Raw genomic sequence first — 58,583 nt, 5'->3', positions numbered from 1 at the left:
CCAACCCTGGTGCAGTTTAATTTAAGAGGCTAACTATCAATCACAAGGTCCAGTAATACACAATCCGGAAGTAAATTTTAGTAATGCTAAAACGAGACATCCGTGTATATGTTGTAGGGGGAATCCTACCCCCTACTCTCCTACCCCCTTACTCTCCTACCCTCCTACCCCCTTACTCTCCTACCCTCCTACCCCCTTACTCTCCTACCCCCCTACTCTCCTACCCCCTTACTCTCCTACCCCCTTACTCTCCTACCCCCTTACTCTCCTACCCCCTTACTCTCCTACCCCCCTACTCTCCTACCCCCTTACTCTCCTACCCCCTTACTCTCCTACCCCCTTACTCTCCTACCCCCCTACTCTCCTACCCCCTTACTCTCCTACCCCCTTACTCTCCTACCCCCTTACTCTCCTACCCCCTTACTCTTCTACTTCTTTACTCTCCTACCCCCTACTCTCCTACTCTCCTACCCCCTACTTTCCTACCCCCTACTCTCCTACTCTCCTACCCCCTACTCTCCACTCCCACACTCTCCTACTGTAGTGTACCAGCATACAGAATGCAAGAAAAACAGTCAGATTTTTGTCAGAGAATTGCAAAAATCAATATAGCCTAGAATATATATTATGAAACACAGTAGAAAATCTAATGATACTTTTCTCCCAGTTGCTGGTTCATGTGGCTACTGCTTGAGTTAAAGTTTTATTTGCTCAGTAAATAGTAGTGGGACTTTGCACCCTGTATTGATTGGAAGTTAATACGGCATCATAAAACCTGTACTCTGGTGGTTAAAAAGTGATGAGTCTTATGACACACACACACACACACACACACACACACACACACACACACACCCCTCTACACACACTTCCCACATTTTCTCCCCAGCACTCACAGGTGGGGGAACAATGAATGTGTGTGTGTGTGTGTGTGTGTGTGTGTGTGTGTGTGTGCGTGCGATTCTGATGGATAGACACTCTCCAGAGTGGAGCTGGAAGGATATTGGCAGTGGAAGAAAGTTGACTGTGGTAGTAACAGGGTGGAGCCTGAGAGGTGCCAGTGGAGATTCCTCTCTAAACTAGTTCATACTGGTGTCTAATCACCCTTTAGTAACACACTTAACACAGAGAGCTGAGTCATCAGAGTGTCCTTGAGTGTGTGTGTGTGTGTGTGTGCGTGTGCGTGCGTGCGCGCATGGAGAGAAGAAATTAAATGGACAAATGATGTTTATTTAAATAGCGTGTGGGGGCTTACATGAATACTGGTGCTGGATTATGAACAAATATGTCTGTTTTAAAACATGCGTGAACCGGGGTTAAGGAGTGGATTAGAGGCCAGTGTTTGTGTGTGTATAAAGAGAGATTTACCAGCTGTGTGTGTATGTATCTAAGGAGAGATCTACCAGCTATATCTGTGACTGGCATATTAGTTGCTGCCCATGTCCTGTGTGTGAGCGGGTTGTGCAGTAGCAGGGTGCTTGTTGTGGTCCACTATGGTAACGATAATTAACATTAAATATCTGGCATTAAAGAATACTTGAGGTCAAGATGAGATAAGTAAAGAAATGAAAAGACAATGAATAATAAGAGGAGGCAGAATAAACAGTTAAATATATAAAGGTGTTTACAAACACGGCAACACCATGTTTGTTTCACATTCAGTGAGACAGTGCAGCTCCAGTGTCTTTGTTACGCTTTGTTACGTGTGTGTGTGTGGGGGGGGGGGGGGGGGGGGGGTTGGGTGGGTTAGGGTTAGTTAATATTGTGTGTGGGGGGGGTTGGGTGGGTTAGGGTTAATTAATATTGTGTGTGGGGGGGGGGGTTGGGTGGTACTGTAATGCAGATAACCCTGCATTACTCTTTGTGCGTGCGTGTGTGTGTGTGTGTGTGCGTGCGTGCGTGTGTGTGTGTGCGTGCGTGCGTGTGCGCGTGTGTGTGCGTGCGCGCGTGTGCGTGTGTTCCAGTGGGTGATGTAGTTTTGTTTCTGAAGTATTATAATTTGGCTTGGCTCTGATTGATTGTATTTCAGACCGGTCCTGTTGTGTAACAGTGTTAGTGTATGCTAATTTCTGTATTTAATAATCATTTTTGAATTGAGTCATCGTGGGAATTGGCTTAATCCAGCTCTCTGGGTGTTATTTGGTTGTTATTTGTCATTTTCCTGTGCACTTGCAGGATATTTTTCAACACTTAAGAATTTCAGATGGTGTTTGTTCCATTGTTCACACAGCAGAATCAGTTCTGTAATAGACGACTGAAATAATTTGATCCAAATTTGAACTGGTATTTGAAAGTGAATTTGACATTTAATGTGTGCTTTCTCTCTCAGATTATTGCCTGCTGGATTGAAGTTTCTGGTTGAACTAGTCTTCAGTTCTAAGTAATTATAATGTGTACAGCTCTCTAGTGTTTGTGTCCCTAATGTGAAGCATGGTGTCAGGGTCCAGGTCTGTCAGTACTGCTCCAACCGGTCCAGGTTCTGTTGTATCTCCTGCTCTATGGGTGACAGTAGAACCAGGTCATCTGTGTAGAGCAGAAATGTGGCTTCTTAGTCGTGTAGAGTGAGACCAGGTACTGCAGAGCGTTCTAAGATGGTGGCTAATTCATTGATGTAATTGTTGAATAATGTTGGCTTTAAGTAGCCGCCTTGTCTCACTCCACACTACTGAGAAAAGAACACAGCTCCTGAGAAAAGTCTGAAGTCTGTGAAAGTCTCTCTCTCTTTTTCACAGATGTTCTCATATTCACACTCTATCTCTCTCTTCCCCTCTCCCCCCCCCCTCTCTCTCTTTCTCTCTACTCTCTTCTCCTGGTCATCCTCTTTTACTGCCTCTACAGTAAACACTTATCCGTCTAGTGTTTTGGTTCAGTTGGGAAGCTTTTAGCCTTTTATTGGGTTGCTGTGTAGTTCAGGCAGTGTAGTATGATGCAGCACTGTTACGGGCGGACGTTCATGGTGATCTCACAGTGGAGGTGGTCAGATCTGTTACGAGTGGAGGTGGTCAGATCTGTTACGAGTGGAGGTGGTCAGATCTGTTATGGGTGGAGGTTCTTATTCCCTGAAACATAGCAATCCTGCCGGTATTTGGGCATCAAGACACATTAACGTGTCTCTAAGGCTGGATGAGTTGGTATTTGGTCATTGAGACGTGTGTCTCTAAGGCTGGGTGAGTTGATATTTGGTCATTGAGACGTGTGTCTCTAAGGCTGGGTGAGTTGGTATTTGGTCATTGAGACGTGTGTCTCTAAGGCTGGGTGAGTTGGTATTTGGTCATTGAGACGTGTGTCTCTAAGGCTGGGTGAGTTGGTATTTGGTCATTGAGACGCGTGTCTCTAAGGCTGGGTGAGTTGGTATTTGGTCATTGAGACGTGTGTCTCTAAGGCTGGGTGAGTTGGTATTTGGTCATTGAGACGTGTGTCTCTAAGGCTGGGTGAATTGGTATTTGGCTGAATGGAAACGTCCGCAGAGTTCTGTACGAGATAGCCGGGAGTCAGGAATACTGCTCATCTGTGTGAGTCATAATGAGTCACAAGTCTCACCCTCTCACCCTGTCCCTCTCACTCTTGAGTGAGTATTGAGTGAGTGTTCAGTAGGAGAGTGAGTGGGAGAGTAAGTGTTCAGTGTTAAGTGGGTGTTGAGTGTACTGTGTAATGCTGTCATTGCACCTTAGTTGGCCTTTGTCATTAATGTGAAGACCTGCCAGACACTGAGATGACACCAAATACCATGCTGTATTTGCACATTAACGACTGTGCAAACACCAGATTGGTCATAGTTACCATGGTAATGGGAAGTGAAGGCTTCGGTCACCCAGGTGTAAACCACCAAAGTCCTTGACCTGTTCTGAACAGATTAGATTCTCTTCCTTTTCCCTTAACCCCCCATGCAGATTTGATCCTCAGCTGTGCTGGGCGACGCTGCTGGGCAGAGCTTGATAGGCGGAGCTTGCTGGCCTTCCCTCATACTCTGACTCTGTTCTCTCTCTGATAGGCTGAGAAGACAGCAGACCCCCGGCCTATTTGGGAAGATGAGGGGCTCCACGGCATCACGCTTTGGTTCCGACGACCCTGACGCCCCACCCAGTGACCCTGACGAGGAGGAAGAGGACCTGCAGCTTCAGCTTGCCTGAGCTCCATGCCCGTGATGTTCGCACCGCCACCACCAGCCCCATCCTGTAGTTCAGACTCCTTTTGAGAACTGGACCATCAACCTCACCCCCATCCACACCAGAGCACCTGCACGCCGACCTGTGTCATGCCAGAAGGTCTCCTCTTTGTAGATTCTCAAAGAGAGTAAACAATGGGGCAGCAGGGAGATAGGACATTCTATTGCCCCATTATCTCCAAAATTATTGCTACATCTGCTCTCCTGCACTGGGCGTGTGAAGACTCCAGACGTGTGTGTTCACTCTCTCGCTGGGCGTGTGAACACTCCAGACGTGTGTGTTCACTCTCTCACTCAAGGTTGTTCCCTTTCACTCCTCATCTGATCCTCCCTGTTGGATGTCGTCTCCACGCTCCTGAGTCGTGGGGTCGTGGTGGGTCAGTAGGACTCAGACCAGCCTCCTCCAGTCTCAGTCTCAGTTATTCAAAGCTGAAGTTGTGTGTTGAGCGTTTTAATGGCTGTCGTCAGTTATGAGTAAATGCGTTTAAGCAATAAGACCGCCTGGTAGCTACAGCAGTGGGACCAATACAGACTTCCTGTCAACAGGGACATTTTTATTGCTCGTGGTGAAAAATATTTAAGTTTTTTGTTTTTGCTTTTTTTACATAATTTGGTCTGTAGTACAGTGTTTTTATTTGGTTTCTTTTTGTATTTAGCACTATAAATGTTAAGTGTGTGTATACATTACTTGTGTCTTCATTATTAATCAGCAAAAGTGTGTGGCAGCCGGCCTTGGTGGGTGGGTGTGTGTGTGTGTGTGTGTGTAGGGGTACGTGTGCCTACTGGTGTGTGTGTGTGTGTGTGTGTGTGTGTGTGTGTGTGTGTGTGTGTAGAGTGGTGGGGGGGGAGCGTGTGGGTGCTGGTGGGTGGGTGGTTTTGTGAGTGGGTTAGTGGGTGGGTGTGTGGGTGGGTGGGTGTGTGTGTGTGGCTGTGTGCATGTGTGAGTGCATGCATGTGGGTTGGTGGGTGGGTGGGTCAGCGTGCGTGTGGCTTTGTGCATGCGTGGGTGTGGGTGGGTGTGTGTGTGTGGTGGGCTGCTGATGGACGTCTCTCTCTCTGCTTGCTGTACCTCACATAGAGGTAGCACTGCGTCTGTGGTGCGGTACAGTGGGAGTGAACGTGTTGGAACTGGGATCTGTCCTCACTTGACCTCAAGTGCCACCCACAGCTCTGAGACCAGCCTCACCCAGCCTTATCTAGCCCACGCCACGTCTACGGCTCCTGAGAGATAATGGCAGCTAAAATAAAGGAGCGTTCACCATCAGTACCTGGGTCAGAGGCCTAGTCAGCGTTATCTGGTGCTGTCGGAGGAACCACTGGGGAGGGCAGGGAGGCGTGAGGGAGGCGTGAGCCATCAGTGTAGAGCACATCGGCTTGAGAACCAGTTCTGCTTCAGATGGGGGTGTTCAACTCTGGCCTGCACTATAGTTAGAGGGAGGAAACACGGTCCACTCATCCCACGCTGACCTCCCATCAATACAGGCCTCAACCGCTCTGCCGGTAATGACCAGTCTGCCTCATGTCCTCTTCATGTTCCTGCACTTTTCTTAATGGGATATAATGGTGTGGTTTGGCTGGTCCCAGCGTGCCATAGAGCGGCGAAAACACGCCACTCTGCTGTAGCCGTGGGGAGGTCAGGCCAAGCTGAACACTACTGCCCGTTTAAACCCAGGAGATACTGGCGAGGGAATCCGCTGTAGTGTAAAGACAGAACATACCCAAAAAGAACTGCCCGCTCTACATGCACGACGTTAAGGGTTGTGGGGGTGTGTGTGAGTATATGGGAGGGTGTGGATAAGTGTGTGTTTGTGGGTGTGTGGATATGGGGCGGGGGGGCAGTGCCATGATGAACTCCAATTCCAGTAACCATGACGATAATGATATGAAAGAGCAAAAAGCTCAGATGAGTCAGATTACAGTGTAGTAGTCAGTATATCCTCCCTCCTCTGACTAAAGCAGTCAGCCATGTCATGGTCTTTATCTTCGGTTGTGTTTTAACACCCTCAATATTCCCCCCATTCTTCACATTAGCTTGGAACACTTGTAGCTCCTCGTGTGTTATCTGGCTAGCTCTGATTGATGCTGTAATGGGTGCACTGCAGTGTGATACAGGTGTGTGATACAGGGAGGCCCACTGTTTGAACCATTCATGCATCAGTGTGTTCACACAACGCCAGCAACCTCAGATGAACCACAGAGTCCATGACAGTCACATGACAGGGGGTATTGTTTTGCATGATGTTTGTTTGTTTTTGTTTACCGCTCTGGACCCATCTCTCTGAGCCTCAGAGACACTCCTATGAAACATCAAACATTTGGATGACATGCTGATTTTATTTAGTCTAACTACTAATTATGGGGTACCAGTATTTATGCAGCCACAACAGCAAAGATAAAACTATTATTCCTTTATAATTTTGTTAATATTATTATTTTAATTAATTAATTTTTTCCTCTAGGGGGCTGCTAGGCCAAAGAAGGCATATGGGTTGTTGCTCAGCAACCTTAGCCTGGTCTTGCACTCACTTACACACACACACACACACGCACGCATGCGCGCGTTTACCAGTGTGTGACCATTGCTGACGGTGTGTTTCTTCGTAGCTGGGTGAGCAGGTCTGCGGTCCTGGCTGAGACACTCTTGTCTAATGTACTGTGTCCTCGGCTTCACCTGTCCTCCTGGCTAATTTTGCACATCTTCATCTGAAACAGGCCACAGTTAAGGCAACCGTCTCCTTCATCAGAGCCTCCTTAATGTGCTCCAGTCACCCACATAGCAGCTCCTCTCCTCTCCTCCCCTCTCCTCCTCTCCTCCCCTAAACACCCTTCCTCTCAAATGGAGGTTGTCACTGGCAAAATAGGAACCATTAAAGACTTTTAGTTTGTTTCTGAGGGAAAGAGTTTAAAGGTGCGATGACCAGGTACCACATGCCTTCCAGTCTAACGAGAGGTTTGGGAGCCTTGTTGGAGCAGATATAGTCATCACGGCAGCCGGTGCAGACTCTCCCACAGTAGACGCAGTAGAAATGCTGGTTGTGTCTGAGTGGCTTTTATCTGAGGCCCAGTGAGACCCCGGTGCAGTGGTTCAGCCTCCGGTAGCTGTCTGACCCCCTCATCCACAACATGCCTGTGTTTGTGGCATTACCGCAGGTCCTGAAGCGCGTTTGGAGGTTCTGGAGTCAGGGATAAGACCTGGTCCAAGCTACAGGTACTCTGATCCTGTCGCAGGTTCACAGCCTTACATCAAAGTGGACAGATGTGGGTATTAGGAAGTTCCAGAAGATTCTTCGAGGACAAAGCCAGAGCTTTCCTGCACGCACTGCAGGAAAGCCAAACTCTCAATGTACTGCTGTCATTAAAATGTTTTGCCTGTATGTTGATATAAAGCAACATTTTGGGGTTTTTTTTGTGGTGTTTTCTTCACACTTGAGTTTGTCTTCTTGCCCTGCAGAGGTTTAGTGTGTCTCTGCTGCTCAGTAGCTGCTGTGTTTGTGGCTGGGAGGAGTTCATTATATTATTTTAGTGGCTCTTGTAATCTTCCCTTCACATTACTGCCTTCAATCTCTCACAGGCAGAAAGAGCAGATTAGACTGATCTGAGCATACTTATGATAGATGGTCAGCCAAATATTCACCTAGAGATTAAGTTTCTCTCTGGAGTGTGTGTGTGTGTGTGTGTGTGTGTGTGTGTGAGAGATGCTGGTGTATATGCTTTCATTATTTTGATTTGTAGTTGTGTCTTTGAGACTGTTTGTGTGACATACTGTCTTATGCTGATGTCATCACAGCTGGAGGCACATGACGTGGAAATCCAGATGTTGTGCTTGAGGGTATAGACACTCCGTCTTGTTTGAAATGGGTGTGTTTACAAACTAAAGACCAGACATCAGATCAGATGACCTAGTAAACCCGTCTCTGCTTTTAAGACGGTCTACTAGTCCACAGTTGGCCGAAACAGAATAACTTGTATTTGGGTCAGATTGAGGTTTCTGATTGTGATCATGTAAACGCCCTTCAGCTATCAGCCAAACCAGGACATCCAGACCTGCTGGCAGACATGGCCAAACACCTCCTGGTGAAAAAGGAGAAAATATGTTTCTTTTTTTATAGGCCGTGTGTGAGTCCAGAATTAGAGCTTTTGACGCTTGCATCAGACTGATATCTCTCCCCAAAATAGCGATGTGGCCGAGCAGACGGTCCTGCTGTCAGCGTCAGACGCTTCCCTCTGACAGGTCTTCAGAGGAGCAGCGACACACCAAAACACTTTGTCTTCTCTTTACGAAAAGATGCCGCATGTCCTGTAATATGTGAGTTGCAGGCTGCACTGGAAGTCCCAGATGCACTTAAATCACTGTTGTCCTTTTACCAGCCTCTGAAGTATTTCAGCTGAGCAGCATCATTTGAGAAGTGAGCTACAGAGAATGTCTTTTCACAGGTGGCTGTGTGACGCCTCACTGGGGTAGTTTTACAATTCAACAAAAGATACAAATAGGAGAACAAATAAGAGTTGTACCAACACAGTCCCCCTATTCCGACACTGTGTTTAGCAGATAAAGAACTAACAGATGCTGAGCACGTCACTCAAATCATCAAAATAACGTTTGACCCTGTGTGTTAGTGACTAAAGGGAAATCTCTCAAATCATGAAATATTACCAAACATGCAGGACTCTGTGGAGTAGGAGGTGAGTGGTGTTTTCAGCCATCTTAATTCATTCCCATCTCCCTCTCCTTCTGTCTCCTACACTCTGATTGCCATAGTGAGTGATAATTACAGACTTTGTCACTTGACACCTGGTCATTAAGGTCAGGCGAAGCTTGGGACGGACGTGCAGTTCCCCCTCCAGAGATGCTTCCAGAGTGTGAGTCCCCTGTTAATGACAGAATTTATTATTAGTTCATTAGGAAATCTTTACCAACCTGTGCACTGTAAATGGTTCTGCAATGCAATCACTGCACTGTGAATGATGAATGGAAGTTATCAGCCAGTTCATAACATTCAGAAAAGGAGATTAGATATAAGCTTTGGCATGTATTCCATGAGATAAAAGAACTCTTCTGTGTTTGAAACTAATGCCAAACCCCACACTCATTTAATGTGTTCTTCTCTATTAGCTCCCATGTTCTGTTATAGTGAGAGAGAAGGGGGCAGAGCCACAGTATTTGAGTGTGATTGGAGTGCTGGTAAGACTCGTATGAGAGGAGGAATATCTGGGAAGAGCTGCTGTAGCACTTTAGGCACTGTTGGATGTTTACAGTATCAAAACAGGGCCAAAACTGTCAAAACAAGGCCAAATCAGGGATAAAACAGGGTCAAAACTGTTGATGCAAGACCAAAACTGGGCCCAGTGACTCAGACCTTAATGCCAGTGAGCCCAAAAGAGTTACCTGTCAATACGTGTTCAGTTTGCCTCAGGAATCCCTCTCATAACTGGTGAGATGAAACAGACATGCTCATGCTGCAGATAAATTCATGGGTCTGAGGAGGCTTCATATAACTCAGACTGCAGATTCATCAGTCCAGTGTGTGTAGTGATAGTTCTGAACTACAGTAGATGCAGGTGATGCATCAATAGGAAATTTTAGTGATCCATATGGCAATTTATATCTGAACAGTCTTTGAAACCAAATGATGAGGTTCCACATGGGAACCTTGACCACCTTGTAGACTAAGTTGCCAGGTTACTAGTTACACCTGTCTAGTAGTGTTAGACTGGCTGTTGGCTTTAAGACCAGCACGAGGTCACCTGGACGTGGACTCAGCATGCTGCTGGACAGTTTGTTATTGAACGCAGTAATTGCTGCAGATTAGATCACTGTAGAGTTTTTTGGCAAACCGTAGAACTGTGATTCTGTAGCAGTGAAGATATGAACATCATCACTAATGATGCTCAGATGTTCTGTGCCATCCACATGTTCTTCAGTGGCAGTCAGGGGCCCTCATATGTGCCAAGGATAACATTCGCTACACCATTAAACTGCCACCATCAGCCTGATTCATGTAGCACGCAGGGGCAATTTAATGGCCCAAATCACTGGAGGCCCAGGATTGGCTGTTTTTTTGTTTGTTTGTTTGTTTGTTTGTTTTTTTGTTAATGTGACAAATTTGCTAATGTGATTTTTCTTTTATAATTTTTAAATTATTCATATTTATTCATATATGACTGTTTGGCCAGATAAACTGGAATGCTCAGTTCTGATTGGTGGTGTGCCAAGGGCAGAGGAGTGCTTGGTGGAACCAAACAAGGGCAGTGGTTGAGTGAGGCACAAGGCACCCTTCGTGCTTAGTGGACCAAACCAGGCCAGAATCTTGTCAGAATGGAGCTGCTGATGTTTGTGCCTGTGAGAGTGAATATAAGCATCAGAAGATTTTGTTCAGTCACAAATGAAGCAACGGTGTAAGTTCAGAGAGGCTGTTACTCCAACTCTCCATGGAGGGATTTTTGTTTTGTGTGCAAAATATTTGGGGAAACAGCTGAATGTTCAAACCCATTATGTCAAGGTTACAGTGGCTGGAAGCATGAAAATGTTTACAAATCTGAGTCTGAGAGCTGAACCACTCAGACTGCAGATTGCGGAACTATCTAATACCCAACTCAAAAAAGAGGGCTGCGTGGAATTATACTGATATGAAGATGACACCCGTGGGGCCCACGCCCGGCCACAGCACTGGCCTGCAGGCGTGTTACTGTGCCTCTGACACCATGACTTTGCCTTCTCAGTTTGCTTGTGGCAAATTTTGATGCTCGATGCAGAAGGAACTTAAATCTGACCAGGGACATTCCATTCATTCCATTCCTCAGCTTAGTGGCTTTGACTCTCCTAAACATTCAACTACCATGCTGACATTCAACTACCATGCCAACACACAACTACCATGCCACATTCATAGTCACTAAGGTTTGCCCACTGCAGGGCTCAGCTGAGCTCTGTCTGATGCTAGAAATCTTGGTCTTTGTGATTTATAGGCCAAACCACAGTATGATTTGGTGGACTGGTGCACTTAATAAACTGGTAATTAGGTGAATATTGTAGATGTGTGATTACAGACCAGATAGGTAAGATTTATTTGTTAGTTTGGATCACTAAAACAATAAAACAGTTACTGTAAATAACAAGGTTCATTTATATAGTACCTTTCCAAAGTCCAAGGTAAGGTTTATAAGACAGAGAGGTCAGAGCTGTGCTCTGGCAGCTCAACTAGGTGAGATTCTGTGGACGGTCTGATGGTGCGTGGTCCATAGCTGAGAGACATGGAGATCTAAATCAAGATTTTAGATCTGACCACTAGACATCTGTTTGGTTTTTTATTTATTTAAAACACCTGCACTATAGATAAATAATTAGATTAGATAAAGATTAGATGAAAGATAAAACTATTTTGAGATCTGCATGCAGGCAGTCAAACCCTCAGACCCATTTTAAATGACGACTCCCTCGCCATCTGTTAAATGAAATACGCATTCTAATTGAAAGAGCTTCTCGTTATAGGCTGGGGTCTGTGTACGAGAGGATTTGTGTCTGCGTTTACTCCTCATTTGCACATTAAATGGGCGGGAGAATGGGACGATATGCTAATGGAGCAAAAAGCTTCCCTCAGAGTGCTGACAGATACTACATGTATGGTGAGCTGGGGGTTTGTGCTAATATAGCTGTTAATTCAGTTTATACCTAAATATTATCATTCTCCATTTCATAGTGTTGCAGGTACTGAAATGAATTGCTGATAAAAGTGAAATGTAATATCTTGGGAGTTTTGTCAAAGTCTTACTCTGAAACGTTCCTTCATTGTCACTTGCTGTAATTCTAAGATTGGTAGCAGACACAGTTAAAGGCCTCAGACGTTATAAAACAGGCCTGATTCATGTTTCTGTCACCTCCTGCTGATAAGGCTCTCCAAGGAAATCATCTGGGCACATTCTAAATTAGGTATCTTGAGCAGAGTCAATTGGGGGAATATTATATTTCATGTCATGGTAACCTGCAGTACTTCACCAACGTGACCTTTGGCAGCAGATGCTGCTAGTCAGGAGATCCCCTCACTTTGGATGGTCTGATGTGCCTCATCATTTGAGAAATGAGCACGATGTCGTTGGAGAAGAAGAATGGTGCAGGAGTCTCATTAAATCCTCCATCTCCGAGGGAAATTACAGGATTACAGTGTAATCCAACCGCGGTTAGAGCATGTCAGGGTAACGGGGAGCTGGCAGACTGGGAGGTGAAGGTGTCATCTGATGGCCCGTGGCATTAAAACAAAATGACCCGTCTGAGTACCAGTACAATTATTCCCTTGCCCGAGGGCTCAGAACCATAGTGGGCGTTGAAAGACTCGGAGAGGTTCCCACAAATATGTTCTAAATTTCTCTGACTCTGCCATGAGTGGTGCTGAACAGAGAAGGTGTGAGTGCAGAGATGATGTGGGTCACTGTTCTATTAACCCCTTACACTCCAAAGTCCTGCCAGCTGCTAGAGATTCTCCTTCTTCATTCTTGTAACTAGGCACTTGTCATACCAGTTTGTGAATAGTTTGCACGTTGCTGTCTGACGCGTCAGAGAGGTTCTGATACACACAACGTGGCTGCACACACAATACCTTCTTCATCTCCACTCTGATACAAACACTTGTTTTGTTGTTTTGTTCCCACTCATCCTTTTGCAGATGTTTCTCTTTTTGTTCTACTGTGCTCTCCCACCCTTGTATCCTTGTTCCCAGCTTCCGACAGAGATGCCCCAGACGGCACCCTGCACCCAGAGCCCCACAGCTGCCCTATGGAATATCAACACATGCAAACATACAGGCTTAATCTGACCTCATCTGTATCTTACACCATGCAATACTTTCCACAGATGGTTTATTAACATGTGAGGACCCATAACAGAATCATACCAATATGGCAATTCAGGGTGTAACAGAGCTGAGGTTTACACAGCTGCAGTTTACACAGAGCTAAAGTTTACACAGAGCTGAAGTTTACACAGAGCTGGGGTTTACAGAGCTGTAGTGCACTTCCTGAAATCTAAGCAGAATGGACCAAGACTAGCCAACATTTGTGTTTCCATGGACTTCAGTGCTGAACCCAAAAGTGCGATGGAGCTCTGAATTATTACCTTCTATTGTGAAAACATTTTAGACATGACCATATATTCTGGCATGCCAAAATAAACATTAAAAATAATCTATAGTTATATTTAACTATAGATTATTTTTATTGATTATTTTTAACGATCGTCACACAGTCTGTCTAGCGAAAAATAGCGAAATCAACCAGCATCTTTGGTGGATCAGCAGGACTTGTCCTCAGACTGCAGACGTGAACTTCTCGGAATGGTCGTCTTGTTTTCAGTAGGAACTGGGAAGAGCAGCTCAGGTGGTGAATCACAGCTGTCGGCGTTCCTGTGGCCCCTCCGTGCCAACACTACTCATGCAGAAAAAAAATCGATGCACGATTTAATATGCGCCTCACGCCTTCTGAGAGGCCAAAAGGTTCTCTATACAAACTGAGGGGATTAGGAAAAAAAGTTGTCCAGTTTTGAAAAGAAGCCATGTAGATGCTACCAGGCCTTGAGTGGAAGGATAAAGAAATAAAACCAAAAATAATTCAGATTAAAATCACACAAACCATGTAAACCAATTTACTTCATGACGTGCACAGCTAAGAGCTTTTAACACCAATATTAATTTAACGATGGATAGATGGATGTAACCAGATCATGACACTGAGTCTCAGTAAAGCATATGTACAGAAATGAAAGAAGAGTTGAGGGAAAGTTTTGTGCTTGAGGAGGTTTTGGAGAGCCTGACAGACCAGCAGTGAGTATATCAGGCTTCATTTCTGAGAGCTGGCGCCAGGCAACAGCTGATCTGTTCGGCTGCATTTTGGCCAGAGGGACAGATGGTGAGCGACGCACTGTCCGGAGCGCTGTTTGTTACGGAAATATAAACAGAAGTGCGGCTCTGCATCTCCCATGAGAACACACTTCCGTTTGCACAGAGAAAGAGCACCTCGATGAGGAGGAACTCAAACACTCCTTCTGTAGAGAGACTTATAAAGACTTATACAGGCGTCCAATGTCCTCACCTGCCAGTTGCATTCCTGGGATTGTGCTTCTCATCTCTGGTTTCATCTGAACGGACCCTGTTGACGCGGCTGAAAAGGAGGCACAGAGATCCCTCCAGGCTCAGAATGCGTGAGCCCACCGACACTGCTGTTGGTTCTGTACACCACCTCTCAGCCCAACAGCCTCGCTCAGGGGAGGTGCTCCACTCACAGGAGGTGCTGCTGTGTGAAGACTGTGCACTACCTCCCTCTCGACCCAGTTTGACACAAGACAGAAAAGACACTGGTTTATTCTGTTGGTTATGAATATAAACGGAGCTGATTGTATTGAGTATTGAGGAGGGGAGGGAGGGATGAATGAATGATGATGATGATGATGATTATTATTATTACTGTTGTTGTTGTTATTCTTATTGTTAATATTATTTAAATTAATATACCACCTTTTGCAAATCCAAAGATGCTTTACAGACAGAAATGAGGGTTTGGGGATGAGAGGGATGAATGAATGAGAGTTCTTAGAGGGAAGGAGGTGGAGGGGAGTTCTTATCTAATAATGTTCATCCTCATGGCACTCACTGTAGACTTATTTGGGTGATGACTGGCTCTGTGTGTGTGTGTGTGTGTGTGTGTGTGTATACGTGCGTGCGTGCATGTGTGTGTGTGTGTGTGTGTGTGTGTGTGTGTGTGTGTGTGTGTGCACCAGAGGTGCTGGAATCCTGTTGTATTTGGTAGATTTGTTATTATTATAATTAAGGTATTTTAACAATATTTTTAACTACACTGGAGTACGTTTTGTCTGCCATAGATGACCTTAGTAGAGGTTTTGTCCATTAAATTCAATTTCAAACTAGAAATCAATGTTTTCATGTTACTTTAATTCAATATGGAAGGTCACCATATACTGATTTGAAGTTGCACCTCATTCCTGACCAGGTAAAGTACATGTTGACAGTAACGTGTCCTGAAATGTGTTTATCGTTTAGCTGATACCTATGAAGTCGAGATGATATCTTTTCCAACATTGTGTTTGATAGTATGAATAATCCAACTCTATTATTTTGTTCCAAGCTCACGTTTTCACATGCTTTCCACTCTAAGTATGATTCCATGAATCATGATTCCATGATTCCACCATACTGGTGGAGATAGGTCGTTCCTCATAAACACCATCTTTTCCTTGTTATCCCTCATCCCTATCGCTCTGCTGTGGCCTGTTAGTAAAGCCTAAGCTGCCGTTTGGAAGGGTGCTGAGTGTTGGTTCATATTAATCACGTCCAGCACCTGGGTGTCGTTATTCCATCATGACAGTGATGCCCAGTGCTGTACACTCAGCCTGACACCAGCCCACAAGGACTCTGCCAATCAGAGAGGGAGGGAGAGAGAGGGAGAAAGAGAGGGAGAGAGGGAAGGATAGAGGGAGGGGAGGAGACTGGTGGACTTGCTTGGTTCTGGTTGCTCTGATAGGGGATGGGGGATCTGAATAATAATAAGAATAATAATAGATCTTTGCATCTCTGCTGAGTGATGAATCTAAACTGGTAGCACATTACAGATGACGGCCTCACCTGCCAGTGAAGGCGTGATATGACAATCAGTCTTTTTTCCCACCATCTGGGTTAATCACAAAATAAACGCTGCTAGAAGTCACACTTTTACATCAGATGTAGTTCTTCCATAATCTGCTATAAGGATTTGGGTCAGGATCTGGTTGCCAGCGTCATAAGTGCTGATCTTTCATTTATCTTGTCATATCAGGGGGGTCTATTACAGAGACCAGGAGAACAAGTCGTTTCCAGTTTTATACTTCCTCCTCTAACAGGGAGTACAAGGTGAGCTGTGTGCAGAGGAGGGGACAGGGAGACAGAGGGGAGACAGAGGAGGGGACAAGGAGACAGAGGAGAGACAGAGGAGGGGACAGGGAGACAGGAGAGAGAGAGGAGGGGACAAGGAGACAGAGGAGAGACAGAGGAGGGGACAGGGAGACAGAGGAGAGACAGAGGAGGGGACAGGGAGACAGAGGAGAGACAGAGGATGGGACAGGGAGACAGAGGAGAGAGAGGAGGGGACAGGGAGACAGAGGGGAGACAGAGGAGGGGACTGGGAGACAGAGGAGAGACAGAGGAGGGGACAGGGAGACAGGAGGGGACAAGGAGACAGGGGAGAGAGAGGAGAGGACAGAGAGACAGAGGAGAGACAGAGGAGGGGACAGGGAGACAGAGGAGGGGACAGGGAGACAGAGGGGAGATAGAGGAGGGGACAGGGAGACAGAGGAGAGACAGAGGAGGGGACAGGGAGACAGAGGAGGGGACTGGGAGACAGAGGAGAGACAGAGGAGGGGACAGGGAGACAGAGGAGGGGACTGGGAGACAGAGGGGAGCTAGAGGAGGGGACTGGGAGACAGCTCGGACTGCTGATTACTGGCAGCCCTGCGGGTTTGGTGCCAAGCCGTAAAGAACAGAGTCGTCCGGACGGCTTGTAATAAGGATCCTCTAGAGGATAATGATCTGTGTTTATATGGGGTACCAGGGCGAGACAGGAGCAACAGAGCTACAGAAACAGGACACATGTAGCCAGAGAATGAGGCAGAAATGCTTTTGGCAAAGGAACTTTTCCCTGGACCAATTAACAGAATGCTGTGTAAATGAAAGATACTGGACCTTTGACCTGTTCTGAGGATACAGGCGGTAAAACAGGTAACATTCATACAAATGATCGCTACCTGATTAACTGGGCTTGGAATGATGCTATTTAAAAGGCTACTGAGTGTGATGTGGGTTCAGGGCTCGGTAAGCATCAGTTATGAGACTACAGTGAGAGACTCTATCATAACAGTCCATTACGAGGGGCGCCGGCTATTTCACGCTACACTAAGACAGAAGAGTGGGAGAGAATTCATTGCACTCTGGATTCATCTTTATCTGACCTCTCTGAGGTCAAACCAACCTGTTCATAGAAACCAAAAAGACTGAAGGACAAACCTTTCATTCAGTTCTTTAAAACTACAGTGTATGCAAATGAATGGGTGTTTTTTGGAGGGGGTTATGGATGATCTTAGTCTTTCCTGAAGAGCAGCACTTTGCTTCTGTGTGGTCCATTAGTGAGAGTGCGGGAGAGAGATTCATGGCCAGGGTCTGGGTGGCTGTCAGAAAGCCCTACCCATAAACCCACAGGCTGGGTTCTCTTTCTCTCTGCCTCCATCCATCTTCCCCAAACATAATAGACGCTCTGATTATCTCTGAGACGTGTTACTGTGATGATACGCTACAAGATTAGGTTGACAAAAAACGACTTAGGCTGGCAAAATACCACAAATGTGCAATGAATACGTCAGCCTGAGCTGCGTGTGTGCAAGACATTTAATGCGTTTTGCTTGTGGCTACAAGGTGGGTATCAACTCATCATTTCCGAACAGCGCGACGGCTTCAATAGCAGCATCAACCATCTGGCGATAAATGCGCACAGCATTCCCACCTAATTTAGCAGACAGCAGGACGGGTTCCTCCTTCTCCCGCACATTCCATTCTTTCCTCATTTGCATGAGAGCTGTTTGCACATTTTTCTTAGTAATTTTTAGCAAACTGCTCCAAAACTTCAAAAGCGTTTCTACATGGCCACACTTTGTCTCCATATGTGAATATATGCGTTTATGCAAACTAGACTGCTGCTCCACGTTTGTGTGCAGTTTAGAGCTGGTTGATTATTCTATGGAGAGAAAAGCTAATAGATAAAGGCTAATAGATAATGGTTCTGGGAAGTTGGGGTGTGTGTGTGTGTGTGTGTGTCTAGAAAGTGTGCATGTCCTGTTTTCTTGCATGAGGGACTGTGCATTCTATTTGTTTATCTGTTTGTTATTAATTCTTCATTTTCACTCTCACAGGTCACTGCCATTCTGTGTCTATCATTCAGGACATGCGTGTCGACACACTGTTCAGGAACAACATTGACGAGCCTGAAAGGAAACACGCCTAACTCATGGTGCCTAGCAGGCAGCCTCAGTAAACCTCCATTTGAACGGTGTTCCAGGTCCCTTGGCTACTGCCTGGGGGGCAGTGTGGACATCCCAGAACTTGCTTGTGGCACTATGATTGAAGGGAGACAAAAAGTACCGGTAAACAGACGACTGACAACAGAGGAGAGAAGACGAAGATGAAGATGAGAGAATCAAACCAGAATTACCGAAAAGGTCATAAAAGAGAAGCCATATGTTGAAGTGAAGGATTCATGTTGGTGCAGAGGTTTCAACATCGGGGTGCATATCACATCAGCTGTGCTGGAATCCAGCGAAGGCTGTGAATGTCTCAGAACGTCATCTGTAAGGCACAGAGCTTCCTCTAGCGTGGCGGAGAGCCCCTGTGCGGATCACGTTACCTTGCTGTTGAGGTCTTTGTTCCTCACTGCAGATTAAATAAAGATTCTTACAAGAGAATCACTCTGCTGATGGGATGCTGCTTTTAAACGAGGTCACAAATTGTAAAGCATTTTGGTTTTTATGGTGAACACTGTTTCAGTTTTGGACGCTTACATTTGATCCAAACTTGATAGCGCAGGGGCCAAGAAAATGTGATTCTGCAGGCTGATCAGTCTGGGCAAACAGCACGCTTGAGCCAAAGAACGCAACATTAGCAGAGTCAGGTAGCAGTCAGATACGCAGGTAAAGATTGTTATGGCGAAACACAACTAGATTTTAGAAGCTTTCAAAAATACAGGTGCAAGAGACACACCTGGACACTAGTCCGGAACTGAAAGAGCTACAGGTGGAGAACAGAGACATGAGTGGCTGTTTAGTGAGGCCTGACCAAACAGGAAACAAATATTTACATCTGTGTATTGATTATGTAAGATATTGGCATATGTGTATTGATTATATAAGATATTAGCATCCGTATATCTGGTTTTTCTTTCTTTTTGGGAATTTCTGTTTCTACTCCTCTAGATCTTATTTTCCATAACTAGTGTCATTCTCACTCAGACACTCCCTGGCACATGTGTGAAATGAGTGTGAAAGGAAACAGTCCTTCTCCTCACTCTTCTGTTCACTCTTCTGATGTTCACTATTCTGTTCACTCATCTGGTGTTCACTCTTCTGATGTTCACTCTTCTGTTCACTCTTCTGCTCACTCTGATGTTCACTTTTCTGATGTTCACTATTCTGTTCACCCATCCGGTGTTCACTCTTCTGTTCACTCTTCTGATGTTCACTCGTCTGATGTTCAGTCGTCTGTTCACTCTTCTGATGTTCAATCGTCTGATGTTCAGTCGTCTGTTCAGTCTTCTACTCATTCTGATGTTCACTCTTCTGATGTTCACTATTCTGTTCACCCATCTGGTGTTCACTCTTCTGTTCACTCTTTTGATGTTCACTATTCTGTTCACTCAACTGGTGTTCACTCTTGATGCTCACTCTTCTGATGCTCACTCTTCTGTTCTTCACTCTTCTGTTCACTCTTTTGCAATTCATTCTTCTGTTGCTCACTCACTCTTGCTGAAATAAACAGTTGTGAATGTTCTGCTAGGTCGTTGGCTGCATTGTGATTTTTGTAGAGAACATAAAAACTGCATGTGAAGTTCAGAACAGGAGAGCAGTGTATTACTGGTGTGTGTGTGGGGTGGGGGGCTACTGGTGATGGGGTGGTGTGTGAACTGTGGAGAAGTGTGTGAGCCTTTTTCCATTGCCCAGACTCTTAGAAGCTGCCATATGGTCCTGATTACACTCATTTATGGAAAATCTCACACTGGATGCTTTTAGACTGCTGCTGTGTCTCCTAAGTGTTTGTCCCCTGCACTCAATTAAACCAGAGAGGGAGAGGTGGTTGGTGTGTGTGTGTGTGTGCTTGTGTGTGTGCGTATGTGAGAGAGAGAGAGAGATAGAGAGAGTGTCTGTGAGAAATACTGGAAGAAATGTTATAAAAGAGAGGACTAATACAGTGTATTTTGAACACACAGTGTGTTCAGTTTTTAGTGGATATTATGAACTACCTTCCTCTTAAATGGATGTGCAGCTGACCTCAGCAGCTCTAGACTGGGATCTTCTGCTGCTGGACTTAAAGCATTCCAGAACAGCTAGACCCCACTCAGCGAGACGGACCAGTACTGCTCTCCATTTCTGTTCTTAGAGGTACAAATTAAGAAAAGCAGCTATGATATATTGACCAGTCAGTTTAATAGAATAGTGAACAAACACCTTGTAGGTGTCTGTTAGACACCCAGCAGTGCTGTTGGCATGTGTGTACAAAACCCAGCATCACTGCTGTGACCAGTATACCATCTTAACACCCACCGCTGTGACGGTGTCACTGGGTGTGTCAAGGATTGTCCACCACACAAAGCATACTTGATCAGCATAATGTGTGAGTAATGGGCATGTACCTGTACACTTTATCAAACAGGTGTAGCCTGTACCAGGACCAATGATGATACTTGCAGGGATCAGCACCAATGAGTTCACTGATACATCCTGTTATTATATATGCTGTCTTTAATTAGTATAATCACAAGCTTGTGTGTGTGCAGAAGGGATGTATGTATGGAGGTGACCTGTTCATTAATTTATTTTAAAATAAACCGTAAACCAGTGTGTGTGTGTGCATGTCTGTGTGTGTGCGTGTCTTTGTGTGTGTGTGTGTGTGTGTGCGCGTGTGCGCATGTCTGTGTGTGTGCGTGCGTGTCTGTGTGTGCGTGTGTCCATGTGTGTGTGTCTGTGTGTGTGTACGTGCGTGTGCATTCGAGCATTAGCTGCTGCCTGTTGTCACTTGCCCTTGTGTGTCTCTCTTTCTCTCTCTGTCAGAGTTATCACATGCTCTTATCAGCACAACGGCTCCTCTCTCCCCTGGAGAAATTCCTCCCCATGTTGCGCGGCCCTCCCCACCCCCCTTATCAAACCACACCCCCCCACACACACCCCCTCTTATCAGACCACACCCCCCACCCTTCCCATGGCCCCCTCTTATCAGACCACACCCCCCACCCTCCCCATGGCCCCCCTCTTATCAAACCACACCGCCCACCCTCCCCATGGCCCCCCCTCTCCTCTGATTCCACATAATGTGACCATCATCACAGAAGTATTGCACATGTGCTTCCTTTAGAGTGAACCATCATATCAGTGAGAACTTCTCTATTTCTGATGGTTTCCTTGCTGCTTTAGGTGTTTTACAGTTCAAATGATTGACTCTAAACACTTTAAATGTTCTGATAATGAGGCCAGTCAGAACATTGTTTTCTTCCTCTGAAAACTTGTTTTAGTGATATGTTGTGCTCTTGCACCTGGAGAAAGGACCAGTGAGCTGCCTTGTTGAGGTTGTAGTGTTAGGGTTAGAGTAGTTAGTGTGTTACATTTACAGTTACGGAATTTAGCTGACGCTTTTATCCAAAGCGACTTAAAATTATGACTGAGTACAACTTGAGCAATTGAGGATTAAGGGTCTTGTTCAGGGGCCCAACATCAGCAACTTGGCAGTGGTGGAGCTTGAACAAGCAACAAGTCAAGTACTTTAACCACTGAGCCATCACGCCCAACTTAGGGTTTAGGGTTATGGTAGTTAGGTTGTTAGGGTTTAGGGTAGTTAGGGTTAGGGTGGTTAGGTTAGGGTTAGGGTTTAGGGTTAAGGTAGTTAGGGTTGGGTTAGGGTTTAGGTTTAGGGTTAGGGTTTAGGATTAGAGTGGTTAGGTTAGGGTTAGGGTTTAGGGTTAAGGTAGTTAGGGTTGGGTTAGGGTTTAGGTTTAGGGTTAGGGTTTAGGATTAGGGTTAGGGTAGTTAGGGTTAGGGTTTAGGGTTAGGATAGTTAGGGTTTAGAGTTAGGGTAGCTAGGGTGGTTAGGGTTATGGTGGTTAGATTAGGGTTAGGGTTGGGGTTAGGGTTTAGGGTTAGGGTAGTTAGGGTTAGGTTAGGATTTAGGGTTAGGGTAGTTAGGGTTTAGAGTTAGGGTAGCTAGGGTGGTTAGGGTTAGGGTGGTTAGGGTTAGGGTTGGGGTTAGGGTTTAGGGTTAGGGTAGTTAGGGTTAGGTTAGGATTAGGGTTTAGGGTTAGGGTAGTTAGGGTTAGGGTTTAGAGTTAGGATAGTTAGGGTTTAGGGTTAGGGTAGTTAGGGTTAGGTTAGGGTTAGGGTAGTTAAGGTTAGGGTAGTTAGGGTTCAGGGTTAGGGTAGTTAGGGTTAGGTTAGGGTTAGGGTTTAGGGTTAGGGATTAGCGTTGGAGTAGTTAAGGTTAGGGTTTAGGGTTAGGTTAGGGTAGTTAGGGTTTAGGGTTAGGGTAGTTAGGGTTAGGTTAGGGTTAGGGTAGTTAGGGTTAGGTTAGGGTAGTTAGGGTTTAGGATTAGGGTTAGGTTAGGGTTAGCGTAGTTAGGGTTCAAGGTTAGGGTAGTTAGGGTTAGGTTAGGGTTAGAGTTAGGGTTTAGGGTTAGGGTTTAGGGTTAGGGATTAGCGTTGGAGTAGTTAAGGTTAGGGTTTAGGGTTAGGTTAGGGTAGTTAGGGTTTAGGATTAGGAGAGCATGGTGCCCGATTGCTCTGATATGGTTGCCTTTTTGATCTCTATCACCAAATTTCCTGCACTTCACCCTCTACCTTCATCATCCTCTACCTTCATCATCTTCTACCTTCATCATCTTCTACCCTCTGTTGGTTACCAGAGGATCAGAACACTTCACCGCCTCCAACATTCTGGTATGACATCACCTCATCCACATAAACTACCCAGAAGCCACTAGTCTCTTCTTTCCTAAATAGAAAAGAACAGAAATCTGATATCATCATAGTCAAAATTTGGCTTGGCATTATTTTACCAGAGTGTTGTTATTGCACATGCCTACTCATAAGGAGACAGACAACCAGGTTAAACATAAAATTTAAATATTTACAACCTGTTTGCCTCCAAAATGACTCATTAAGAGTCAGGCAGGTTTTAAACATGGAAATGCCAGTAAATTCTTGAAGGACAATGTCAGTATGATGATGAAGTGTATAAAATCACATTATGTGTCATGATATGCCTGACTATACCTAAACATAGTGGTTGGGCCCACACAGCAGGTTTCCAAACGTAGACATTTATATTATATGTCATGTTAGCTAGTGAGTGATCACAGTTAGTGTCTTTGAGAATTTTTAACATTCATATAAATTCATATAGATAAATAATGTGTATTTTTTCCTTGTTTTCTATGTTTTCTTGTTTTTATGTCCATATTTATGTTATAATCCCTCTCATCGTTCAAGTCATCATAATGAATTAAGTTTCTTAATAAACAATTCGTCGAAAACAAGGCCACATCAATGTTAGTAATATGTTTGAAATGTTTCAGCGGCACGTGTTCTCTAGACATTACGGTAAGGGTTGAACCGACGTGTCTGGTTTATCTGGATGCAACTCAGCGCGCACACCGCCGTGGACGCTATCGCCGCGCGAACGCGCAGACGTCGTTCTGCTTAATCCCGAGCGGTCGCGCGACATCTACGCGGAGCTCTATTCACCTTTAGCGTCATCCGGATTACTGCTGACAGGCTTGAAGCACGTTTCGCCGTTAAGAGCGCACTCGCTGGCCTTTGCTCTGTTAGAGAAAGGCTGTTCTCTCGAGGCTTTCCATCGGAACGTCACTCCCGCACCTCTACACGCGACATCTAGGTAGGAAAAAGAGCGTGTAAATTAAATCGGGCCTGAAATGGTTAATCTTTTGTTGTTGTTCGGTTATATAATTTGCAGCTGTCTCATGTCAGCAGCAGTTAGCATGCAAATTGTTCTGATTAATAAAATCTTCTAAGCATGTTTGATATTCGCTGCAGCGGAGTTAATCCCAGCAGCCTTTATGCACGCGGAGCAATGCAAACTTCAAGCACTACAGCTCAGGGTTTTTGTTTTTGTTTTGTTTTTTTACTTTATCTTTTCATTAACTTGGTAAACTATCTCTAGCGCTGTTATTCTGTTTCTGCTTTTTAAAATACACATCTCAAGGTTTGTACGCGCATATGAAGATGATCATATGCAAGATTATAGAAGAGGATTTACTGTTCCGGTCCGATATGTTCTCCAGCCAGGTGTCATTAACTGACCGGTATCTTAAAGTCGGTCCTTACTGACAGGTTGCCACGGCGCATCCGTGCGCACGAGCAGGGCGCATTTCCCCTTTGCTCCAGCAGTCAAGGCTCGTTAGCGCGTGTCGGGAGGTTCTGTTCACTCCAACCTCAACCTCCAGCTTCATAAATGCGCTTTCTGCACAGCGTGTGTGTGTTTTATCACAAATCGAGAGCTTCACGTCTTAATTAATTAACACAGAACAGTTTATTGGTTGTGTTGTCCTTACTGATAAACGACCGTCTTTCACCTTCCTTAATGAAATACCCGCCTGCTCTTATCTCTTCTCGGAGCGGATGATAAATTCGTGTGATGCATCTCCTCGGTAGGTAAACGATGCCCGGGTCAGTCGGAAGGTTACGGAAGAACCAAATTATTATGGCGCTATTACTGATAAGACCCGTCTAACCACGCTTATAAACCGAGATGGTGAATGAATGTAGGATAAAGGAAAATAGCCAGTGTCGATAATTAGCTTACGTCTCCCAAGAGACACTGAAACCATTAAATATTATGTGTACCCCCCACCCGCGCGCCTCTCTCTCTCTCCATGCGTGTTTTATTGTGGCTTGTCTCAACCAGCACTTTTAAGATTGCAAAAGGAGGCTTTTTTTGCATCAAGTCTGCATACTGATCACCAGGAGGCCACAGCCATACTGTCTAGGTCAAAGGGCAAAGAAAACTAGAATGTCTGTGACAAGCTGTGTGTGTCTATAAGGTCTGCATTACATGAATTATGTAACAGTCCTGTGATCACAGATTTACAGTCTCTTTTACTCTCATCTTGAAGATGTGTACACACACACATGCATGTAAACACACACTCCTGGTGCTTTGGGGAAACCTTTGCATAAGCACTAGGCTTCCTGCTTCTTTTCTCTTTCACTCCCTCATTCACTGGGTGTATGTTGGTGCAGGTAGAGACCAGGGCATAAGCTCACCCTGGATAGGGGATCACTCTACTCTGTGATGTCACCCTGGATAGGGGATCACTCTACTCTGTGATGTCACCCTGGATAGGGGATCACTCTACTCTGTGATGTCACCCTGGATAGGGGATCACTCTACTCTGTGATGTCACCCTGGATAGGGGATCACTCTACTCTGTGATGTCACCCTGGATAGGGGATCACTTCTCTCGCTCTGTGATGTCACACAGACTTCAGTGCAGACAAAAAACACAGACTCTGCTACTATGAGGCATAAAGATGACCAGCACAGCTATTTAGATGTGTGTGTGAGTGTGTGAGTGTGTGAGTGTGTGTGTGTGTGTGTGTGTCTGTCTGTCTTTATACTGCCTGGGTGTAGGAAAAAATCAGAACCCATTATAGACTCCTCCTAAGTATGTGTGGGTCAGGGTACTATTGATTGGTTTCAGAGAATGCAGTCTGTACACATGGACATCAATAATGTGTGCAATGTTTGGCAACAGATATCTAAAGCTTTGTAATGTCTGTCAGGTATTAACATGCTGGAAGTGGCAGACAGACTGACACTGGTAGTGAGCAGAATGCTGTAAGTGTAGCCATGAGTCATGTCACAGAAAGGGGAAGCTGTAATGAATAACAAATCTATTACACTGGTCTTTATGTTATTCTGTTGCACTAGTGGTCACATATGTATACCTCTCTGTCCTGCAGTGATTCACAGATATAAAATGACAGAGAGAGAGAGAGAGAGAGAGAGAGAGAGAGATGAACAGTCTGTAATTAGTACCCGCGCCTGCCTGCTGCATTCCACCTCTGTAAATTACAGAGTCGCTTGGCGATATGGCGTCTAGCCTGTGCCACCAGACTCAGCAAACATGCCTGAGTCTGGTGAGTTTATCCAGAGTGCTCCCATGCATACTCACTCTCTCTCTCTCTCTCTCTCTCTCTCTCTCTCTCTCTCTCTCTCTCTCTCTACGTTTCTCTGCTTTTTTTCCTGTCTGTGTGGCGTCTTCTTTCTGCTGTCTAAAGTTTTGTAACTCATGCAATGAAGCAATTTTCAAACTATCCGGCAATTTTGTAAAACTGAAATTTATGAAATAGAAATTCAGTAAATCTTTGCAGCTAATTTAGGGAGCGTGTTGTCTGCCCTTCCTGCTCACTGAGTACAATGTAGTGCATCTGTCTCTCATGCTAACAGGGGCATAACTGCAGGGGTAGATGTAGGGGCAGATGTAGGAGTCATTTCCGGGGTAGATGCAGGGGTACATGTAGGGGTAGATACAGCAGCAGGGGCAAAGTGCTGCCTTTGATCACTCAGGCCAGCACGCACTACTACTGTCTTTCTTCCTTTCTTTCTCTCTCTCTCTCTCTCTCTCTCTCTCTCTCTCTCTCATGGGCCAAACCAGGGCCACACCTGGGACAAACCTGGGGCACACCTGGGACAAACCTGGACCACACCTGGGCCACATCTGTGCTGTACCTGTGCCAAACGTGGGCCACACCTGTGCCACTCCACCCTGCTGCAGTAGTCTGCTGTCTCTCTCCTGCTTTTAAACCTACTGACCTCTGACACCAGGTCACCTGGTGTGCTCAGAGTGCCTTTCATGGTCAGGTTAAACTGATCCTCACTGTCACGTGTTTCTCCAGTGTGGTACTTCCTTGCCATGTTTCCATAAGATGAGAAACTGCTAGTTTTCCTGTTTATCTCAGCCCTTCCTGTTTATCTCAACTCTTCCTGTCAGTGATTCATGTTTCATAGCTGCTCTTTTACTCGCCATGACCAGTTTATGATAATCTGTACCATCTAAAGTGTTCACATGTTTTGGAGTCTGAAGTGCTTAAAAGGATGAAGATGTCCTCCCTTCTGGCCTACTGTCTGCTGTATTACATTCACCACCGCGTGGTGGGCTGGTAGAGCCTGTCACAATAAAACCTGATATTCAAAAACATTATACTTCATCATTTGTGTAGGATGGCAGAGTCACATTAAGATCACCTCTAAAACCACTAAACCATTAAGATCACCACTAAACCATTAAAATCACCCCTAAAACCACTAAACCATTAAGATCACCACTAAACCATTAAAATCACCCCTAAAACCACTAAACCATTAAGATCACCACTAAACCATTAAAATCACCCCTAAAACCACTAAACCATTAAGATCACCTCTAAAACCACTAAACCATTAAGATCACCACTAAACCATTAAAATCACCTCTAAAACCACTAAATCATTAAGATCACCACTAAACCATTAAAATCACCTCTAAAACCACTAAATCATTAAAATCACCACTAAACCATTAAGATCACCACTAAGCCGTAAAGATCACCTCTAAAACCACTAAACCATTAAGATCACCACTAAGCCGTAAAGATCACCTCTAAAACCACTAAACCCTACTAAACCCTACTAAACCACTAAATCCCACCTCTGCCCAGCATCCCTCTGTGTTGCTGCATTGCTCCTGTTGCCGGTGTGCCATTCACTCTAGAAAAGGCTTGTACACCATTTTCTAGTTTTAATTTTGTCTCTGAGGTTTTAGAGTTCAGACAGCATCCATAATGTATGCAAAAGATAGACTCCGCCTTTTGGTGAGAAACCACATTGCAGTGAGACACTACCTAGCAGTAAGAGACCAACCACATTGCAGTGAGAGACCGCATTGCAGAGAAAGACCACCTTGCAGAGACCTCCTGACACTGTTCGCTCTGAACTATGAATATGTAGGATGATGGATGTTCCTCAGTTACTTTAACCTGGTTAGGGTTAGGGGTCAGTTTGGAAGTGCTCCTGTGCCTCCAGTGTTCTGTTCCTCCTCAGTGATGCTACTGTGTAGGGTAGAGTGCCATTCTGTCATTACGGGATATCACAGCTGCCTTTATGACCCTCACAGTGCAAAATCAGTGTGGTTACTCTTCCTCTGACATGCAAAATGGAAGAACATGAGTAAAAAGAAGTTTAAAACCAATTAGGCCACAAAGAGGCTGCTGGCCTTCGCCCAGGGAGGAGTCACCTGCTCCACATCAGCGTGTGGCGTTCTCGCAGTTCCTCCTGCTCTCCTGCTGAGGTTATTGGAGGTCCGTTGCAAAACATATACATACACTGCCTGGCCAAAAAAAGGTCAGCACCTGGATTAACTAAGTAGATAGGCAAGAGCCTCCCACTGGATCATTACTGCAGGGGTGATTGTTTCAGCTGGCAGCAAGTTACTGAACCCTAACTGATGCAGTGAGTAGCTTCTCATTTGTTAAACAACCATGTCAAAAGACACGTCCTGTGGTCGTGGAAAAGATGTTAATCTGTTTCAGAAGGGTCAAATTATTGGCATGCATCAAGCAGAGAAAACATCTAAGGAGATTGCTGAAACTACTAAAATCGGGTTAAGAACAGAAAAAAATCTTGAATGATCATGATCGTCGATCACTTAAATGTGAGGTGAAATCAAATCATAGAAAAACAACAGTAGAACTCAGGGATATGTTTAATAGTGAAAGTAAGAGCATTTCCACGCGCACAATGCGAAGGGAACTCAAGGGATTGGGACTAAACAGCTGTGTAGCCTTAAGAAAACCACTTGGGTGCATCAGGGTAAGAAGAGAGGCGGCTGAAGTGACGCACCCATCATGCCTAGTGCCTACGGTACAAGCCTGTGGGGGCAGAGCTATGATCTGGGGTTGCTGCAGTTGAACAGGTCTAGGTTCAGCAACGTTATGTGCCCAAAGAATGAGGTCAGCTGACTACCTCAATATACTGAACGCCCAGGTTATTCCATCAATGGATTTTTTCTTCCCTGATAGCACGAGCATATTCCAAGATGACAATGCCAGGATTCATCGGGCTCAAATTGTGAAAGAGTGGTCATAGAATATATATATATATATATATATATATATATATATATATATATATATATATATATATATAAATAATATTATATGTCTGATACTCTAGCATGAATGACCAGACAACATCCTATGCTGGATCTCCTGTTCAGTTTCTTCTATATTTAATCTCTTCTCTCTCTCCTGTCTTTTTAATGTCAGTTATGATGGACTGTCAAGGCCAGCTTCGTGTGTGTGTGTGTGTGTGTGTGTGTGTGTGTGTGTGTGTGTGTGTGTGTGTGTGTGTGCGTGTGAGAGACGGAGAAGTAGAATAAATAGTTGTTGTTTCATCAACATTACTCATCCTCACCTACAGCCTCTGTGTCAGTGAGGGTAACTGTGTCTATTCTGAACAGTCTTGTGTTTACAGTTATTAATTGCTATTAAAGTGACTGATACCTTTCAAAATGGCAGGAATGACTGTGATTTGTGTGATGGTGTTGGGACAAACTCATCTGGCAACAATCAAGACACTCAGTGTCCTTGACAATACAGACCAGATTGATGGTTTTCTAGAGTCATTCAGTGGTACAGTGATGGATGCAGCATGTCACCCTCCAGGATGTGGACAGAGTGCCACACTGCAATTATACAACTGTGTGTTGGAACTGAGATTACAACTCCCTGGTGAATATGACAGGGATGAGGATGTACCTGAGTTTCTCTCATTAAAATGAGGTTCTGTTTGTTAGATTATGTGATTGTCATTTATCAGACTCTCACAGAACAGGTGTCTGAGCACGGGAGGCTCACACCTCATACCTGAGTGCTGGTTGGCCTCTCTGGCCTTTCACATCAGTCAGAGCAGTGCTGGTTGGCCTCTCTGGCCTTCCACATCAGTCAGAGCACACTGGTTGGCCTCTCTGGCCTTCCACATCAGTCAGAGCAGTGCTGGTTGGCCTCTGTGGCCTTCTATGACATCAGCCACAGCAGCCAGTACTACTGTAATGATCACCACATGCCAATAAGACACATCTGTTGTACTGGCTGGTTGATGAACCATGAACATACTACACCAAAGCCTTAAACCTTCCTCACATGCCAACCAGAATGGTGAAATGTGTACAGTAATAAAGATTTCCTGTGGTATGGATTTTTAGCAGTGTCACCCACCCCTGTAATTATGAATATTTCCAATATTAGTGCTTTTACAGGCAATATTATAAACCCAGTATTCTCTCCCCAGCATTAGAGATCATTTCAGCCATGTTTTTAAAATGATGTAGTGGCACAAACTGACATTTTCCTGGAATGTGAAAGGACAGGATGAGGAGGGAAGTCCAGACGTTTGTCCTCGGACGTTTAAGGACAGGACGAGGAGAGAAATCCAGATGGAGCATTTGTGTGCCTCTCCCAGAACTTCCTCACCTCACTTAATTCTACGCAGAGAATCATGTGACGTGTTGGGAAAAGCCCATTGATTTGGGTGCTTAATGAAAGCCTTTGACCTCTCACACCTTTGACCTCATTCGGCTGCGCAGAGCTGTAGAATGTCTCCTTGGCCTTTGTAATAATAGGTGGTTCAAAGCAAACACTGAGGGAAGGTGGAAGAGAGGCTGATGACAGAAGAGAGACAGGAAGGGCCCAGACGAACTTCCTGTTCTCCCCAGGAGCCAGACGTGCTGACAGCCAGTGTGTTTACCCTGCAGCCAAACGCTGTATGTTTGTGTCAACACTGCCAGAGATCTGGTGCTCCTGTAAATATGTACACTCTCACCCCCCCACCCCCCCTTCTCTCTCTCCCTCCCTCTCCCTCTCTCTCTCCATCTCTCTCCCTCCCTCTCTCTTTCTCCTTTGCAGGTTCTGCACTATTCTTGACCGTTCTCCCTCACCTTGTGCTCTGTGATGTTAATTCACATTTACATTTATGGCATTTAGCAGACGCTCTTATCCAGAGCGACTTAAAAAAGTGCTTTGTCATTTCCTCATAGAATACATCCTAGTACAGTGTAGTAGGTTACAGCCCAACATACCAATGAGCTAGAATACTGTAGAGATACAGGGATCACTACTGATGCCTAGAAGTATAAAATACAAACAACATAAATAATACACTACAATAAGTACTAATTTGGTCAGTCAATATGGGAGCAGTTGTCAGTTGTTAATCACTATGTTGTACATTTTCAGTGTATAACTGTATATCTGAGGTTGTCTGTGTATGTGTCAAGTGCCTTATGATTGTGCGCTTTCTTTCTGTCCTGCCTGATGCTTGTGTGTTTATATTTGTGGTGGTCAGGTCAGACAGACAGCCCAGTGCTGCCTGTAAACTAGGAGCTTTTGATACCACCAGGACCTGTATTCATGTTCACGCTCTCTCTCTCTCTCTCTCTCTCTCTGTATTTATGTCTCTTTTCCTGTTTCACACACAGGTGTACACCCCCCGCCGCTCACACACACGCTTGCTTGCAGCTGTTTGTGTTTGATGTGTATTCGCAGGAGTGTTGTTATGAAGAGGTGCAGACACAGGGACTGCTGATAACTTTATTATAATTCCTCTCTGTACTGCTGCAGTTAAAACTGTGCAAACGTGATGAGGTCCCTCGAAACCCTTCCCTGATGAGAAGAAGCCCAGGCTAGCAGGTCCAGCCACACACACCACTCCTCCAGCCTCAGGGTGCTGTTATCACCCGCTCATACCGCAGTTACTGAGGTTTATACGTGTTGCTGTTTACTGTGTAGTTTAGAAGATGTCTCAGGGAGGAGGATGTGTGATTGTGTGTGTGTGTGTGTGATATTGATTGAATAGTTGATTCTGTTTCTGACAGAGTCCAGAAGCACTCAGGTCAGATCTCTTAAGTACCTGCCCAGAAGCTTTTACACACACACACACACACACACACACACACACACACACACACACACTCACACCACACACACACTTTCTCTCTCTCTCTGTTCACTATCATTCTCTTAAAAGCATGTTTTGTGTTGCTTACATTGGTGAATAGCAAGTGGATAATTTAGCTCATCTCGCTCATTGTCCCTGTCTTGTATGTGTGTGTGTGTGTGTTCAGAGGATAGTGTAATATTAAATTTTTTATTAACTGTTTGCATGTATGAAGTGTATGAACAAATACCTTCAGTAACACAAGGAAGAAGATGGAGCTCAGATGGCACTGGGTCAATGGAACTGTCTGCAAACAATTTAATACTTTTATATCTGCCGACTGTTATCCAATCCAGGAAAAGGCTTGTCTGTGTCCAGCAAAACACAGTGTGTGTGTGTATGTATGTATGTATGTGCGCACACGTGTGTGTTTGTGTGTGTGAATGTGTGTTTGTGTGTGTGTATGTGTGTGTTTATAGCTGGTGCATATCTGAGTTAGATAGTGGTTTGCAGACATGATGTCTCGTCTACCAGCAATCTCAAGTTCTGTGTGTGTGTGTGTGTGTGTGTGTGAGTGTGAGAGAGAGAGAGAAAGATGCAGACAGATAGATATGTAACACTGGGTATATGGAATATTCCACAGGCAGGGCAGATCCCAGTCAGAGCTGGTGTTCTTCCAGCACACCAAATCCCATCTCCACATTCCAGCCGCCAGCACTCGGGCTGCTATTGCGTTTCTGTGTCAGCGTGTACGTGAGCCTTTTCTCATTTTCCCTTCATCTCTTTACTTTCCTTTGCTTGCGGAGTTAAGTCTCAGATTATGAGTTAAGGCTTAGATTACACAACCTGATTTAAAGTGGCCACATGCACACTGTTGCAGGGATCAGAGAGGTGAAGTAATTCTGTATGATATGGTTTACCAAGGTTTTTCTGGGGGTCTGCTCTGTGGGGTTTGGAGTGTTAGGTATGTTGTGTGGGGTTTGGAATGTTGGGTATGCTTTGTGGAGTTTGGAGTATTGGGCATGTTGTGTGGGGTTTGAAGTATTGGGTATTTTGTGGGGGTATGTTGTGGGGTATGTTGTGGGGGTGGAGTGTGGGGTATGTTGTGTGGGGTTTGGAGTGTTGGGTATGCTGTGTGGGGTATGCGTTGGGTATGTGTTGGGTATGTGGTGTGGGGTATGACGTGTTGGGTATGTTGTGTGGGGTATATGTTGGGTATGTGTGTATGGGGTTTGGGTATGTGTGTGATGTGTGGAGTATGATGTATAGACTGATATGTAGGGCATAATGTGTGGGGTATGATGTGTGGTATATGTGTGGGGTTTGGAGTGTTGACTATGTTGTGTGTTGGTTCGGAATGTTGGGTATGCTGTGTGGAGTTTGGAGTAATGGGTATGTTGTGTGGGGTTTGAAGTATTGAGTATTTTGTGTGGGGTATATGTTAGGTATGTTGTGTGGGGTGTGTTGGGTATGTGGTGTGGGGTATGAAGTGTTGGGTATGTGTGTATGGGGTATGTGTATATGTGTGATATGTGTTGAGCATACTCTATACACTCTATGTGTAGAGTATGATGTATAGACTGATATGTAGGGCATAATATGTGGAGTATGATGTGTGTGGTATATGTGTGGGGTTTGGAATGTTGGGTATGCTGTGTGGAGTTTGGAGTAATGGGTATGTTGTGTGGGGTTTGAAGTATTGGGTATGCTGTGTGGGGTTTGGAGTGTTGGGTATGCTGTGTGGGGTATGTGTGGGGCGTGTTGGGTATGTAGTGTGGGATATAAAGGGTATGTGCTGTGGAATTTGGAGTGTTGGGTATGCTGTGTGGGGTATGTTGTGTGGGGTTTGGAGTATTGGGTATGTTGTGTGGGGTTTGAAGTATTGGGTATGCTGTGTGGGGTATGTTGTGTGGGGTTTGGAGTATTGGGTATGCTGTGTGGGGGTTTGGAGTATTGGGTATGGGGTATGTGTTGGGTGGGGCATGTGGGGTATGAAGTGTTGGGTATGTGGTGTGGGGTATGAAGTGTTGGGTATGTGGTGTGGGGTATGAAGGGTATGTGGTGTGGAATTTGGAGTGTTGGGTATGTTGTGTGGGGTTTGGAGTATTGGGTATGTTGTGTGGGGTTTGAAGTATTGGGTGTGGGGTACGAAGTGTTGGGTGTGTGGTGTGGGGTTTGGAGTGTTGGGTATGTGTGGGGCATGTTGGGTATGTGGTGTGGGGTATGAAGTGTTGGGTATGTGGTATGGGGTATGTTGTGTGGGGTTTAGAGTATTGGGTATGTTGTGTGGGGTATGTGTTGGGTATGTGTGTGTATGTGCGTGATGTGTAGAGTATGATGTATAGACTGATATGTAGGTCATAATGTGTGGGGTATAATGTATGGGGTATGATATGTGGAGTATAATGTGTGGTATATGATGTATGTGGTATGTTGTGTGGATTATCTTGTGTGGAATATTCTGTATAATGACATGGAATATGATATGTGGAATATGCTACAGTATATAGTGTATAATGTGTGGGGTATGATGGAATATACCGAGTGGAATGTAATGTTTGCGGCATGACGAATAGGGTTGGCTGATGGCTCTGGGTCTGATGCCTGTGGGTCACCTCTGTGTGTCCTAGATGAGTGTTGTCTCGTCAGCTTGTTTGATGTTATCCACTTGGCCATGGTAGACTCTGAGCCTGCATGTTTGCTCTGTTTACATTTGCATTCTTCACTTACTTTTTGATGATGACAGTGTTTTTATGGCACTTACTGGAAAGAAAAAGGAGGCACACTTTTGACCTAGCCAGAACCGATGCATTCTGGGATGCATTGAGGATGGGCGGTAAAAAGATGGCGCTTAAATGGACTTAATTTAAGTCTGAGTTTTGCCAAAGAAACTATGCACCATCTCTCATCATAGACTCCTACTGTATCAGTTGTGTCCATGATCTTACCCTCCTTCTGTTTTCTTTTGGAAAAATAATTTTTCTCTCTTTCTGTCTCTCCTCCATATCTCACTCCCTGTCCAATTCTTTCTCCCGCTTTCTCTCCCTCTTTCTCTCTCTGTTTCTCTCCCTCTTTCTCTTTCTCTTTCTCTCCCTCTCTCTCTCTCTCTTCCTTTCTCCCTCTTTCTCTTTCTCTCCCTCTCTCTCTCTCTCTCTTCCTTTCTCCCTCTCTTTCTCTCCCTCTCTCTCTCTCTCTTCCTTTCTCCCTCTCTTTCTCTCCCTCTCTCTCTCTCTCTCTTCCTTTCTCCCTCTCTTTCTCCCTCTTTCTCTCCCTCTCTCTCTCTCTTCCTTTCTCCCTCTCTTTCTCTCTCTCTCTCTCTCTCTCTCTCTCTCTCTCTTCCTTTCTCCCTCTCTCTCTCTCTCTCTCTCTTCCTTTCTCCCTCTCTTTCTCTCTCTCTCTTTCTCCCTCTCTTTCTCCCTCTCTTTCTCCCTCTCTCTCTCTTTCTCCCTCTCTCTCCCTACCACTTTTTTTTTGCCTCAGTCGCTTCTCTCAGAATTTCCTTCCATTCGCCATTTCCTCTGAGATGGGGGTTGTTGAGGGGTCACATCCCCTCCAGTTCAGCCCACACTGGATTAATAATGAAGCGTGACCTTTCACCCCTGCCCAGGTCAGCTCCAGGGCATGATTCTCTCTGCACAAAATGAACATGAAACCCTCTTAAATGCAGAAGGCCTGACAACAGCCCCAGAATGAAAACACGCTACCCATCACAGTTGTTCTTACCTCCCTGTTTTCATCTGTTTCCTGATTCTGTATTTTATCTCTGACTGAATAAGTAATTATGCAAGTCACTGTGAATGGGCCTTGAATGACACCGTAGGCTCCTAATTGGATGTGAGGTGTGGATTATGCAGAAGGGTTTGTGTAGGACACGATAGAAGGATTAGGAGTAGCCAGGGATATGGAAGAGAGAGAGAGAGAGAGAGAGAGAGAGAGAGAGCGAGCCGTGGACCCGCGGACCCGCAGTGTCTCACGGCCTGACAGACAACCAAGTGTCTTAATTCAGTGTGAAAGGGTTTGAGCATCAACGACTGTAGATGCAGTATCCTCCATTAGAGTTTGGAACACACACATACATGCGCGCGCACGCACACACACACACACACACACACACACACACACACACACACACACACACACACACACACACAAATTGCAGGGAGGTGGTTTGCACAGTTGCATCACTGCAGGAGAGGAGAGGAAATTCAATCGGCCAATTATGACACCAGCTGAGTCCCTACTGTGTCTTGTCCTCCTGATTGTGCTCTTTCCTCTCTCTCTCTCCCCTCCCCCCCATGGGATTTTATCTTGTCACCATGGTGATGGTAATTCTTGCTGTGCAGATAATGTGGGCAAAAAAGTGCCTGAACAACAGAAAAATTCAGCCTAAAAAAACCCCAAAACAATTTAGAAAATGTCCTTGACCACTAATACCTGACTCTCCTAATGGAATGAAACCCATGAGAAACTCAATTCTCCTCATATTCTCAATCTTTCTCCTCTTATTCTCATTCTAACACTGTCTGCTCAGGGTTTATTTTTATCTTCTTCTCGAGTGCTGTTTCCAAACATCTGTTTCAGCTCTGTCTCTCTAGTCCCTCTGGTTATGGGCAGAAGTGCTGTACATTTGAGTGAATTTGTATTCATGTGGTATTGTCTCTCCACAGAACAAAGCAATTTCATCCATCTTTCTGTATCTCTCTCACTTTTTCTCTATCCATGAAGAAATCAACAAAAAGCAGTGACGTGCGCTCACCACGCACCCAATCCTCTGAGCCCTCCTCATAACCTGCATGTGTGTCTGTACTGAAACACAATCTCACATGAATTAATGGGCCCACGTGTATTTTATTGTAAACATAAAGGTCTTTGTTTCTAAGTTTTTCTGGCTTCTCACGGGCTTTGCACACCCTCTGGATCATGTACTAAAGTGAAGACCCAATCTCACTCAACACTTTAATCAACAGACTTTGCATTGGTTGAACCCAAACCGATCGATTTCCACTGAGGTTTTCTTAATTAGCGCTGGGCCCTGGCGCTGACTCTGAGAGACCCGGCGCTGACCCAGGCCAATTGTGCTGGTGTAAACTGATCCAGTAAAACTTGTTCTTTTATCAGAGATATGAATAAAAAAGCAGTTTGGCCAAGGCTGATATGGCCCAACAGTCCAACTTTTTCTAAGTTGAATCATTTATGCAGTGATGTTTTTACAAGGCCTGCAAACAAACCAGAGGAAAACTTTAATTTTAGAACTGAACTTTTAATTTTAGGACCGAGTTTTTTATGCCAAAGGAAATTAAGTTGAAGACACTAAATAGTAATCACACGCTTGTTTCACCTTGGTGCTTGTGTTCTCTGGTTCATCACTTCTCTTCTATTACAGAAGAACTAGACTGTGGTCAGATCAATGATGTAGTAGGATAGACAGCATAGAAAGATATAGAGAGATTAGAATAGAGAGATATAGAATAGATATAGAAAGAGAGATATAGAACAGAGACATAGGGTATAGATAGAATAGAGTGATATGGAGGGATAGAATAAAGACATGGATAGACTAGACATAGAATATAGATACAGAAAGGTAGAGATAGATATATAGATGTAGATAGCACAGATGTAAAATAGAGATATAGAATAGAGATATAGATATATAGATAGAATAAAGCTGTAGATGTAGATAGCGCAGATGTAAAATAGAGATATAGAATAGAGATATAGATATATAGATAGAATAAAGCTGTAGATGTAGATAGCACAGATGTAAAATAGAGATATAGAATAGAGATATAGATATATAATATAGAAAGAATAGATACAGAGAGATAGAATAGAGAGAAAGCAAAAGAATAAAGTACTGCTGTTTGTTTCTTCAGTGGTATTTGTAGTTTGTTGTTCTCTGAGGGTTCTGGTTAGAACCAGAGCAGGAGGCAGCAGTGTTCAGGGTGGCAGGACTTTGTAAATAAATTTTTACAAAGGGCAGTACATGTAAATACATTACAACCTAACTGAATAAGCTAAGAGGCTGTACAATATATTGTTTCTTAATCATTATTACAATATCAGCCTTTGCGATACTGATGTCAAAGAAGGCTACAATATTCAAATATAACAAATGAGTTTATTTTTTGTGCTGTGAGCTTTGTGCCCAATGGCAGGCACCCCCAGTATTGTTTCAGTCAGTCACAGCATAGTTAGGATAATGCAGGCTAGACTTTAATGAAGTCATATCAAAGCTCATCTACTCTTTTAAAATGTATTGTAAAGCACATCACAAATGTAATATGTGTCAGTCACTACTCCTTCATTCTTCATTTTTCTCCCTTAGATTTATATTTTATATGTTCTGTCACCCACTTTCTGCCCCTAACCCACTTGTGAGGAGTTTTTTTTGCTCTTCTCTTGGCTCTTTCCTTCCTGTGCCATCTTCTTGTGTGCCAGCTGCCGGTTGCCCAGTGTGTGCCAGTCAGCTGCCAGCCCCAGAGAGGGTGGGAGGGCCAGCCTGACAGCTTGCCTCCTCCTCTGGGTAATGAATGTCATATAATACCCCTCAGACTCTCAAGGAAGAGGTGTTCCCCTAGAATCAGAGGATGTTTTGCAGTTGTAAAGGGAAAATTGGCTCGCAGTACAGCAGAATAGAACCAGCATGAGAGAGAGGGAGGGGAACCAGAGGAGAAGGGAGGCCTGGAAGACTCAAGTAGACCAACAGACTTACAGGCCTTTTGGTTTTATGGGTTCTCAATTTCAAAATGTTTTATTTTGAAATGCTTCTGAAATGGTGGAACACACACATACAGAGAGTGAAAGTGAGTGTGTGGGAGAGAGAGAAAGAAAGAATGAATCCTTATCCAACTTTTGTGAGCCCGGAAACTGAGATTCAAACAAACATGCGCACACACACACACACACTCACACACAGACAGACACACACACACACACACAGACACACAGACTCACACACACACAGTCACTCACTCACACACACTCACTCACTCACACACACACACACACTCACTCACTCACACACACTCACACACACACTCACAGACACACACACTCACACTCATACACACTCAGACACACAGACACACACACAGACAGTCTCTCACACACACACACTCACTCACTCACACACAAACACACACACACACACAGACACACACACATACACATACACACCTGGTTTTGTCACATATCCTGATCAGTCACTTTATTCCTCTTTTTTTCTCCACCTTGCTTGTTCTTCTGAGACACTCCGAGTGAGAGTGCTCATGACATCACCTCAACATGATATCAACCCCTCCACATTCTCACACTGGTTCACACGGCATGTCGGTGTGTCTAGCGCTGCCCTCAGGAGAGAACTCCCAGGCCTGTCTGCTCATCAGAGCTCACACCCAGCACTCTGCTGTCTGTGCAGCTTTGAGTTTTTTCTTCCGTGTGGCCGGGTCTTTTAGCCAGTAACTTGTTTATTGTTTTCAAAATGCATCATAAAAATGCATTACCCAACTGTATGACGAAAGTATAAAATTTTATAGATTCATGAGTGCATATTATGTATATAGAAATTGTATTTGGGTTTTTTTGTTGATTTTTTTTTTGCTTGAAGAAGTGTTTTTGCTTGACAGCAGTTGTGAGTTCATGGAGCTTAAAAATATGTATATTTACTACAGCAGGTCTGAAGAATGCTTATCTAAATGAAAGGAAGGAGGTGTGGTGAAGATAGCAGCCTGTCATGCACTCAGAGCTTTCCACCTGCAGTCCTGCTCAGAGTCTCTCATCCTGTCTGCTGTCCTGCTCAGAGTCGCTCAGCCTGTCTGCTGTCCTGCAGGACTGAGAGGTCACCGCCTGCTGGAAGGTTTTGCATTACCTCTCCATTAAGCGCGGCACGTAGTGAGGCTCTGTCTTGGCTTAGGGTGGGAAAGAGAGACGCTTCCTCTTCACAGACCCATTGTATGGCCAGGGTGTCCAGGTGGCTGAGTGCTACCATGGTGACTGGCCCCGCCCCTGTCCTGCAGGAGAGTCAGCACTTCCCTTATTAAGTTGATGGATTCGTTTATTTCTACTCGCTACTAAACCCTGAGGCATCATGTGTGAGACCTCCAGAATCATCTGTGGGCCGTAACTCTTATCTTGTTTTTAATAAGACTGCATGAGAATGAACTTTCAAAGGAAGTAGTTTGCAAAGCCTTTAAGACTTTAGTGTGTGACAAGTTAATGGGTGAAAATGAGGGGTTGTGTCTGGAGTTTCACGCTGCAGGTCTCTGTAGCTCTCGTCACGTTCTTCACTGGTCTTCAGAACCAGGTTTATTGCACTCTGTCACTGATCTGCTCTCTGACCTAGTACAACCTCACCTTGGCTCAGGTGCTGCTATTCCCATGGTAACGCAAGGTACATTAAATAATACAGCACACTTTTCATCCACACTCCCCCTGACTGACTGGAGCCACAGAGCAGTGCCTGGTTTAATTATTTGTCCATAAAACAAAATGCACTGAGTGTACAAAAGTACATATGACCCTCACAGGGAGCTGTAAAGGAAGAGCTTTGTTCTTACTTTATATTTTATGCATATATGATTAATGTGTTGTACCTTGAGTATATGAACATTGTATTTTGCCTCTGACTGTCTCTTCGTTGTTTCATGCTGTAGCTTCATGGTTGTAACTTCACTGTTGCATGCTGCCCAGAGGAGCATGGCTTTCATGGCTCATGGTTTCTACCTCATATCTGTTCAGGGTTTTTGTTTACACTTGGCTTGCTCACTAGGGGTCTCTCAGATTCAGATTTCCTGAAGGTTGTTTTGTGTATTGTACAAATAAAATGTAGTAAATATTACAATAGAATGTTTCCTTAGGAGAACTGTGAGTTGCTGAGTGTTGGATCATAGGCTCATACATGGTGATCTGAAGGGTGCATATCTCATATGTATATCTTGTGGACAATGTCTGGGGCATCCCAGGATGTTCCTTCTTGTTTCAGGGCACATGAGTTATACGGCAAACCAAAGCTCTGCGGAGCTCAAAGGCAGGGCCAACAGGACCTGGGTGGCCGGGTTGGTCTGGGTGAGTGGGTTGGTCTGGGTAGTTGGGATGATCTGGGTGGTTGGGTTGGTCGAGATGGCTGGGATGGTCTGGGTGGTTGGGTTGGTCTGGATGGCTGGGATGGTCTGGGTGGTTTGGTTGGTCTGGATGGCTGGGATGGTCTGGGTGGTTGGGTTGGTCTGGATGGTCTGGGTGGTTGGGTTCGTTGGGTTGGTCTGGGTGGTTGGGTTGGTCTGGATGGCTGGGATGGTCTGGGTGGTTGGGTGGGATTTTTTGGGTGGCTGGGAGGTTGGGTGGGATTTTTTAGGTTGACAAAACAGGCCAAAAATGCAATACACACATTCCTGGGATGCAGAGAAGTAACAGTCACTGCTGATCATTACTGGATGTTACCTTTACCGAAGCCTTTTGAAAAATGGGGATTCAGTCATTTGTATTTTGGTACCTGGTCTATATTTGTCATATATTTTATTTACATCAGGGAAGCTGTCATTCTAACACAACTAAGATCACAGCTCATTAGACACATATGCTGAGCAGTGCCCTTTGCTGTGATCTGTGTAGGCAGGTTCACTTATCTCCTAATAACAGTTTCAAGAGGCAGCAGTAAACAGTTCTAGTTACATCACAGTCATTCCACTCGCAGCATCTCCGGCTCCTCATCCCACGATTTTATGGGAAAGTTTTCCAGCTCTTTGGATTTTGTCACAGTGTCTCCATTTACATCAAGCCAAGGAAACTAATATTATTATGTAGCTGGACTATGACTGTCAGATCAGGAGGGGATCCTGAGGGGTTCCTGAGCATGTGTTTATTTCTTCCACAGGCCACTTTTGAAGCCAACAGCACTGAGAGTGATTAGTGCTGTTGGACTGAGAGTGATTAGTGTTGTTGGACTGAGAGTGATTAGTGCTGTTGGACTGGGAGTGATTAGTGTTGTTGGACTGAGAGTGATTAGTGCTGTTGGACTGGGAGTGATTAGTGATGTTGGACTGAGAGTGATTATTGCTGTTGGACTGAGAGTGATTAGTGTTGTTGGACTGAGAGTGATTAGTGCTGTTGGACTGGGAGTGATTAGTGCTGTTGGACTGAGAGTGATCAGTGCTGTTGGACTGAGAGTGATTAGTGATGTTGGACTGAGAGTGATCAGTGCTGTTGGACTGAGAGTGATTAGTCTATCTGTCCTGTCTAATGAGCTGCTTGTTAAAGTTTAATGTCTGCGTTCCACTGCGGTCTTTGCCCCCTCCCTGCGTCTTTCTCTCATCTTCTCTCTCTCTCCTTCCTCTCCCTCGCCCACTGGCTCACAAGTTCAGGGTGGGAATTGTGCAGTACTGAGATGGAGTGCTAGAGGATGTTGATGATATCATTATTTGGCCATCTGGGACCCTCTGGGTTTTGAGGATTCTTTAGGTTATCTGGGCTATATATGGGTTAGCTTCTAACCCAGATATTCTGTGTTCACTGGTGGTATTTTATATAATCCTTTCAAGAAGCCCTTAGGGTACATCACCAAAAATAAACAGCCTAATGAATATGTGTAATATTTGGGGTGTGAGTCTGTTCAGCCAGTACGCCCAGACTGCACACTCAAAGATTCCGAGTCAGTGTGGAACTTTTCCACCACAAACTGCTGGTCCAACCAATTACTGAGGAAATGATTTTGCTGTGTGTGTATAATGCAGTTTAGATTGATATGCCCCATTGTTGGCTAAGACTTTGTGTTAATACCATTGGAATACATTTGCTTTTCATACATTACCCTCTCAATGTTTTGCTGCTGTATTAACAGGTCCATAAAATATCTTGAGTTCATCTCTAAAGTTACTGTCAGATAATAATCCACACTTAAATTTACATATAGGTAATTCCATGTTATTAATAAAAGCTTCATACTTACCTTACTAGTCTCAAAGACGGGAGACACTTTAGGACACTGAGATGTTGGGCGTCGTGTCAGGGAATCACAACACCGTGAGGACTGTGACCATTTATGTGTCTCAAATTCCTGACTGCTGCTGCACCTGAATAAGGCAACACAAGGCTGCCAGTTCAAGCCCAACCACTGCCAAGTTGCCATTGTTGGGCACCTGAGCAAGACCTTTAACCCTCAAACACTTGACATATTAATTCAGAACTGTAAGTCGCTTTGGATAAAAGTGTCAGCTAAGTTCTATAAAGTCAAAATGAATTTCACATTTGGCTAGTAACATTAATATTACATATTTGTAATATTTTTCATTCTAATCACCTTGGGTGAAAATTATTTGGTTTTCATTATCTGGTGGTGATGTTAAATTTATAGCAGAATGATTAACATTCCACTCACGCTTTTGTTGTGCATTCGATACACACCAAAATTATCCACACACACACTAAAATTAGCTAGATAAACACACACACACACACACACACACACACACACAAACTGGCTATGCACACAGAAATTAGCTAGAATACACACAATGATATTAGCTACACACAGTGAAACTGTTTTCACCTGCTTTTCCCTTTAACCTCGGCTTTTTTGTGACAGCTTTGCATTTATCCCATTCATGATGCTAACAGCTAAGAGCTGAACATTTTCCTCTCATGGAGCTCCTACTGCGCTACGTCACCCTCACCGCCAAACTACAATCGGCTTCCATCTGCAAACCCCGACCCCCTGCAGGTCCATCTCAGGCCAGTGCTGCACGCTCCTCCCCCTTGACACTGTCAGCCCCATTATTCCCACTGGCGTCTTTTCGCACACCAGTTGAGCGCTGCATTCAGAGCAAGCCCGTGGAAAGCACAGACTGCAGTGTGATGCAGGCACTAGTCTATACTGGCTAATCTTAAGCCATTTTCAGATGCAGTTGAAAGTAGGCGGGGCCTCAGATTCAAGTTTCCTCCTCCCCGGGTACCCCCTCTAGCCCAGACCTCCTATGACCAGAAACAGGCCTGAGTAGTCAATGAATTATCTATAGTGATCCTGGGTGTAGGCAAGGGCAACCTGTGTTCTCCCGGAAAGGAGCATCAATAATAAATGTCGCCCTTTTTCCTCTGTCTCTTTTGCAGAGACCATGCTGACGCGCTGAAAGTCAGAACCCCAGTCGAACTGAGGGCTGTGTTCGTCGAGCAGGTGAGATCACACGTCTGCAGGAGCAAGAAGCAGGAGCCAAGGGCAGCGGGAGCAGGTCAGCGGGAGCGTGGAGGAGTGCGTGGAGGGAGGTGTTCGGCTGGACCAGAACACCGAGGGAACAGAAGGGCTGGATGCCTCAGCAATGGCCTCCAACTTCAACGACATTGTCAAGCAAGGCTACGTCCGGATGCGGAGCAGAAAGCTGGGGGTGAGTAGATGGGGCTGAACTGTGCGCGTGAGCACGACTGGCTCGATTCTGGACATCCCTGGACGTCCCTCTTCACAAGCACCGAGACGAGGAATGAGATTTGTTCTCCATAATTTTGTTCATGTTCGTTGCTTTTATCAAATTGATCTGAACTGATTAGCATTGGCAGACATCTGCTGCGCTACGTGATTTATATTATATATTTCTACTACAATTTATTTCTTTATTCCCCCGAGTACTCTGAATGGAAGAGAAAGTAAGGCTTTAGGTTATTATCAGATGTTTCTGGTCGGAACGCTCCAGTAGCTCACCTGGTTAGGCAGGTAGCTCCAGGTGGACCAGCTACACGGCCATGGACCCATGTGTACCGTGACTCTCATATCCCTAAGTCTCTCATGCTAAGAGCATCTGCCAAACGCTGTGATGGGTGTCTGGAATGTAGTAAATCACTTCACAGAGGCATCAGACAGGAAGGAGTTGTGGCCTAAAGGCAGAATGGCAAGTTAGATGTGAATTTTATTGTTTTTATATATATATATATATGAAGTCTATATATATATATAATATATAAAGAGTAGTGTTTAGCCAAGAGACTTCATTTCAGCATTTGAAACAAATGTGTGATGTCAGCGTGCAGTTTGTATAAAGATATTTGGTGGGCATTCGTTTCCATTACTTGATGGCTGTGTTAGAATCATGAATCCAAACCTTAGTACCCAGCACACCTGGGCTCATCTGTTGTATTTAAGTGATAAATGTGTGTAATTGAGATTTTTCCCTGAGTCATTCCTGTGATTGTCACATGGTTCGGACCTGGTGGGAATGCTCTTCATCCTCCTCCACGTCAGTACCAGCAGTATGGAAGCACAAATCCTCAAAGCCCATTGGCCCTCAGTAATGATGGGCTCCGGGCATGTATTTTGATTGCATGTGTTTTGATTGCAGGCAGAACCGAGACTAAAGTGCTTACGCTGACCTTTAGGTGCTCTCTCGCACAGCAAAGCAGAATCGTGTGACGCAGGTTTCTGGTGAGTGTACAGGATTGTTCGTACTGTATGTGCTTAGAGAAGGAGGCGCTGCTATCTCTCCGTGTGAAGGAGAGAACTGCTGCTTCGCCCTCCTCACAGACACCACGCGTAAAGGCTGCGAGTATGGATCCTGTCAGTGGGGTTCTCCTCTGTGCTGCTACAAAACTAATATTTTGTTCTTTGTAGTTCTTTGGAGTCAGTCATACAGTCACCACCTTCCTTTCGACCACCATCGTTCCATAAACAAAAAAATGAATAAATCGTTCTTTTTCTCTGCTGCTGAAGTTTGAGGGCAGATGAGGTGGGGGAGGAAGGTTAAATGACTGTAAATGCTCACTCTGACTCCTCACTGTGCTCTGACATCCACCTCAGAATAGAATATCAACCACCCTGCACCACCCACCTACAGTCTGAACCAATGCTACAAAAGTGGCTTTGAGCCAATGATTTGTTTTTGGTTTTGGAGTTTTGTGATTGTGAAATGATTTTGTTTGTTCTTTCTGCTACATTTTATTTCATTTTTACAATTTCACTGGTTTTATCTGGTGTAGAATACAAGTCCATCAGTGTAGACGGGTAACAGGCTTCCGTCTTACCCTAGCACAACACAACATTGTAAAAAGAGGAGAGGTTTCATGGTCACATGATCACATGTGCCAGCCAGAGGAGCTGCTGAGGCCTGTCACTTTTCATTTTAGAATAAAATGCTCCATGCTTGCTGCCGGAGCTGCACTCTCAGGGTTGTTTTCTCTCTGGCATGCGTGTGAGCGTGCATGGGTGCATGCGTGCGAGCGTGCATGTGTAAAGTTGATGTCTGCTCTGTTGAGTCAGCAGGGTTGTGTTTGCTGTGACACAACACATGGCTCCCTGTGGGAGAGGAAACAGCAGATTACCTGAGAGCAGCTCTTAGCCATCCTTTCATACACACACTCACACACACTCACTCACACACACATACAAATGCATACACATATACATATTCAAACATATCTCAGCCATCCCTTCATACACACATACACCCATACAAATACAGGCATGTATACACATACACATACATGCTCTCACACACACGACAAATGCATCTCAGCCATCCCTTCATACACACACACACACACACACACACACACACATCTACAGACATCAGGACACATACACGTGCCTAAACACATACATGCACATTCAGAACACACATGCGCACCCACACACATACTCACATACATTTACATTTAGTTATAGCGTTTAGCAGATGTTCTTGTGCAGAGCAACTTAGAGTAGTGCTTTGTTGTCTCGATGGATTGTCTCCATATATACACAAACATACACACACACACATTTACATACACAAACGTACACACACACGCACCCTCTTCCATTGTCTCTTATTTTCTTTGTCTTACTTTTTTAATCTGACACAACACCCATAAGAGTGTGAGTGTGTGTGTGTGAGAGAGACAGTGAGTGAGATGCATGTGTTTGAGTCTTGTTTTACCCTCCCCCACTGTGATGCATTCAGTAAAATTGGATACTGCTGGCTCTCATTCTTTAAGAAATGGCTTCTGCATAAATGTAAGTACATTTCCCTTGGCTGTTTAATATTAGGCTCTTGTGTGTAATGTGAGCTGAATATCAGCCCTGCTTATGTGGGTCTGTGTCTGTACCTCCCGGCTGTTCGTGTTCTCAGGCCAGGCTGCGACACGCAGAACATGCAACACAGGACACGGCACGTGGCAGCATTTCAGCAGTGACAGTCAGCCTGCTGAGGGCTTGGACTGGGTTTGAGGGTTTTGTGTTAAAAGCTAAGCGCCACCTAATGGAGCTCCCTGAAGATTAAACGTTATCTTGGCTACTGAAAACATGTAGATATTAATGTATTTAAAAAATGATGAATTCAAGTAAATTGACGGAAAAACCCGAAGTCAATCCAGAAAGTTGCTGAGTGTCGTCAATGTTGGCCACCCGCGAACAACACCACGGTCAAACACCGTTACGACGGTGGTTCTTCAGATTCCGGAGATATTTTTGAATTTGATGAACCTGCAGTGACTGTGTGTCATAACAGTGAAACTGAAATGTAAGCATTTAGATTTGAGCCATAGATAGAACAACCTGACCCAGTTGTCAGAATTGGGAATTCATAAAAACCTTTTATATTAAACATTACAGTAAAAACTGATCCGAAAGTAAAAAGTATTTCTAAAAGTAATCTTGTCTATTATCAGTAATTTATAGCAGGGGCGTTTGATTATCTAACGTTATGTAGCTACTGGTTATATTTCTCATTTTACTCTTGTCCTAGCTAGGTTAGCTAACTAGTGAGCAGTGCCCCCTTTTGCTAATAACTGCCTTAGCTAAGCTAGCTAATGCGTTTGATTTAGTTGTCTAATATGTTTGGTAGGTTAATCATAAGTGTCTGTTATATGTGTCTAGCCTTAAAATGTATACATTATAAGTGCATTGAGGAACAAAAAAAAAACTGACAGTGCTAACCACTCAAGTGGAAAGACGCTGGGACATTATGGGACACGTAGCCATGGTTAGCTAAATAACCAACATTAGAAACTGCACTGAGCTAATGACAGTAGCTAAACGCAAATGCTCAGTTACTGTTGTAAAAGCGATCATTCATAAGATCATCTTTAAATCTCCATAATGCAACTACGTGAAATAGTTTTCACCTGTTGTGTGATCCACCAAGCTGAGCAGGTCAGTCAGCTACCAACCTAGCTAGCTAATGTTGGCTAATGTCAACTAAAATGGGAGACGTAGCACGTTACCGTTCTCTCTCTCACACACATCTTAGTTTCTTTACATGCCCATATTGTTATAATAAGCAGCAGCCTTAACAGCAAGTCATGTGAATCTGGTTTTCCACATCCCATGGCTATGGGATGTACTACAGATAAGTGGATGGTCTACTTTACACTGAATTATTGCAGCCAAAGTCACACTTTTTTTAAAATCATTTTGCATCACCTACAGTTCAGCTCACATGGTTGATGTTCTGACAGATTCCGAAGGCAGTGGGCGAGGCATGCAGCAGTCTGACAACACTTACACAGATAGCACACACACCACAACTCTGCCCTCCCCCCACGTCTGTCTGTCAAGCTCAATTACAGACAAGGAGCACCGCTAAGCAAAGAAGACACTGGCTTTCACGACTTCACAACACCCCGACTAAAGAATAGCTCCGTTCACCCAAACTAAAGAACAGTCCTGTTTGCAGAACAGCCACCCCTCACCCTTCTCGCTTTACCCTTCTCTGCACTCAACAACAGACACACAGTGTCACCAGAGGCAGAGCAGAGGAGGACTCTTCATGGTGAAGACAGAAGACATTTGAGGAGAAGTTGGGGGGATTTGACTGAAGCATCTCTGAAGATGAGGGTCTCTGTAGCACTAAGACTCAAGCTCATCCATGGATCAGGTTAGCCAGTGACTTTTAGACACAAACCCAATTTGTCCCTAGGGGTTTCAGTGTTTCAGCCAGGATGTTGGCATTTTAAATCTCATCTTGAGTGACATTAATTGATTCCTGTGGTTTGCTTTGGGACAGCTTTAAGCTGGCGGGGCCTCGTTCTAACGGCCTTGTTTTTCGAAGATGGCAAAGAGAAGCCACAGGGAAAAGCTGACAAAATTCAAAGCTAAAAACAGACGGAAATGGAATCCCATGCATGTGAGCTACTGTAACTGTTGTGGTTTGTCTGCTAGCTCCAGTGTTGTCTTGTTTCCTTGCTCCTGGTGTTGGTGGGAGTCCCCTCCATGCTGGCGGTCCTGTCACCACCGGGTGAACCTGCTGGTGCTGAGGCAGGCTAATACCGTACGCATAGCCCAGCCAGCCTGCCGTAGCTGCCCCCCAGGAGGAGATTACTGGCCCAGCATACACCAAACATAGCAGAGGACACCAGCCAGCCTGCACTAGCTCATATACAGGGCAACGACAACAGTGGACTGTGTTGTGCTTGGGCTGGGGGAGGGTGTATTAGTCATTGTGCTATATGTCTAGCTATACTAGTGAAGTAATGCAGACCCAGGAATGGACACTGTAGAACAGGTCACTCCTGATCAGTCCAGCTAAAGTCTAGTTCTCTCTCTCTCTCTCTCTCTCTCTCTCTCTCTCTCTCTCTCTCTCTCTCTCTCTCTCTATAAGTCTGTCTCTTCCTCTTTCTCCTCAATCACTCTGTGGTGACACACACAGATTGTTTGCTTGGGTGCAGGGGATTAGCTGAGCCTCCAGGGACAAAATTATGCAAACAAGTGATCCATATTCTACCTGCTCTCACAACAATGTTGCTCTCATCCTTCCTTGCTGCTTTGAAATGCCACTCTAGAAATTTATACTACACCAACACATGCACACTGCATCACTGGAGATTTATACTACCTTATTAGAGACTGATACTACATTACTGTTCGTTACATTACAGTCTCTGGTGCTGTTCTGTGGCAGCAGGTCGTGGACCGGACCAGTATTAGCAAAACTATGGCCCTCATGGTGGCATGGGAGGTGTTGGGAGGGTGAAGGGAGTAACTCTGTTATGGCTACATAGAGCTGCAAATTTGTTTCATAATGGCTTTCTGTGTACCTGATGTGTGTGTACCTCAGTTCCAGTACCTCAGAAGGATTTTCTCACTGGTCTCCCTTTTCCTTTGTGTATTTATGCATATATGGTCATTATATGCCAGTGTGCCGGGAGCGCAGGTCTGTCTGCACACACATGACAGCCCCTGCAGGGTCCATTAGGATGCCTCTGCAGCTGACATGAGGATGGGCCTTTACCGTATCGCCTGACATTTCATTAATGATGTTCTCAGGCATATGAGAAACGGTAAGACACAGCAAGGTGTGTTTATAGACAGCTGCATGGCAGAGTGATAAAACTGTGTGTGTGTGTGTGTGTGTGTGTGTGTGTGTGTGTGTGTGTGTGTGTGATTAGCCTCAGGTGCAGCTGGCTTACCAAACAGGTGCTCCCTCAATATGAGGTTACCGTGGTAACTGTAGATTTGCTTGTTGAAGGACATATGAATCAGGGAAAGAGGGACAGACAAAGAGAGAGATGGAATAGAGAGAGAGGGGGAGGGAGAGAGAGGAAGAAGGAGAACCAGAGAGGTGAGGTACAGATGGGTGGGGATGTACTCATTACCCTCAATGCTTCTCTGTAGGAGGCTTCTCCATTGCACAGCCTGGTTGTGTGTGTGTGTGTGTGTGTGAGAGAGAGAGAGAGAGAGAGAGAGAGAGCTGTGGGACAGGACTGTACCAGAACACCCTGACGTTCCTTTCACTTTGACACAATGGTGTATTTAAATCTAAAATCACTGGTGTCTAATCACCGTTTCTCACAACTGAAAACGTAAACTGTTAGGGTGTATTTATGGTCTGTGTTATCGTGTATTTAGGGTCTATCAAAATGATTGTTTGTGAATCTCTGTGTGTTTTGAATTTAAAGATCTATGCATTTTGTGCTCATGTGTTTTCCAACACAGTAGTTTGCTAGAGCTTAGATGTGGATGTATTAACTTTAACATCCTTACAGAAGTCACATCCTTCTTTAATCACAAACACATCCTGCTCTCTGTTCTCTCTCTCACAATGAAGAAATATTTATCAGTGTAAAGATTAATTGTGCTTTCAGGTAGAATATCTACCCAGCAATGTACTATCTAGAAATGGGAGAAAATTATGTCTACAGATGAGGCCAAAGTGTCATTCATCGTTCATAAATAGTATTACAGCTAAAATCAACTGTGTACCTCATAATGGTAAAGCTAGTGTTAGTGTTAAAACTGTTCAAATTAGTGTTCATTTGATAGATGGATAGATGGATGGATGGTTAAGACATATTTGTGTGTGTGTGTTTTAGATCTATCGGCGCTGCTGGCTGGTGTTTAAGAAATCTTCCAGCAAAGGACCTCGCCGTCTGGAGAAGTACCCTGATGAGAAGGCAGCCTACATTAGGGTCTGTCCTAAGGTACAGTCTACATTAGGGTCTGTCCTAAGGTACAGTTTACATTAGGGTCTGTCCTAAGGTACAGTCTACATTAGGGTCTGTCCTAAGGCACAGTCTACATCAGCGTCTGTCCTAAGGCACAGTCTACATCAGCGTCTGTCCTAAGGCACAGTCTACATCAGCGTCTGTCCTAAGGTAGTCTAATCTGAGTCACACACAGTCTGCTGTATCTGCACTTGAATACCTGTTTAAACAATCTTTCACATATTAAAGCTTCAAGCCAGTGGTTTTGAATTATGTTGTTGGGAGCCAGCAAACCTACATCCAAACACACCTGAACCAAGCAATCTGAACCCATGAATACCTGGACCAGGTGTGCTGGTCCACACAGACTGCTGAACTGATCTGTGTAAGGCTACATAAATAAACCTGCTCCATTCTATCGACTGGCCACACCCATTCTCTCTCTGGATGTCTGATACAGCCTCTCTGTCATTTCCACTATTTTATGATCTGCCACTGTCTCTTCTGTTCTCATGATAACCAGTGTAGATGAACAATGACGCCCTGGTACTGCCCAGTAATCTGGATCATTCCGCATTAGTCACAGGACCTGAATGTGTGCAGGTGACAGAGATCAGTAATGTGAAAAATGTGACCAGACTACCACGTGACACCAAGCGTCAAGCTGTAGCCATCGTGTTCACTGATGACACCTCCCGTACCTTCACCTGTGAATCAGGTAACTCACCGCTGAACTGTGAACATACACCTGTGATCAACACGCACATCACTCATTTACTTGGGCTTGCTTGGGTGAGGATGTATCATCACATCATTTCAAAGTAGTAACAACTACAACATTATTATTATTATTATTATTATTATTATTATTATTATTATTATTATTATTACTACCTGTCTTCCATGAGATGTCTGTATACATCACAAGAACAGCTAATTTATATAGACTTCATATAAATAAAATCTTCACAACATTGTCAGCAATGCACACAATACACAATACAAAGTCTTAAAGACAGTGAAAAGAGTGTCATTTACAGGAGTTTCCGAAGTCTAACCTGTGAGCCTGTGCGTGTGTGCGTGCGTGTATGCGGACCTCCAGAGCTGGAGGCGGAGGAGTGGTTTAAGACTCTCTCAATTGAGTGTCTGGGTACACGTCTGAATGACATCAGCTTGGGGGAGCCTGACCTGTTGGCTGCAGGAGTCCAGTGTGAGCACACGGGTGAGTCCAGTGTGAGCACGGGTGAGTCCAGTGTGAGCGCACGGGTGAGTCCTGAAGATCAGATCTCGCTTTTATTCTGTAATGCTGCTGCCTAAGAGTTCCCCCCACACTGCAGTAAATGATAAACCCCTTATAACGGACCTCTTCTCCTCTGACACCTTCTCCTGTGCTTGTAGAGCGCTTCAATGTCTTCCTTCTCCCTTGTCCTAACCTGGACATCTACGGAGAGTGCATGATGCAGATCACCCACGAGAACATCTACCTGTGGGATGTCCACAATCCTCGCACCAAGCTCGTCACCTGGCCCCTCTGCTCGCTCCGCCGCTACGGCCGCGACGCCACGCGCTTCACCTTCGAGGCCGGCAGGTGCGACACCACCACGGGAGAGACCTGTAGGGGGCGACAGGGAGCGGCAGGGCTGGTGGCCGTTCTGGAAGGCACACCGAGGTGGCGATTGTGTCTTGATTGCGTGTTGTTGTGATGCTCTGGTGTTCTATGAGAAATGTGTATGACTTTGATCAAGGCCAGACAAAACAGGCAGCAGGTTTTCTGGGGTGTGTGACCTTCACACTCTGAACCTGCTGCAGGGTGTCTGTACAGGCACAGTAATACAGTGAAGGGAAACACAGACGTGTTAAAGGATCTACTAGTAATCTCCACTATTGGTCCATTTACTACAGGACAAAAACAGTGAAAACCTTTCCTACAGGTGAATTTCACATTAGAAAATATTTATTTCCTTCTAAACCTTTTTTAAAATTAATGTATTTTTATTGTGCACTACATTTTGCATGTTCTTCATGTGTCTGCTTCACTAACCCAGTCCAGAGCAGCAGGTTTCCAGACGGTGAGGGGGGTGAGAACCCTGAACCAAGCGCCTCGTGAAGAGATTGATTGAACAGATTAGGGGAAGTTCAGTGGTAGATGAGGCATTCGTATCTGCTCCTGGTGCTTGGATCAAATAATCAAGAGAGATTTGCAACGCCCACAGGCACCTGAAAGGACAAAGATAACATTTTGGAGTGAGGAGTGATATACATTGGCACACTGCCCCCTACTGGTGATGAGGCACATGAACACTGTGTATACGTTCTGTGTCTCGGTCTGTGCCAGTAATTACAGCAGAGGGATAATTTGGAGAAGTAATGTACTGTAATCTGAGCAACAACAGAAAATGAAGGAGAAAAGGACACACCACATGTGGTGTTAATTAGCATCGATGTTTTTAACCCTGAAGGTCTTGAACAAGAGTTACAACGAATATAATAGTGATATAATGTAGGATTTTGCCTTTGTTTGTGTGCGTGTGCGTGCGTGCGTGCGTGCGTGTGTGTGTGCACGTGCGTGTGTGCATGTGTGTTAGAATGTGTGACAGTGGTGAAGGCTTGTACACTTTCCAGACACGTGAGGGCGAGCAGATCTACCAGAGGGTTCATTCCTCCACACTGGCCATTGCAGAGCAGCACAAGAAAGTCCTGATGGAGTTAGAGAAGAACAGTAGGGTAGGCTCCACCAACACTACCCACCACCCAGCACCAACCACACCATCCAGCACCACCCACACCACCCAGCACCATCCACACTACCCACATTACCCAGCATTACTCACACCACCCAATACCACCCAGCTCCAACCACACCATCCAGCACCACCCAATACCACCCAGCTCCAACCAGTGCCCCTCTCCCCCACCATGCCCTGACATGTGTTTCCTAGGGAACCAGTCTGGTAAGTCCACTCTGTGTTCTCTCTCTCCCTCCTGTTGGTGCAGCTCTTGTCCAAAGACTCGGACGTGGGTTCCTTCCCATGCACCCCCACCGCCATCCTGCCACGCAGCGCCTTCTGGCACCACATCACTGGAACGCAGGGGGGGATGGACACCAACAATGGTAAAGACACGTGGACACTGGGTCTATGAACCTGTGGACAGGGTCAGATGTTTAGCCCTCTAACACCTGTCCTGTGCATGTGTGCAGGCGAGTTCCCAGCTGCAGAGTCGGGGGTGGAGTCCGGCCTCTTCTCCACCCACCTTCCTCCGGAGCCCCACTCTGCTCTCCCGGTGGGCCACGGCCGCCAGCACCACCCGGCACCACGCCAGCACCACCCGGCTCCCTTCTCCACGTACCCCAGCCAGTGAAGGGCCTCGCGGACAAACTGTCCGGCTTCACCCTTGAATCTTCCTCCAGACTGGACTCTGTCCCTGGCCTCCCCCTCGCCTCCCTCCCCCCGCTGGGGCGGGTCCGGGTCCGGGTCCATGTCCGGGTCTGGGCCTCCAGGCAGAACCAGCTTTCTGCAAGCCAATCCAGGCAGCTGAGGGCACGTCCTGAGAGGGACTGCACTTAGAAGTGTAGAACATTTGGATCGGAAAAGATTTCTGAACACAAGTTCTTAATGATGCAAGGTTTCATTCATGTTGCAACAAGAACGGTCACCCATAGAAACCAACAGAAATGGCTGTTTTGTTTCTGTGGGGGCCAGTGCTTTAGTTTTATAATGCCTCTAGCACACGCACGGTCTCTCTCTGTCTGTATTTTGGTGCATGTTCCCTTTGATTATGCAGCAGTTTTGAGATCAGTACAAGCTGCCATTGGTGTAGTTTACTTGGAATTACTACCAAGGAAGCATATAAGTATATAACTTATAAAACTAGAGTAGAATGGCTTCCACACCTCCTCCTGTCAGCTTTGAACTACAGTATCAACACTGAAACTCTTGTGCCCAAAGGCTCTAAAACAGTGAGGATGCTCAGTTTCCGGAGTCTCACTTTGAAAGGATTCTGTGCGACGTCTGGGGAAGTGGGAGGAACTAGAGGGGGGGGGAAAGGACATGGTGGCTTTCGTCAGGAACTCTGAAACAAATGACTCATCCTTCGTTCAATTTACCTTGGTTTCTTTTGTCCCTGACTCCCAGTAGCGAAGCACCTTGAGGTAAATTTCTACCCGTCTGTTTTCAGCAGATTTCAGACTGACTGAGAATTTTTTAAAGCATGGAAACAAATGGGAGAAAAATGGTGAAATGGGACAGTGAGATGTTCAGTGTGTTGAACTCCCCCATCGCCCGAAGGCTGTGACAGCCTGTGACTCCTACAGCTGGGACTCCTAATGCTGTGAGTCCTTGTTTGTGCTGATTGAAGCTGTTCACCTTGGGAAGGAGACCAGGCCCCCAGATTGTCTGAAAGACCTTCGGAGGGTCAGAGATGCACATACACAGAAGCCACCTGTGGATCAGGGACCTCATATATAGGTGACATCTCACGTTGTGTTTTTTGTAAACAAGTTATGTATTTACATTAACCAGCAAAGCACAAAATGAAAGACGTTTTACTTTAGTTACGTTTGTGGCTGAAATAATTCATGTTGGCACTGTGAGATGTAGATGCTAAAACTGATATTGGCATCATGAAGTGTCATTATTGTTTTGGCACATCACTTTTTGTCTGACACAGTGATGTGGGAGAGAAGCGGTTGTGTCGTAAAGATCTATCTCCATTAGCCTCCTGTCCAGTATAACGTGAGGTAAATCTCTGATGCACAAGTGCACACCTGCACTGTTAGTTTAGGCCACTGTTAGCCCTTCTCCGCATGTTCCTCCATTGCTTTTGTATGGAAGCACATCAGGTAAAGAACTGATTCTTGTAAGAAAAGACGAGGTTTGGTCACTCGGGTTTAAAAGGAACACTTGAATCACTTTTGCATAGTTGGAAGATTTTCAGAATAGGAGTTTGTTTAGGAGTCCATACAATTAATTCCATTCAGAAATCCATCTTCAAAGGTAACATGTGCTTTGGGCATACCTGTGTTACTTCACAGAGCCATCCAGATCATTGCTGGTTTGCTAACACACTCACTTTGGGAATCCTGTGGACCAGGAGACACGAGGAACTGAGGAACTGCTTAAATCTTCACAGTTTAGGCTGGTGCCATTTAGTATGTTGAGATGCACTGACTGGGATGGTTTTATGTCTAACGCTTATTTAATGCTGGAAACCATAAAATTGCATGAATACAAACACACACACACACAGATTGTATATTATTTATGTCAAACAAAAGAAGGGCTAAATTTACATGTTCACATGCACCCGTTTCTTCTCAATTTTGCTCTTTGTGTAATTTTGTCATGCCACTAAGACCATGTATATAAAACACTTTATTTCATATGAGGTGATTGTGTGTCTCTTGGGAAGCCACTTTGTGCTCGAATGTATGTTTGGTTAGATGACAAATGCAAGAGCAGAGCAAACTGGTGGAGAGTCCAACAGTCCAAATGTGTATGTAGGTCACTTTCCTTAAAGAAAAAACCCCTTAAAATAGTTGTTTTGTTCTGTGGGAAATGAATGGACTTAACAACATAATCTGTAGCCCTTGAAAGTCTTTCTATTGTAGAGTGTGCATGTTGTGTCCAGTAGTTTGTATCCTCTACACCCATGTTAATGACATTAGAGAGGACCCACCCCAGCTCTCCAGAAGGGACCCCCCCGCTCCCCTCATCCTCACTTAGCACTCTGGTCTTTTTGCTGTTATATTTGCTTTTCTCTGTTCAGCTGAAAATAAGATTAGGATGGTATCTAAGATGAGCTCCTAACGTCACACTACAGCATGCGCACGAACACGAGAGGGTGAATGTTAGGCACGAGTGCACACTGCACATGCTCGCTGAGTAATCGAAGGATGTCTCATGAGTCCAGCCATGTAAACTAGAGGACAAACACATGCCAGGCTAGGACTTCACCTCAAGAGCAAAGCAGCCATTAGTGTGTAGAAGAGAACTGAGTGTGTGCTTTTCTCTGCCATTAGTAGCTACTGACTCAGCTCTGCACCCACCCACTGGGAAGTGAACGTCCAGCTTCACGTCCTCCAGGATCTTTTCATCTGGCTGTTCTTCTTTGTTTTAATGCTGTTTTACAATCTTCTCACAGATGTCATGCACAAGGTGCCATGTTCTCTTTTAAAGATGTTAATATATTCAGTAGGGATTATATATGCAGTACCAGTCATGACTGAAACACTGAAGATCCACAGCAAACAATCTTCAAACAATGAAACATCTTATTTGCACAGCATGTAGAGTTGAGATCATGTGCGCTTAAATTGGTGAATTGTGCCATAAAAAGTCAATCAACATGAACCCATGAGACAAACCTGTGTCTCTTTGCTATTGAGCACTTAAGTACTGAAACGTCAGGAAGTGAAGTTTGACCATTAAACCAGGGCCAGACAGTTACAGTCTTTAGGTGTAGCTCTCCTGTGTCTCCCTACGTGAAGTTTTAGCTGGTGTCTTGCTTGTTACTTGTTAATGACTCACAATAGATTGTTTTGTAACTGAGGGTCACAAAGAGCTCACTAACAGCCAATAATAACCAGTAGAATCGTCTCTGGGTCAGACATGTACAGAAATGTTGTTGACGATTTCCATTCTGAATGTTAACTCTGAAACGTTTTTCCTGAGTTAAAGTTTCAAGCAGGGAAAGCCCGAGAGTGAGCCTGTCCGGACTCACACCAGAGCATGCTGTTGGGAACGCTGTCGCATGACTACAGCTAACTAAACCCCATACGTGTCATGTGATGTTTGTGGCATAACATTTTGCATTTTTTACAATAAAGTATGTTTTTATACTATGGAATTTTGTCACATTCATTTGTTTGTCCTGTTTTGGTTTTTTATGCTTTAGATAAACCAAACAAGGTCCAACATGGGACAAACGTGTGTGTCTAAGAAATAATTAATAAATTACAAGTTTAGTTTTTGACATGTAGGGAAGCACAGACATACATGCTAAAAGCCAATTTATCCACATTTATGTCCATTTTTGTACATGTAACTGAATTTTAGTAAAGTTTATGTGGATATTACAGCTCAGATTAGATGACTAATCCATTAGCTGCCATTTTGGAAAGCTTTGGGAGGAAATAGATTCCAGTGTAATAAGGAAATGATGAAATAAGAGTTTGCTTGAATTCCCAGTGTCCCGACTCTTTGTGAGATCGTTCCGCCAGCTGTAAGCAGCAGGATTCTGGACTCTAGTCTATCTTCTACCAGGTAAGACAATTTCTT

General features: G+C 44.8%; 2 protein-coding genes across 5 annotated transcripts in view; both read left to right on the top strand.

Annotated features, from left to right (window-relative positions):
- The window catches only part of ccdc102a (coiled-coil domain containing 102A), a 45,978-nt gene extending 41,170 nt beyond the window's left edge, over positions 1-4,808 (top strand). For all 4 annotated transcript variants that reach the window (XM_035531534.1, XM_035531535.1, XM_035531540.1 and 1 more), the window contains exon 9: positions 3,992-4,808. In XM_035531534.1, coding sequence (XP_035387427.1) covers positions 3,992-4,130 — 139 coding nt within the window. In that variant the 3' untranslated portion in view covers positions 4,131-4,808. The remainder of the gene's footprint in view (positions 1-3,991) is intronic.
- An 18,795-nt stretch (positions 4,809-23,603) lies between these two features.
- dok4 (docking protein 4) lies at positions 23,604-58,144 on the top strand. The gene is made up of 9 exons (XM_027012834.2): positions 23,604-23,838; positions 44,035-44,306; positions 51,196-51,303; positions 51,910-52,024; positions 52,409-52,528; positions 52,705-52,894; positions 53,892-54,030; positions 54,301-54,418; positions 54,506-58,144. Exons 2-9 carry the CDS (start codon positions 44,241-44,243, stop codon positions 54,664-54,666), a joined length of 1,017 nt encoding a protein of 338 aa, XP_026868635.2. The 5' UTR covers positions 23,604-23,838; positions 44,035-44,240; the 3' UTR covers positions 54,667-58,144.
- Positions 58,145-58,583: the final 439 nt, after the last annotated feature.

Source organism: Electrophorus electricus, chromosome 1 (assembly GCF_013358815.1).
Source record: "Electrophorus electricus isolate fEleEle1 chromosome 1, fEleEle1.pri, whole genome shotgun sequence".
Classification (NCBI taxonomy): Eukaryota; Metazoa; Chordata; class Actinopteri; order Gymnotiformes; family Gymnotidae; genus Electrophorus; species Electrophorus electricus.
The sequence above is the reverse complement of the archived record's forward strand: the minus strand, read 5'-3'. Positions and strand labels throughout refer to the sequence as shown.

Coding starts and splice junctions, on each gene's coding strand:
- dok4 (XM_027012834.2), top strand. CDS start 44,241: ATGGCCTCCAACTTCAACGACATTGTCAAGCAAGGCTACGTCCGGATG. Junction 52,529..52,704: donor AGTCCAGTGTGAGCACACGG/GTGAGTCCAGTG, acceptor CTGTGCTTGTAG/AGCGCTTCAATGTCTTCCTT. Junction 54,031..54,300: donor AGTTAGAGAAGAACAGTAGG/GTAGGCTCCACC, acceptor CTGTTGGTGCAG/CTCTTGTCCAAAGACTCGGA.